General features: G+C 35.3%; 1 protein-coding gene across 1 annotated transcript; it reads left to right on the top strand.

Annotated features, from left to right (window-relative positions):
• Positions 1 to 15374: 15374 nt before the first annotated feature.
• Positions 15375 to 47978, top strand: LOC145669999 (uncharacterized). The gene is made up of 4 exons (XM_081738339.1): positions 15375 to 15572; positions 28309 to 28464; positions 34272 to 34436; positions 47796 to 47978. The coding sequence occupies exons 1-4, from the start codon at positions 15375 to 15377 to the stop codon at positions 47976 to 47978; spliced, it is 702 nt and encodes a 233-aa protein (XP_081594465.1).
• Positions 47979 to 72089: the final 24111 nt, after the last annotated feature.

The raw sequence follows: 72089 nt of genomic DNA, 5'->3' as shown, positions 1-72089 counted from the left end.
TTTATGTCGACCGGGTGTCAAATTCTCTCACAGGTCATGTGCTGAAATCGTCACCGTTTGAAAGGTTTCCTTAACAAATACATAGGTAGAATATTTCATTTATTTCTAGTTCTACTTTTTGAAATGGCAAAATCATAATTTTAAAGAAAATTATAATACGATAAACCTAAAGATTTATAGAACTAATGAAGTAAATAATGTGTAAGTTATCGATTTCTAATCGGATTAAAACTAGAATATTCGTTTGCATCGAACTTTAAAGTAAATCATCTCTCTATATAATTCATACTAGAAAGCATGTTTAATTCCAATTACGTAATCAATGTTTTTAACAAAATATTTTATTCTAATATTTTTACTATTCAATGTCGTATACACTTCATTTCCCAAAGAAAAACCTCACAAATGTATAGTGGGCTAGTGAATATTATCAAATAAATTATCATTTAGTTTACGTAAATACTGCATCCTCTGATTTGATACTTCGTACTTTAACTACTAGTACCACTACTACTACTATTACTACTACTACTAATAATAATAATAATAATTATTATTATAAAATCATAGCCATATCTTACAAGAATTTCAGATTTACTCAATAAGTGAATTCAACGTGGTCTCTACTCGAAGTTCTATTTATTCGAATCCGATAGAATTACAAAGAGAAACTTCGAGAACAGGTAAATGAAAAATGTTACTTTGTGGCATTGGAACTAACCTTTAAGAGTTCTTTACAATTTACAGACAAGTTCCTTAGACCCTTTGTTTATTTTCTTTAAGTTAGGTGATTCACTGAACGTATCTGAGTAATTTGTGTGTATTTTCTGCTCGTGTATAATCTAAGTAGTAGTAGTAGTAGTAGTAGTTAAAGTGCGAAGTATCAAATCAGACGATGCAGTATTTACGTAAACTAAATGATAATTTATTTGATAATATTCACTAGCCCACTATACATTTGCGAGGTTTTGCTTTGGGAAATGAAGTGCATACGACATAGAATAGTAAACATATTATAATAAAAACATATTGTTAGAAATATTGATTACGTAATTGGAATTAAACATGCTTTCCAGTATGAATTATATAGAGAAATGATTTACTTAAAGTGCGATGCAAACGAATATTCTAGTTTTAATCCCATTAGAAATCGATAACTTACAAAGAATATTTACTTCATTAGTTCTATAAATATTTATGCTTATCGTATTATAATTCTCTTTAAAATTATGATTTTGCCATTTCAAAACGTAGAACTAGAAATAAATGTAATATTCTACCTAGGTATTTGTTAAGGAAACCTTTCAAACAGTGACGATTTCAGGACATGACCTGTGGGAGAATCTGAGACCCTGTCGACATAAATTTTTCCCTTCGTGGTCATATCTTCGATCATGCTCAAAGTGGATTAATAATGTTTTATCAGTTTTCTCTCATTCATATATTCCGAAGGTGCTATGTTCGTTTCTGGATATGGGTTTTTCTACTTTTCTTCCTAATCGTCAGACGTTTCTCATATTGTTCATGTTCGTGAGAAAAGATATTATACGTTCCCACGTGAATTGCAATTTGGGGACAACAAGTCGTGTGATATTTGTGCGAAAGTAGTACGCTATTTTTATCAAATTAAAACGAATATAAATTAAATGTATCACAGAGTGTTGTAATGGCGTATTGGAAAACTCCTTGCTTTCCACGCAGCAGTCCCACGTTCGAGTTTCTTTTTATTATTTTATCATTTTGCAAATGACTGGTGAAATTTCACTTGGTTTTACTGTGATGCACATTTCTGCTACGTGAAACTCAATGGAGACATGAATTAGGAAGCATGGTCGCTGAAAGTGATCTTTAAGAAACTTGACGTAACCAAAGTTGCGAATACACAGACCTTGAATCACATAATAATTATTGTAAAATGAAATCTTGCAGGTTTTCGTCCCATGATTATGCCGAGTAGGTTAAGGAAGACAGTAATGATGAAAATAATGAAATGGTGAAATCAAAAAGGTGGACGGAAACGGGAGAACCAACACTTGGCGCGGGATGGGATCGAACTAGCAACCTCAGCTATTATTTACGCACATTGCATAACTACAGTAAATACTTCAATACTAGTATAGAATATACGTAAATCTAATGTATTTTGACACGTATCTGGAATTAACTGATATCGTTTTGCAAATCAAGTGTGGAGGCAACTTCAACCCCTTGCCCCTGCTGTGAGAAGCCATGGTCCCACTGTTTTTCCCTGCATTTATACTAATTCCGTAGGCAGGCCAAAGCTATTTAAGGGTTTTTGCTTCACAGATCCTTATGAGGTATTTGTTATAAACGTGCACCTTCGGAATTTGTGGAACTATTTGTCTCAGAACTATTATCAGGACAGAAAGTGCAACAAAACACTACATCAATTCTTATAAATATTTTTACAAAGTTTGAGGTCCACACACCCCGAACCCTTCGCCTGGTTATCCCTTGCTCCAAGAGAATTTTAGTGTCTTACCCCTGCAGTGTTTTTTCCATTGGTAATATATACGTATGCCAAATTTGTATGAAATTCCTCCAGTGTCTATGGTGTATCGTACGAGCTAACAAACTTGTTTTTCTTAGTTACGTTTCCGCACTATATTTAAACGTATCACAGTAAGAATCAAATATTATAGTACTACCCGACTGCCGTCGCTGTGCCAAATTTCATCATAATCTGACGTAGAACAATGAGTGAAATTAACGTTGCAAATAAAAGAAAAACATATAATAAGTCTCATATTTGAAAATAAATTCGGCTCAAACACCCTGAGACTATATATAAGTCGTAACAGCACTTGTGGAATACTCAGAATAAATGTTGCTAAAAACAATGTCCTTTGCGTGGACCCGAACCCGTGACTTTCTATGTAGAATTCCAGTACGCTAACCACTCATCTAAGAAACCTAACGGAAATTGTTCCTTTGTTTATAATTATAACCGAAGGGCACTATTGTGTACAGGTCTCATTCTCTCTCTTATGTTTCACAACTAGCTATGCTTTATGTCTGATTACTTGGTAGTAGTTTTTAAGACACGGTTCTTCCAAATAAAACTTAACTAACACAGTAGTAACCAATGTTTTGTTTACTGATTTTCTGGACGGGAAAGATCTTAGACTCTTGGATAGATCTTGGCAACTTAAGAATTTAAGCTCCCCTCCTGGGTCAGCGGTGACCATCCCTCCAGGTACTTGGGCGAAATTTCTCTCAAATTTAACATTCTCCTTTCTCCACCAGAAAAAGAGTGCCTAAATTGTTTACGAGATTCCTCACCTTCTCTAATGAATTTCACACTGATTTCATGTCTCATAGATAGAAGGATTTAATTTCGGGGGATTGGTGGATAAACGTTCAATTGGGGGGAGTCCGGGGCTCACCCCCAATTAAATTTTGAATGAAACCACTATCTTAGGATAAAGACATACCTCGCGATCGAGGTTGAGGTTTAAGTAGTGGTCGCTACCTCAATGTCTAGGTCCAGATCAGTGCTGTCCAAATAGAGGCTCCCGGGCCGCTTGCGGTCCCTGAAACCATTTTCTGCAGCCCACAAAGCTCTCAAGATTTACGATTGTTATTACTGATACTATTTTCATTAATATTTCTTCATTCTTTTAATGTTTCCACTCTCCTTTCGAAATGAGGCATCTATTTAGAGATTCTATATAACAAAAAGGCGCGAGAATCCGCGGAAACACCTTCCCCTAAATCTTCGAATTTGGTCGGAAAAAAGGTCAGCGTTTAATTGTATTTATTTGTGTGAAAGTGAATTTTCCGCCATGAAAATTGTGAAGAATCGCTTCAGAAGTTGCCTTGGAAATTCTTCTTTTTCACATCTTCTGCGGCTCACAACAACACAAGAATGGATGTAGATATCCCAGCCCTTGTTAACATTGCTAGTCCCTTTCATTTAGCACGTTGAATATGTATATAAGTTATCAAATACATTTGTAAATATTTTTTCTGGCGTAATAATAATAATTATTATTATTAGCTGCGGCCCTCCACTTTACTAGTAAAGACGGTTATTTCCCTCAGACTCATTATGATTGGACACCAGTGGTCTGAATGGATGTAGGGCGCGCATAACGAGGAGGTCGCACCCTCGCTGTAAGTCCTCAGTTTGAGGAGAATCACTACTGTAACACGTCTGAAATTATTGTATAAAAATCGCTGCAAAACAACATTTTGAAATTGAAAGGACCAAGCAGTTTATAGATAGGGATGGACGCGAGACGAGACATCAGAAGTACTAAAGGCTCCTCTCTTGTTTCGCAAAAATATTGGTGTCTCATCTCTTGTCCATCTCCATCAATAAATCAAAGACTTTTACATTTTTTCAATTTTCTGTGAAGAAATGCTCTTATTCAGCACTCAGGTGGGAAATCATTTCCCAGTAAAATAAAATAAAAAAAAGAAACAGGTACCGTATATCTTCAGATTTCGGTTTGGAGGCGGTATTAAATGCAGCAAATGAAGTTTCGTCACTGCAATTCCATTATGCGACATTTTCTCCTTATGAATATGTGCCTGTCTTTACGGGTATTTCTTTGCCTTATATCAATAACGAATTTAGAAAAAAAAAACCTTTTTTAATAATTTCGGAATTGGGGGAGAGGAGTGGAGTTTTTAAACATAGATATAATTAACAGTAATTTTTTCACGGAAATTCCACGCTTTACGAACTTCAGCCCAAAACCCCCTACTTGTAACCGCCACTACTTTATATGATAATAACCTACAGTATAATTCTCAAGTAAATATGAATAACTTATCTGACATTCACATTTCAGTTGCCATTTTCTTTCATTCTCTATTTAAAACGTGTCTATTATGATATTGTTTGTGTTTCTTATCAAATATTGCTGGATTCCTCATTAGTTCTATTAATATGTCTTTCATAATCAATTTAACAGTGCAGCAAGACCTCTCGAGTATAGACATCCACAATCCTCTGCAGACGAAATTTTAAACAAATACAGATTTTATTCCGTGCAGCGCTTCAGGGAGAACCAAAGAGAATATGAGCCACAGCGATGCTTCCCCGAGTTGAGTTTACTCGAAAATCAATTTTATTCGACTCGAGTAGTGTTTTAGCTTGACTCGTGCTCATAACTATGCGTTAGTAAAAATGGTTGCTTATTATTATTCTGCTAAACTAATTATATAATAATAACAATGTTGTTATGTAAAATTAAAAATACAGAATATAGAGAAACATTACACTACAACTAATAACTAACTAACTAACTAACTCAATGGCCTATGGAACCTGGAGGTTCAATGCCGCGTTCACGAAAGCTCTCCACTGTCTTCTATCCTTAGCCAATTGGATCCAGTTTCTTCTTTGTATTCCAATCTCTGCGATATCCACCTTAATATTGTCCTCCCATCTGCCCCTAGGTCTTCTTAATGGTCGTTTTCCGATTGGTCTTCCAGTCAAGACTTTGAAAGCGTTTCTACTTTCTTCCATTCTAGCTACATGACCCGCCCACCTAAGCCTTCTAGACTTGACGACCCTAACAATGTTGGGTAGACCATATAACTTATCTAGTTCCTCATTATGAAGTTTTTGCCATTCCCCATTGCCGTTCCTCGTGGGTCCGAATATTCGTCTCAGGATCTTGTTCTCAAATACTTTCAGTCTATGTTCTTCCTCAGAGTAAGTGACCATGTTTCGCAGTCATATAGAACAACAGGCATAATTATCGTTTTGTATATTTTATACTTCAAATTCCTCGACAGAATTCGCGACGATGAGAGATTTTGAACCGAATAGTAATACGAATTCCCTGCTTTTAGTCGACATTTAATTTCTTCGTGAATATGATTTTCCTGTGTTAATATTGATCCTAGATATTTGAAACTATCCACTTTTTCAAAAGTATTATTTAATATTTTAACGCATCCATAATTTGCTGTATTCCGGTCCCGACGCATTTCCATGTATTTAGTTTTCTCTGCATTTACTTCTAAACCCATGTCCCTGCATGCGTTTAATAAAATCTTTGGATTTCTTTCTATTGTTCTCCTATCATCCCCCATTAAATTTACATCATCAGCATATGCCATAACCTGGTGAATACCGTTCAACGCTAGGCCCTAGTTGCTATCTTTGATTTTCCTTATAGCGTATTCCAGAACGAAGTAAAATAGTAAAGCGACAACGCATCTCCTTGTTTCAGGCCATTTTTGACGTGAAAGCTAGTGGACAAAAATTTTCCTACGCGGACTTTGCTTTGGGATTCATTTAAGCATATCTTAATTAATCTAATTAGCTTTATCGGTATTCCAAGTTCTTTAAGAACGTTGTATAATGTTTCTTTCCTAACCGAGTCGTACCCCTTTCTAAAATCAAGAAATATACAAAAATAAACACTACAACTAATAAAATGAGAATATTTTACGCCGTGGCAGTTCAGACTGTTTACTTTTAAATTCTGTCCACCACCATCCTCAGCTCTTAAGAAAAAAGTATTTTTCAAATGTTCGAACGGTAAAATATTTTCGTTCTCCAACTTTATAAAAACAACACCAATCAAAGAAAAATAGTCTACCAGTATCATTGCTCTCCTAGTTCACTCACTGAATGTATTGATTTCGAGCTGTCAAAATCTACGACAAAATCTTCAGGTGCTTGCAATCAGTACACGCGATTTCCCTAAGGCTGTCCTCATGTTCCAAATACAGCAAGTGGCACTACACACTTATAGCCAATGCCCTCAATTTCCTTCGTGCAGTTGAAACCGATTTTCCTGGGAGCTGTTACACAACGACAATTAGTCTAGTTGTCTACATGTCGAACTGCTGAGCCAAAGGACGAGGGATCGAATGTCGGAGGACATGAAAATTTTATTACTTGCAGAATTTTTTTATGCCGTGGCTGTTCAGACTGTTTACTTTTAAATTTTGTCCACCATCATCCTCAGCTCTTAAGAAAAAAGTATTCTTTCAAATGTTCGAACGGTAAAATATTTTCGTTCTCCAACTTTATAATAACAACATCAATCAAAGAAAAATAGACTACCAGTATCATTGCTCTCCTAGTTCACTCACTGAATGTATTGATTTCGAGCTGTCAAAATCTACGACAAAATCTCCCAGGTGCTTGCAATCAGTACACGTGATTTCCCTAAGGCTGTCCTCATGTTCCAAATACAGCAAGTGGCACTACAAACTTATAACCAATGCCCTCAATTTCCTTCGTGCAGTTGAAACCGATTTTCCTGGGAGCTGTTACACAACGACAATTAGTCTAGTTGTCTACGTGCCGAACTGCTGAGCCAAAGGACGAGGGATCGAATGTCGGAGAAGGACATGAAAATTTCATTACTTGCAGAATTATACATTTCACCCATAATAAAATGAGCATTCAAACAGTTTAGGTTTCCGTGGAAAAGTAAGAATTTACTTCGAGTTAAATTTGTGAGCAGTGAAGCAAACCGAATTGGACTGATGGTTGTGCGAATACCTGACGATTTGAATAAATCATACGACACGCCTTTAGTATGGAGTTAAAGAGCTTTCTGATACGTATAAAGAAATCTCACTGACGTAAAATCCATTACGAAATAGTACCTACCAGAAGCTTCAACACTACGTCTGCGTCACTTCGGTGAACGCTGTATCGAAACTTCCTATATAAATTTCACTCACGTGACGTCTAGTAAGTTGACCGTGCTTGGTTTGTTAGCTAACTATGTTGAAGGGGTATAGACGAAAAATATGCAAAATTCATTTTACAATTTTGTCAGGAAACGAAGAAAATCTGACGTCTTTATGTTTCAGAATTGTTGAATTTTTTGGGGGGTTGGTAGATTTCACTCAAGTGCTGTAAGTAGTGACTACTGCTGTTAGCCATTGCTTTCGTTAATATTTCATTTACACATCCTATCCTCTTTCAAGTTCAGTTCCACATGCCCTTCCATTTAGTCTAATATATTCTCTTCGATTACATACACATTCCTCAATCCCTTATAATATGTCCAAATTAACAAAACGGTTCACTTGCTTTCTTTCTAATAATGATGATTTAGGTTTTGAAGAAAGTTAATTTTAAATAAACATATAACTAATTTTTAATTACTACGAAGATTTAATTTTTTTTCATTGTGTGTTAGTATACATTCTTCAGTGTTTACATTCTAATAATAATAAATATTTATGATAAACTTAGATATAATTGCAGTATACGAAGATTAAGTTTGTAATAAAGCAGTTCAAGCCAATATGTTACTTCAATCTCTATCGTAGATTACAATTATTGTTAAAAGAAATTGAATATTCGTATCCAAAATTGCTTTTATCTAGGTAGGATGGATAGGGATGCGCACAAGACTAGATTTGTGGTCCTCTCGTCTCGACAATATGCTGTAAAAGTGATGTCTCGACTCGAGAAATATATATTTTTCTATTGGAAGAGCTGTGTCTCGACTTGAATTTTGTCAGAGAAATTCTGTCTCGACTCGACTCTGTGCATCCCTAAGGATGGACAGATTGAAGAGCCCAGTATTCCAAAGCTGGCGGGGTAACCAACTACACCATTACGCAACATCTATTCCAGATACAATTATTATTATACACTGCACTTTCACAAACTTCTTATAATAACTATATCGATTTCCTACTTAAATTCAATTATAGATAATTGTTTCTTATGTAGCAGCTAATATTCATACTATACAGTATAAAACAAGTACACATTCAATGTAAATAAATAAAAATGTAAGATATTACAGATAACTGGCATTGCGATATAATTCGATTTTAAGCAGTACATATTTTCTAAATAATTGTTGAAATTGCTTTATAAGAATCCAGATTATCAGGTACCCTAAGTTTTTATAATGCAAAAGAAATACAAACATGTATATATATAGCTGTATTTTAGGGGACTTCGGGGCTTGATCCCCCCACCGAAATTTTATGTTTATTCAAATAAAATATTGTAAAGTGAATGAAATATCTTGTAGAATGTTCACATTTCCAGGAATGAAGTTAGCAAAGCCCCCAAAATATATATATGAATAATTTTCATTTTGTGCGTGTGGTTTTAGGTATTCAACTGGGTTCATGTTCTCATTTTTAGCGTTTTCGTATATGAATTATAGACATGGCGGGCTAGTAAATGGGATAGGGATTTGAAAAGTGACAGTTTGTCAGATACTGTATTTCTAATCACTTCACAGTAGAAATTTATATTTATAAAAAGTTCTCATATATTTAAAAAAAGGAAGAGAAACTTTAACTTTCCGCACGGAGGCTCGAACCTTCACCCTTCGTTTCAGAAATGTTAGTAGCAGTACTAAACGTGACACAACTTAGAGGAGATTGTGTTATAATATTGATAATAGAATGGCTCCAGCACATGTTTCTACTTGGATGTTTAAATATCCATTTTCTGTCGTTTTCAGCAATTTCTGCTTAAGATAATGGTTGATTTTGCATATTGAAACTGTGCATGAGGTGTGGAATCAATATTAATCTCAAAAATAAGTAGTTTGATTTTGTTTCTACATTTTCACATCGGTCGGATGACAGTACGGTTTGTAGCTAGGGTCTATATAAAGAACGGCGGGAACATGCAATTCATTGTGATTAGATCTGCGGGAATTGTGGTGGATCTAAGCTCACTATTTCGGACTTGGTTTCTGAACGAGTTTTCAGGTTTTTGTGAACAGGTGTGTACAGTTATTTTCAGTAACCTTGAACGACAGGGACACGAACACAGATACATCGAGGACACTTAATATTTCAAAGACTCTCCCACAGGAAATCGAAACTGAGACCCCGCCTACTGAACTATCTGATGGGTGGGTTGTCTGGTTCGTTCCCAAGGCAAGGAAGATTGAGACCAGTCTTGAGAAGTAACATAACGCAAGTAACGTTTCCTAGTATCGCGTTACATTTTTCCAAAGGAACTGTAAGGGTAACGCGTTACAAATTTTTAAGTAACGTACCTAGTTTGCGGTACTTTTTTCGCGTTACATTACGGATGAGTAACTACAATATATGTATATATTTTTTGGAAACAAATGTTTTTTCCTTTAAGTGAATTTCTCAGAATGAAACAATCGAGCATGAACTACGTATGTCAATGACCGACAGTCACAGACACACAGAGAAACAGATAAGTTCGTAGTGCCACTTGCTGTTTTTTGAAGATCAGGAAGATGAGATGGAAAGTGTTCCTTTGTTAAAAAAATATAACCGAAAGGCACTATTATGTATCGAGAGTGACACCTTGACCTCGATCGCGAGGTCTCTTCGGTATGTTTCTACACTTGGACCTAATTTTAACAACTTGTGCAAATGTCCGGAGTTTCCAGACATCCTGGCTACGCCACTGCTTGGTAGCATGCATTTTTCCTAAAAACCATCAGTCCATGTTCAGTTCTACCTTCAGCCATAATTTTTTTCCTTCAAGCCAAAGAGAATACATTCGTTCTTCTTCGCATTTGGCGTTCTTATAAATAAAATTATGTTATAATTAAACGTGCGATTATGTCATTTTGAATGTAAATTTCTATCCCCTCCTCCGCAAAATAAATCTCATGGGCGCAACTTGCGTGAATGGTTCCCCTGGTCCAAATAGAGAAAACGAATTTGGATATTTTCTGCAAGACTATTGGCGAGATATAGAATTTCATATCCAGCATTTCTGTTTACTTGGTACTGGAATTAATAGAATTGGAAGTAATTGTTTTGTGTAAGTATAATTGTGCAGAATAGACATGGATAAATGTTTTGTGCTGCTATTTTGTGCTGCAGAATATTTTCATATAAATGTATGAAAATTGTTAGGGAAGTTTATGGAGGGGTGGAAAATATTCTTCCCAGGCTGGAACAACAGTAATTAAGTTAGTGTCAGGGAATGAAAAACTAGACACGGTGAATTTGCTTAGCTTTCCCCCTTACAAATAAACGTTTCGTAAGTAACAAACGTTCTGTGTCTGACTTATGACTGCCGACCTTTCTGTGTGGCTCCGTGGATGAGTGAGTAGAGTCGTTGCTTCGTAATAGTGAGTTTTGTGGTTCAAGTCCTACTCAGGGCAGTTCAATTTTTTCATTGTTTGTTTCCCATATCTGATGATGTTTCTCCCCCTCAGTAATTATCTGATACTCTTAACTGAGTTCTCCACTTGAATTCAACAATTGGTAGTGGGATGCTCTCAGGTTCGGGTGAGCTTTTACATGTCTACTTACAAAATCAAAATTTTCGACAAAATATGGATGCTATTCCATTATTTTGTCTCAAATTCTAAATTTGCGCATGTGACTGTATCTGTCTTTCATCATATTTGCATCTCTCGTTTTCCAAGGTCATCAGCTATGACATAAGATGGCTTGGGAGCAAAGATTGAAATCATAAAAGTGCTATACCAATGGGCTCACTCTCACTAAGAATTTGATTAAATGTATGTGTTTTCACACTGATAGAGGGGGGTATCCGCTCTTCCTGCCCTCCTGAAGTGACTGAATATTTATACAGACTCTGCAAAGTAATTTCAGTTCAAACGACGTGAAAGAGTGTTCATTTCAACAGCAAAAGGATTGGACTTTAATTTTTTGTTTCAATTTATCGTCTCAAATAGGACAAGTATCAAGTAATATGTTTGCCATAAGAACTACACGTCTAAGATTTATTTTATTTTGGAGAAATGATGCTGTAGACAGTGGTGCAATTTCACCCAAGTGTACGGGAATTTTTCAGCCCCTGTCGGTTATGCCACCCGCCTTCCTTTACAGCTAATTTGGTTGCATACTTCCCGGCAAATTCTTCGGACTCAGTTGCTGGAGCACCTTAGCCGGAAATCTCTATATGGCTCTACCATCCAGAAGTGTCCCTTACTGTACAACAGGTACAAACTAACGCTTTTTAATAGCTCTTCTCAATTTCCAAATTATTGAATAACAATTTGATTCTATAATATAGAGCATCCTTCAAAATCAAATAAATGACGCTTTAATAATACCACTCAAAGGAAGAAACCTCGGACTATCTTACAAATGTTCAAAAGCATTTTTAATTTCATTCAATCCAGAGTCAGTCAACTTAGATATTATACTTCTATGAATTCTTTATTTCAACATGAAGAAAGTTCTTTATTGGATAACATGACGGAATTTCACCTCTCCAATGCATTCCCGTGGACAATAATTGCTAATGCTACTTTAATCATTATATTACTCATTACTCTCGGAATATTCTTATATTTCGTCTATAAACGCCTTATTCTTAGCAACACCTCATAAACATTTCACGTTATATAGGATTTCCGATAAATCACACCTACCATAATTTCAGCCTTTTTCTTCTTCCAGTATGGAGCATCCTTATATTCCAGTGATAACCGAAATTTTTTGAAAAAAAAAATACACCTATTATATTGCTGTTTTCGCTCGGAACGAAAAACATCCAAACGACCCTGCTTAGATAAGTCTCAACCAATTCGAATGGACACGTTTAACAGTATTAGTACTCCAAATGGACAAACTGTTTCTCAGACTTCAATACCTTTCATCATTAGTGAACTAATATGCATATATTAACCATCCAACGCCAAAGCTTAAGAACAGCTATTACTCGAGGGAAATGAAGTGAAACTCTTGATTTAACGTGCACCGACCCTGCATGTGTTAAAGGAATAACTATTTAATGCTCGCTTCCACTGCCTTATCAGCGCTCGAAAAGTGAACTTTTTAAGTGTGTATAGTGTTATCAGTGCTTTCACTCATTTTTTGGTCTCTTAGTGTCGCTATTCTCACAAGAAGAAAAATAACTCTTGGGCTATTCTTTTAAACAAGCCAGGGGGTATAATATCCCACGTGGAGTTGTGTACAAACGACACATTACGCTTGTGTTTATAAACACCACCACATGGTTTTAAGTCATGACACTGCACACCACATGGGTCCGCTATAACTAGCAGACGACGGACTTCTGGCCCCTCCTACGCAGCACCACCGCCGTCTGGGAATCTATCAATTCGGCAACAACAAGTAGACTAGCATCAGTTATCTGGTGTCCCTCTTACTGTTTGCTTTGGATCATTAGGAGTAACCTAACCCCAGACCTCTAGTCTGCAACAGGACTCTTGGCTTTTCCTTTCTCCTGGCTTAGTCTGCTACAGGGCTCTGTGGAGAATCCTACCTCAGTTGCTAAGCCTGCTACAGGGCTCTGTGCCCACTAAACTCCTCACTGCTTGCCACGGAGCTTTGGGAACCCCTACTCCACTCTGCCTAGCCTGCTACAGGGCTTTGTGGAGATCCTGCCTGCGACTTCTAGGTCAAAGACTACCTGTTTCTAACCTCACAAGTACAGAGAAGAATATATTTGTAGTATTTCTGTAAAATACTGTTATCTAGTGAAATTTTATAATACAAGTCGGTAGTGGGAGTCGATTCTGGACACTCATTTTATTACCTTGCTCAACCTACATCCTACACGGAACGGAGTTTTACAAAATATTATAGGCAATGTAAATAATATATTGTCATATTTATTATAAGCCGATCTGATAATTGACACTGAAAGTATGGAAAATTCTCGCACCAGGAACCGGATATAAGCTCCTCGTCTTAACGTACATACTTTTACAAATACATCAATTGTAATCATTTCTTCAGTAGCACTGTTTTTTTCTTTCGCTATGCCACGTCTATCAGGTTTCAGTTTCATATCAAACTATCTCCTGAAGAGGTAAGTGTTCCCCATGTGAAATATATGGAGTGTTTACCGTACAGGGGAATCAAATACAATTACCAAAATTGTAAAAAAAACGATAAAATAATGTTTGAATGTAGGCTGAGGAACATCAAAGAAGTTAACACTAATTTTCACATTATTAAATTTATTTACAATGTTTGTGTATTAATCTTTTATGATCTGAGCGGAATTTTAGAAAGATTATAAAGATAAAATATGTCTAGAAAGGATGACTTGATTGTTTTATGCACTGATCGCGTGATTTATCAAATTATAAATTATTCATTGTCTTTTGTCGTATTGTTTCTGTGTCTTTTGCTTTCCGTGAAATGTTTCCTTGTCTGATAAATATCTTGATATATCTACATACTATTGTTCAGAAAATTGGACAAGAAATGGAAACAGGATGAAAATTGTGATATAAGTTACTGAATGGAAACTGAGGAAAACTTTAGTCAAATGTTTAGGTTTGTACTATTTAGTCGGAAGAGAAGTAAGGTGGGTATTGTGAAAAATAACTACTCTTTCAAAACGTGAATTTAGAATGTAATTGAAACAACTAAATATGTACAAGATAAGTTTCTCAATCCTAGTTTGAGAGGACAATAAAAAGAGAATGGTCCTCTCAAAATATGGTTCTCTTTGACTGAATATGGGTAAAAGAAATATCAATTGAAGTGAATTGCATATCACACTATGGTAGAAACTCTGAAACAGGTAGAGATTTTACAAACAATGGATATTGCAGTTTATTTCGAGAAACGTACACAAATTTTAGTGGCTGATGAAGATGTATTATTGTAAAATATTTTTGATGAGGTTTATTAGAAAGTACTAATACAAAATATATTTTCGGCTTAATAATAATATGAAACACAGGTAATTTTCATTAACTTTAGTTTAAAAATATGAATGCGTAAATATACGTAGTGGTATACGTTCAAATCATTAAAAAATGATAAATTGGTTTTAAAGGGGAAAAAGAGTAGAGTATCCCAGAGAGGGCTTTGACTTATAGAAGTGTCTAACACTTAAGAATAAGCTTTTGAGAAATATTGATGTAGAAAAGCAACAATGATGCGAATGATCCGAAAAATAGATGAAAAGATTGCGATTTTGGCAAAGAAATTTTGTAATGAGCCAAAAAATACATTAAAAGATTCCGATCCTGGCCAACAATTAATTTTTGGATCAGCGCCACACATGTTTGAACGGCCCCTGAATCGAGTTTTGACACTTTATAAGGAATAAGCACATCATACTGAGTTAAGTGATAGTTTAAGTTTGGCTACACTGTATGCAGTTTTTCAGATATAAGACCTAGAAAATTTTTGATTTTAGTATATTGCATCATTTGATCCAAAACTTACCGTCATAGACGCTACATACTTACAAAGGGCACTAGGAAAGTTTTGCAATATAAAAGAGTAGATCATCACAGGAGTTTGCAACTTAACGCGTGTTTAAGCATGTCCAAATTTCCAGTGTAGAAGCTCTAGTTATTGTATTGGTGACAGTTGATTTTCAGCTGTGTTAATGAAAAGAAGTGGAGATGTTCTCGTGATCAAAAACTGAACACCGGACAATTATGCCCTACAATTTTGCACGTGGTTTAATTGTTGATCAGTGTTTAGTGGAAATGACTCCTGTGCTTGGAGAGGATTGTCCTAATCGTACAACGATATTTAGGTCGCACTGTGAGTTTCAAAAAGGAAATTTCAGCCTTGAAGGAGATTCAAGGTCAGGCCGTCCATCTTCATCTCTGACAGAACAAAACATTGGTGCAGTAAGGAAAATGCTTGAGGCAGATAGACAAGTTACACGCCATGAAATAGAGGTATGATTGGGTATTAATGCACCAGCAGTTCGTGCTATTCTCCGCGATCATCTTCGAGGTAGGAAGCTTTGTATTCTTTCGGTACAACATGACTTGATCGACGAGCAGAAGGCATTTCGTGATTCATGGTGACGTGAAATGTTGAAAAGATTTAAAAATGGGAAATCTTCCTTTGTGAACAGTATTGTGACAGATGACGAAACTTGGCTGTATTACTATGACGTCCCGACCAAGGATCAAAACAAAATGTGGGTGTTTAAAGATGAGGAAACTTCTTTGGCTATTCGAAAGTCCACACCAGTGAAAGAGATAATGGTGGTGGTATTTTTTAGTGTGTGAAGAATTGTCTAGCGAGTTTTCTTAAAAACACAGAAGACAGTCCTAGGGAAGTGGTATACCGAGAATGTCTACCTAAAGTTCTTACAGGTCACAAACAGTTGCGCCCAAACTCAAGGATGAGCACATTGTTTCTTCACCACGCTAACGCTCCAGCTAGCCGTTCAGCTCAGAGTATCTGGCTAGCACTACTAAAACCCACCGTAGAGTGCAGATCTCCCTCAATGCGACTTTGCGCCGTTTCCCCATGTGAAGATCAGAGTGATAGGAAGGTGTTGTACAAGCGTTGACGCCCTACTAATGGCTTGGGATGATGAGTGTGCCCAGATCTCTGACAAAAATGGCAGAGTTTCTTCGACAACTGATTTCGAATAATGGAAAAATGTGTAATGTATGGTGAAAAGTACTTTGAAAAAGTATAAGAAATAAGCTCTATAGCAAACTTTCCTAGTGCCCTTTGCATTTTTACAAAGCACAGAACAAACGTTGTTTCCTTCACTGTGTAATATGGAAACTAGTACGACGTAAGTTTGTAAAATCTCTCGATGTTTACAACAAACAGAAACGCAAACAAATATTTCATGATTATAGAAAGATGAGCATTTAAAAGGAAATTGCATGTTTTGTGTAGTTGCTTTTATACACACTCACACTAAATCATGCAACAGTAAATCTGCAATGCAATATCTGATTTGGTGCTACCACAACTTTCAGTATACTGTTAATGAATACCAGTATAAGAATGATCCAACGGTCACTGTTGTATTTTGTGTTTTTTGTTGAAATGTCTAACACGTTTCCTGCTAAGGAAACTGTAAGTAATTTAAGAAATCATTTAGATTAGCAATTGTAATTATATTGTTTCAATTAACAGTGTATGTTGTGTTCTAAACTCCGAAGTATTAAACATTTATTCATTTATAGCAAACTGTTGGAGATTTTTAAAACTAGACATCTGCTAAGAGAGTTCTTGAGAAAGATTACCTCAGTAATGTTAATATATTACCGTTAAAAGCTAAGAGAAAACAAATTAATATATGTACAACGTTCTGTGTATAACTTGTAACGATAAAGTATGTACTGATTCTGTTAGCTTGCAGAGTAAATCGTTAGGTATTATAAGTGTGATTAAGCTTCTTTGTATCTGAAGTACTAATAGTGTAATCATGAAAATATAGGCATATACACAAACATATATGATATACGATACATACATTTCTGAAGGTAACTACAACTCAATAACGTTGTAATTATTATTATTATTACAAAATTTTTGGTTGAAGAGGAGGCAACTCTAAAAGTTATTTTTTGCCACATTATCCAATGACGCTTATACTAGTGATTACATCGCTTGAAATTGAGCACATACAAGGAAACACAGTAAGTGTTGTGTTTTTTCTAGAAAAAACACTTCCGTTTCATTACGAGTAAATTCCAAAATATCTATGGAAACATTCTACAGCAGAAGTCCAGGAACGACGCATTCTGTAAAAGAACATAGGACAGAGTCATACTTAAAACACCCATAGAACTGAGAATGTTGAGTTCAACCTTACAGAAAATCGTGCTCACATGGGTAAAGGTCCGAAAATAAGAGTTAAAAATTATACGCGACCTGCTAGATTAATTCTGCGATATAACACTGAAATTTTGTGAATAATTGCTTACCGGGTACAAAGTAATAGTGGGCTGTCTCGAATTCTGTTCCCAGATGAAGGCACATTTAATGTTTCGGCAGAAGTAAACAGATACAGCTGCTGGTATTGGTTAAAATCCAAAGGAGTTCTAGGTACATTCGCGCGATATTCTAAACGTCAATGTACGCTGTGCACTTTCAATGAAACTCTTCGTTGTTTGTTTTTTTCAGTAGGTCACACTACGTGGCGACGGTATCAGTATCAGCGCATGGGAAGTTAACTATAATCATTGAGAATAATATGCAACAAAATGGGGTACAACACATTGTGCCCTTGAACTTCGTCAGTTTGTTGAAAAACAGTTTCAGTAAATGATCGTTTGGTCAAAGATATCCCTCGCGCCTTGGCCTGCGCTACCACCAGACTGTCTAACTTGTGAGTACTGGATTCAGAGATATAAAGACTGTATTAGTTAATCTGGACGACTTTAAGCTATTGACAAGTGAGTTTATGTAATTTTCGGAGGAGCCCCCTCAGCAGGAAATTCGCGGCTACGATAAAAAAGCTGCTACAATATTTAGACGTTAATTGTGCTTAAGATTTTGTGAAGAATCTTAAGATCCAGAAAATACCTCTGAATCTTAGTGTAAGTAAAACAAAATTTATGTGAATAATAGTAATGTGTTTCCAAATTGCAAAGTTTTCTCTAATAGACTCACTGACGCTCTTGTAGGTGAAAATTTATAAAATGTAAATACAGACACAAAAAAATTTACTGCGGACCAATGAGATAATACTAGTGGGCAAAACCATTCCCAGTCAACGCGTTACAAAATTATGGTAAAGAACCACCCTGCGTCCCTCAGTACATGGTTGTACTTTCGTATATCTCTATTATTTATGGTGCTTTCTCCCGTGTATGTGGTTATTGTATGCGCTTACAGAACAGCCAACATAAGTTTCGTTTCGGATGGGAACTCAGAATGCCATTTGAATCCTACGTAAAGTTGTAGACTCACATTTTGTAAAGCCTTACTACTATTCAACACATTAAACAATCTCTATCCTACAATATCAATTTGATGCACGATATGGAAACACTATAATACTTTGAAATGTTACTATTTATAGTTGTTCTCCAGTCTAGAAGTTATATGTGGCCACTACCTCCTTCCAGGGTTGTAAACGCTCACCTTTGAAACAGGTTTAGCTCACTTCAACTCAGAGTATGAAAAGTGAGTTAATTCTTGCTTAAACTAAAGTTTTTTTTACAACGACTGCGCTTAACTCAGGCTTAATTTATTTGAACTAATGCTTAAATCAAGCTTAACATAAAGAAATTACGCTCTGATGATTTAATAACTAAAAATATTTACAATGATGCAGATTGAGAATGGTCAGGATTATAATCGGATATATTACAGTAAAATATAGTGATTTTCAAAGAAATAATAATATCCCAGGAACTCATTTATATAACCAGAAAATTTGTAATTACAATAGTAATGTAGATCTTGACTTTCATATGTACCTCCATAGGAGAAGCACTCCACACATCTTATGTATCTTTACACCTTATAAGCACTTACCTGAAATATTATAAAGCTGTATGACTTTGACGTCTTTACATTATACAACTTGGTCTCCTTTGCACCTCCCTGTGTGTTTTGAAGCAAATACCCTTGCCCAACATGTTCAGCAAAATGACCGTTTGCTAATAGAATAAGTGTATTTAAAGCATCAAGAGATTCATTAGTTTAAAACTAAACACTATTTTTCAGCCATATTTTGTAATTGTGAATTTTCAAACATTGCACGAAAAACATGTTCATGTTACTGCCAACCATTTGTTTCTAACTAAATAACTTGAATAATCGAGTTGGATCATCGAACACTTTGTTTTAGTTTATTATTTATATTTTAATGTTGAGTTACTTACATCTTAGAATAAACTTACAACATTCAATTAAAGTAGTTACTTTCGAAAATTAAATAAAATTGATTACCAATAAGGAATAAATAACAAATTAATAGAGCATTCTCAAACATGAAAGTGATTATTATAATTGAATTAATAAGTACAGTAGGTTGGGCCATATTTCTACACACTTATTATTAACTTTTCGGATGGAAGTGGCAGCTAATATAAGAATAGAAAAACACCAATCACTTGCAATCACAAAACAGATTTTTTAATAGAAACATTTTGTTTGCCTCTTGCCATGAGACTAATATCTACTAAGGAGCAGAACGCGCAACCAAGTGTGTTTTAAGGAAACCCAGCTTGCAAAGAACAACAGGAGATCAAATGCTCAGTGTAGAGAATAAGTTTGATTTCTGCAAATTAAATATTAAATGCATTACTATTTTAGTGTGTCCACTAGAAGAAATTTTCACTCATATCCACCTTAAAACATGCGAAAATACAACCAGTCAATTAACAAAAAGTCATAACGTAATGACATGATTGCACAATGAGTGTTACTTTACACAAATTGATGGTTAGAATTTCGGAAACCTTATCCAATGTCTTGAGTTAAAAGAATTTTAATAAGTTACAAGCATTGACTTGTAAAACAACAACTAAGCAAATGTATGAAGAAGTAGGATAGAACTCTAATATTAAAAAATAGGGGCTACCACACTAAACTTTCTCGCTCCAATTTCTTAAAATAAATCAATTTATGGTTCAGCCATTACTAAGACATTTATTTATGAAATGCAAACAAAATTATAAGACATTTTCATAGAGCTTCTTTCGAAGAAAATTCACCTCCTCTCGATTTTTTCAGATATTATTTGCGCCATTAACTCGGATTATTAATGAAATATTTGTTTGTAAACTATGAACAAAATTACGTGAGCTGTATTTTGCGAAAACAGACTAAGATTTCCCTAGAGTAAAGTACCCCTTTTGAATATTTTCATGACAAGAGATTTATGAGTCTGTATATGGATATTAATAAAATATTTATGTATGATATGTGAACAAAGTCGTCTGATTCATTTTGGGAAAATCATATGGAAGAAACTTACTCTCAAGGGTAAATTATTCTTTATGGAGTTTTCAAGAAAAAGAATGAATTATGCCATATTGTCAGGTTATTGGTGAAACATTTACAAGTAATATGTGCATCGTCGATAGGAAAGGACAACATTCTGTTAGTCAACACTGTATATTGTTAATATACACAAGGAGGGGCATTTAGATGCAGAATGCATATATGAGGATTTTAAGGCAAATTGCATTCAAATTACACAAAATAATATATGTTCATAAATACAATACGGGGGGCCCAAATGAGCCTTTGGAGCCCGGCGGCCTCCGGACCCTCAGGATCGGCGATCTTTCATATACAGTACATAAATAGGTATATATAACAATTTCATTAAGTGAAATAAAATCTCTTAATTATTATTGGATTAAGTATCCTCTCAATAGTTACTTTTTCTCCCTTCTCAAAAATTACACATTAGAATGTATTAATACCTTCATGCATGTTATCTTGCTCACAAAGTGTGATCTATCGACTGTATATATTTTATTATTGGACAATATTTTAATTTAAGAAAAATTAAAATTTCTGATTTTATAATAATTTTAGGTTATATCTGATTAACCATATTGTGCTATAGTCTTCCTAATATCACAATGAAGACCTTGATGAGAATAAGATTCAGTTCCAGTTGGTAGTTCAATATGCAGAATGGTTCCCGTACAGTTTAAAGTTTTGTTTTTATTGATTGATTGATTGAGATACAATGGGGACGTCAATGTCGAGCCTATTTGTTCCCGTCACGATCTACACGACTGCCGTAAATAAAAAATTAAAACCAACATATCAAAATATAAGAAACAAAAATAGAAATAGAAATAAAAATCGGATGGAAGGGATAAAATATCGAATATGAGAATAACAAATGTATAACAATAACAATAAGTAGTACCAATAGTAACAATGGAGAAAATATGTAAGTATAACAATAAACTGTAAAAAATTAAAAAGTCAGAATGGAGGATAAAAGTGCAGCAACAATAAATATAAGAGCAAACTACTAAACAAAACTCAGAGGACGTGAGCAATTTTACAAGCCTTCATAAAAGCAAGTACACGCCCAGGAATGTCAATATCATTGCGAAATGCACGGTCTAGTAGAGCCGATAGTCCTTGGCTCTCTCTGAGGGATTCGACAAGAATGTGCTAAATACTCAGTGGAACAATACATTTCTCACAATATGGACGATTGAAACCAAGCAGCAAATAACTATGCGTTAGAGAGTGTCCGATACGCAAACCCGTCAGGAAACACTTGCTCTCGATGACTAGGGCACGATTATATGTGCCAATCTCCAAGGTCTGTAGTAACAGAGTAAAGTTTATTTTCATTTACTTGGCCCCAATCTCCTAACCAAAACGAGCACATTTTGGTGTGGAAATAGCTACAGACATCGGGGTAAGGATTACTATGCTCCAATGCAACCCCGGCCAGGGCGGCATGGTTGGCAAGTTGTCAGGACGTTTTATTTCCCAGAAGTCTGACACTCAGCGGACAACGATGACACAAGCCTGTTGCTGTAGTTGATGACATCTCACAAGAGTGTCTTAAACGAGAGCCAGGTTTTCTCCATTTTTAGGAAAGTACGAGTGAGTTTTCTACTTATTTATATTATTTTGTTTAGTTCAAAAAATATCATTTTATATATGTCTTGTTTTTGTACATTTTGTTTTTGTTAAACTCTAATAATATTGAAGACTTTATAAACTATGAAAAGAAAATGCATCAGTCATTTATGAGAAAATTGTCTTGGAAAAATTACACCCCAGAAATAAACTACACCATTGTATATCTTAATGTCGCCAGTCATTTTGAAAAAATCGCCTGGAAAAATTAGCCCCAAGATTAAAGTTATGGATTCTTTTCAAGAAAGATGAGTTGTAATGATGTTTAATATTTATATTAAATATTTATTAATTAAATATAAACAATATCGTCTTAGTTGGTTTTAAAAATTCATGCTAAAATAACTCATCCCCTAAAGTAACTATTATTTCTTTATTTTTCCGAGAAAGATGGCTTATAGCACAGTACAATGTTGTTAGTGAAATATTGGTGTATGAAATATAAACAAAATCGTTAAAGCCGTTTTGAGAAAGTAGCAATTTTTTTATTCAGATCTTTCAGTAAACTACCCTTATTTTTGGAGTAGGGAGAAAATTCGAATGACTCTTCAGGAAAATATTATAAAACGCTTATATTTCAAATTTGGTACGGGCCTCTAGAAAAATATACATACATGAGATGAACAAACGGGCATTCTAGTAAGCAATTTTTCGATATGTAAGGGCCATGAAACATGAAAATCCGTTAAAATTTCCATTGCCATAAACTTTTCCATGAACGCCATAAAATTTCACCTTTTACAGGCCCTCAAAAGGAAGTGCGAAAACCCGGCCAACACATAATTAAGTTCTTTTAAAAAATCTAATTTCATCCAGAAGACGCAAAAAGTTTCAACTTTACAATCGAAACAAAAGGAAAAATGTCAAACGTCTTACGTTATGTTATACATGGAACAATTAAAAACATAATTGATATTTTAAAATACTTAGATGATTTTTACATATAAAAATATGATAAATTCCGCCAACTAAAATGTTACTTGAAACGGATACACTTTTAGTCATCTCGAACTATTTCTAGCGCTATCCTTCCTAACCTGCACTATTTATTTATGGCAAATTAGTAATTAAAGTATTTTCTTAAATATGGGATAACAACAAACATACAAATGGACGATTACATTATTTTGTGAAAATAGCAATATTCTGTATTGAGCATCTTTTACGCTCACATTCACTTATATTTCAAGTTCAACTCAACTCACGCTCGCATTTTTCAAAACGAGTTAGCTCATGGCAAAACTCACGAGAAACGAGCTCGCTGATGTGAACTAGCTCAAATGTGCCGCTAATTTACAACTCTGTTAATTTCCTACTTCTTTTTACATAGAATAAACCAGTTACCCTTTTTTTAGGAATTATACAGCTCACAGGGGTTGCATTTCTGATTATACGTGCATCTTTCCTCTGTGTATGAGTAGATTTACGACGAGCATTCTGAGTGTCCTCAGGTTATACGTCCATTGTTTCGTGCTAACAAGAGTTTCATCATAGACATTTTATATACCCGTCTCGTTTTTAATACATATTTGTGACTTCTCACCACAGTTCGTGAATCCACAGATAATTAACAATCGGTTGTCGTTACGTGGAAAACTCCACAGAAATATTCAGAAATTCTAGGAAAATTTAGAATGTTGCTAGAACTCAATTCCATTTTATTATGAGGTACAACCTATATTCGAAAAGTGAGAATCCTCTTGGCCGTTCTCATCTCAAATTCTCGACATCTCAAATTTCTATCAAGTTTAAGGTTTCGTATGAAATTAAGATCATGAAAAATATCGAGAAGAGTGACAAATTCAATTAGTATTGAAAATCTTAATTATGCATTGGCAATAGAAGTAAAGGGTGACATATATCGTGAAACCCTATTCAAAATGACAAAAAAGATTAAGAACAGAAAACAGAAATTGTGGTAAAGAGTAATGCTAATGAAAATGGGGAAAATGGCGTAAAGGTGTTCATGTAGTAAGTTGATGGAAGACATTAAAAATACGTACTCCAGTTTACTGGGTTGCCAACTAAAGAACCAATTCAGTTTCCACATTAACTGAACGTAGATACAGAGAGGAAAGGATATTTTATTAACAAATTTTCCGAAGAAAGCAGTCTCTTATCTTTTGAGGAAAAGTGGTAAGGTAGTAAGAAACGATAATAGTTCAAGTCGTCATTTCCAAATTTCTAGAAATGTCTGGGTGGCATCTTATGTGAGTACTTCAGATTTAATTACCAATGGGAATCTAAAGACAAAATTAAAATGAAGTTAGGAAAAGACCCAGGTATCACAAGACAATTAGGGACATTGCTCCTTTATTTTGCCGTCTCCAAACTCCACCACTAAAGACAGTTCAAGTAAAGAGAATTATGAGCAAAGTGCATCCTAAGTACCGTGTTTAATTTCACAAAAAGGAGTTTAACACCTTAAAAGGGCCAGAGACGTACGCTTTACGTATAGTCATTTTGCTAGGAGAATTGAACTTTTAAAACACAACTGCGAAATTAAACCTCTTATTGCTGTAAATAAAAATAGAATTTTCTGTTAATTATTAAGATTCTGTAATTTCTGTGTTTCTGTATTTCTGGCTCATTTGATTATCACATGAGCTCGGGCCAGGCTCGGCCCTAAATGCTAAAACATATAGACCCTATCGGACTTGGGTAGGGCCTTACATCTTAAATTCGTAGCCTTGCCGGGCCAGGGTAAAAAATCCGACCGTGCAGTAACAGATTTTTTATTGTGGTCACAAATTTATAACCTAGATTGAACACTATTCAGCCCTCTAGTCAATCTATTATTTTTTTGTTGGTCGCATAGGATTGTGTTCAAAATAGGACATCCATCTTTCTCTTTTAAAGTAACCCTTCTATTCTAAGAAGGCCGAAACAAATACATTTTACCAATATTGAAATATTAGAGCAGATTTTTTTAAAAAAACTTTCTCACTTTTTCAAATAAAATATTACAATAACGTTACAGTACAATACAAAATTAAAACATACTAATAAAATTAATAGATGCAAATAAATATGTATCTTCTATAACGCAAATAAAACTATAGAGTAAAGAAAGAGTTTCTAGGGCATCACTACTAGTATGTAAACTGACGACACTGATTTAAATTAAAAATCAGTATGTCTCTTCCCGTCATTATTTTATATCAAATACTATATTCTCTAGTTAATTAAAGCTTTGTTGAGACTAATTGTGAACACTACAGACCAGGAAGAAGATATCTAATATAACATGTCATTTTAACTTATATGAGAATACAACCCCTGTTCAAATACTTGATTACTTTCAATTCCTTTCATAGCTGCTAGAATCTCTGAGTATTAGAGCCTTTTCTCGTAGACATTCAAGACAGGTAGTAAGTCTGATAATTTCTAAAGGCTAGTTCCATCTTTTATGATTAGTCTGGTCTAAGTCCTTACCCGTGCATTAAGTTCAGAAGAGCCAAATTACTACACAAGGAAGTCTAGCTAATTTCTCTGCAAAGTACAGGTGAGGTTTGTTTCAAAGTTACCTCTTATTCCATGTGCTTTAATCCACACTCAAGACTAAAGAGGTAGTATACGTAAATAACTAATCAATAAGATAGTAGGGCCTATACATACGAGGGCGAGTCAAAAATATCTACACTTTTGTCATAACTTTTCTTACATTGCGCACTTTGTCTTCTGTCCTCGCATATTTTAGTGTTACACTGTTGAGGTAATGCTGTGAAATTGTTATCTAATTTCCTCCATTTTCCTTCCTTCTGTTGTAGATATATCGTGGCTGCTCCATTAGAAGTTTGCACCAAAGAGGAACAACGAGCAGTGATCCGATTCTTCTGTTCGAAGGGTGTCAAAGGGTCAGACATTCATCGAAGACTATCATCGCAATATGGGTGAAGTGCACTATCACGTAAAACTGTATTTTTGTGGCTCGAGAAGTTTAAAAGTGGTCGAACAAGTGTAACGCATGAATATTGAGGAGAACGACCATCAAACTCCACTACAGATGACAACATTCAGCAAGCTCGAGAGATGGTTCTAGCGAATAGGCGAATCACTATCCATGAGGTAGCATCTGCTTTGAACATCAGTCATGGCTCTGCCCATCAAATCATCCACGACGAGCTTGGTTTTCATAAAGCCGGTGCATGGTGCAAGAGTGGCTTAACGGCCAACCGGAAACATTTTATTTGGAAGGAATACTTAAGCTCGTAGACCGTTGGGCCAAGTGTAGAAAAATGATTATGTCGATTACGTAGAAAAATGGTGTGCATAGTATAACCCTAGCTTCACTTAGGCTTAAATAAACTGTAGAATGAAAAGTGTAGATAATTTTTGACTTGCCCTTGTAAATTAGTAAATGTCGTGTACTAAACAATAAGGCCGTGTGCTTCTTAATTACGGAGCCGCATACGATTTTTCTCTATCGCACAGGCCCTAAAGAACATGTCGCATCGCTCTATCGCATGAGCCGATTTTTCTCTGTCGCACATTAATATGGGGAAGCAAACCCAGTACTGTTGATTTCAGAAAAAAATATTCTTACTACTAATCTTTATACAGATAACTATTCAAATGAGAGTTCACTGAGACTCTGGAACAAAACGTACAAAACGCAGTATGCTTAAATGAGTATTGATTACATTAGTACATTCTCTACCAAAACTAGATATAAGTTGTTATAGTAAAATTAATAATTGCATCAAACATTTTTACTTACATAGAGTAAAAAAATTCTAGCTCATCGAATAAGCCATACACTGCCACCCTGCTAAGACAGCACAGCTTCAATATAAAATTATCTGAACAGTGATCCTAGCATTTATTAATGTCAGCTAAACCCAAAATCTGGATCACTTATTACTAGGGAAAAGTGCGGTTTAACTTTCGTAACCGTTCTTTTAGATGTACGTTTATACTTCCAAGTAATGAATCATAAGAAGATTAGATCATCCACATTTATATATATTCGCAGCTGTGACGTATGCCATCTCCAGTTAAGAAAAGAAAAAAGGGAAAGTTTCATAGCAGCAAGTTGTTTTCTCCTTTCTCCCTCTACCTCTGAAGCTCTGTCAACTAGAAAGAATAGTTCACCAGCAGTGTTGTAAACTGATGAAGAATATATTAAAAAGTAAAGGAGATTTTCTCTAAAGATACGAAATGTTTCTAAATAAACACATTGATTTTTCATACGTATACTAATATGGCATAATAACAGTTATAATGATAATAAATACTAAATCAATAAAGTAACAGATTTTACTCTCTATATATTCACACAATTGACATATAAAATCAAAATATCTTCAGATTAATTAATATCAATTTTAATATTATACGCAAATATAAAAACAGGCAATTGCGTCAATATGGCCTGTTACTGTTGCCAGTTCAGCAGGCTGTTGGTTTTGGCTCTCATAATGTCAATAATGTAGTGTTGTTGGAAAACGGATTTCATGTTTTCTAGATTCTTTCACATAATAACCTGCTTGTTTCACGCTACTTTTGCGTCTTTTGCATTCGCTTCGAAGAAACTGGCGAATTGCAAACATTGCGTTTTCTTATAATATAGGCCGGCCCCTTTATCGTGTTGAGTGAAGGGCGCCAGTGGAAGACATCCATAATTTATATTTGGGAACAACCTATTTCAAAGAACTTTCCTCACTTTCCCATTTTTTCCTTTTAGTTATATTGAAGTTGGCCTAAGGGACTGTACTTTTGATACAACCCGTATTTACAATATTTTTGTTGCAAAGGAGTGGCACTTATAGCCAGAAGTCGTTTTCTTTAGTGGGTTCTAAATCGGGTTCAGATATACCGCTTACTAAGTTTTAAATTCCGATTGTTTTCATAAAACTTCTTTGAGCTCTGAAACTTCAGAGTAGCCATTCATTCTTGGTAAATGTGATTTGATATATCATATTTTCGTTTCAAATGTCAGTGTGCAATACAAACTATGTGACTTGCTGTGTACATCTTACACAGATTATACCCTCAATATTTGTTCTCTGTAGAAATAGTTATCACAAGCAATTTTATGTATCTTCTATTACTCAAAAGTTCTACTTATTCTTGTAACAGGAATATAAAATTGAAATAAGAGATCTGAGACCCTGTGATGAGAAAGGTGAGGACTCAATGGTTTTCCGAGATTGTGATACTTGGTTCGTGAATAAGACTCATATAGAATTGGACTGCAAGATGCTGGTTTTAAGAGAAATTGATGGAGAACTACAGGTAAAGAAAAGAATAATATGAAATTTATATAATAATTCTGGACGATATGATAAAACAAATCTGTGACACAAGTATTTTAAGTGTTTACTGGAAATTGTTTTTTGTTCTTTATATAACTTTTCCATATTATGAGGTAGGGAGTTTAGTTCCACAGATGTGGACCATTAAAATAAATCTGGTTTGGGCTTACTAAATTTCCTTGCAAAAAATACTGCTATACAACAAGTGAAATATATCTGGTCTTAACCAAACAGATGTGGTAGATCTTGGCGTGCGTAAGTAGCATTAAATATTATGGCGTGCAGACCCTTGCTTCCCGAGTTAGCAAAATTTGTACTTACCGCTTATTCAAATTCTCACAAAAGTAATTGTTATATACAACAATATCATATATACAGTAAAGTTGTTAAAGGTAAATTTGAGGCGAAATGACGTATTTATTTTATAGTGAGCATGTAATAAATACCTCCTAAATAATCAATTAAAAACGAATTTCATTATGAATAGTGATAATTATTAGTAATTTTCATGATTGCCCACAAAACAAAGTTTTTGTTTCTTGTAATTTAGCAGTGAAATATCAGTTTCAATCCTGATGTTTTAATAAAACTCCTGACTTAGATGTAAATACAAACTTTACATCTACTGCTAATAAGACGTGTATTGTTATTCGCAAGAAAGCTCCTTAATGAGGAATAAAGAATGGCTAGGAATATTCTTATGCTGCAGCTTTCATATTCCAACTCTCAAAGATTTCGGTTGGTTCTTCCTCATAGACTGCCTCAAATATCTAAATAACACACTTCTTTGATTGTGTGACCAAGTAGATGATCCTTATAATCAACAACGCTACAGAATGAAAGAAAATAATATGCAACACTTAAAAACGATTGAGCTGCTTTGATGAGCTTTTCTGAGTCTCGGCGAAGAATTTTCCATTCAATGGGATTGCAGTGCCTTTGTTTCAACCTCGTAACAAGACCCGAGCCATTCTATTTTTCATGATATTTTTCAAGAAGTTATGGTGTTCAGCTGACTTATTAAAAAAACATTTACACATTTCCAAAGGTGTTTCTTTGTACATTTGTTAGCAATCGTGGAATGAATTTTGCAGCAATTTGGTGTATATTAGTTTTTTTTTAAGATTTAGCGATTTTTCCTTCCTTACCACGATCTTCTCATACAACTTCTTCAATTTGTTAATGTAAACATCACCACACATAATGTTGAGCGGCTTCCCGGCTTTGACTCGTTGTTGACTGATGTTCTCCCTGATCTGAAGCAACGAAACTAATATCATTGGGATTGGCTCATATAGTCTTCCTTGTACACTTCCTGCAACTTTGTCAAGTCGAACTCGAAACAAAATTTGATGCATACAAAATATTATGTTTTACAATACCAGGAAAATGTCACAAATATAGGACATAACTTTACTTCAACTTTCTCGATCTAGCAATGACATTACGCTGAGTAATACAATTACCGTTAAATTGCTCGAGAAAAATCCGTCCACCATATCTCAACCATTTTAAACCCGGGGACCACTAAAAGTCAGACATATTTCTACGGATCACTAATTTTAAATACCCAATTTTTCTGTGTATGTGTATATTCTTAATACTGGTAACATAATGCACCTTTATAGCGTAATAAGTGTAGGAAACTAAATTCATACAGTAACACATTGAATCGGAAGTAAACTATTAAAAGTCAAATTACATTTTGAAGAGATGTTAACTATTTATTTACTAAGTTAATAACAAAATTGTGCTATTACAATTTTAATGAGATGGTTGAAGTTGTCTCTTGCAGAGATCCTAGATACCTGACTCAATATTAGCCAAATTTAGTTGGAGATTGGTATAAACCTTTACTCTGTTTCTGTGTTTAGTTTTTAGTTGAACGACCGATGAAAATATCTTTTCACAGAGATAGGTCTGCGAGTTGTTGAAAACTGCATAACGATTTACAATTCTTCAGATAACTCTGTAACTTCACTTCTCACTGAAAGAGAGAAATCCAGAATTGACACAAACGAAATGCACAGAATTGCGTTTATAAAGCTCTCTGACACTTGAATTTATATTTAACTGTATTTTCCTTCGAAACTGAGGGATGATTCTTTCGGCTCGAAGCCTTGAATGGAACACGAATCCACAGAAATATTTTAGTCAAGTTATTTGGAAAATATGTCTTAATTTTTTTTTGATGTAGCTACAAACTCTTTAAAAATGATTACAATGTTGGAGAAGATGTAAATTGCCTACTTTTTATGTAACTAGTTCATAGCGTCAGTTACTTCTCTATGTCGTTATTTTATCATAAGCATCAAAAACAGTTTTTCGCCAAAGAAAGAATTTAGTTCAATTAATGGAGAAAAATCATCTGAAAGACAGAATATTTCACTAACTATTCTTCGTTAGCAATGAAAAGTGAAAAATCAGAATTACGCTCACCTACAAATAATGACACTTCATGCCTTAAACCAAATAACCTTCTAACTACTTTGTGTATGTGGATAGTTAGCAAATTTCAAAATTAATCAAATCATGTGTGCATATTCACTACCCACTTCATACGGCATAACATAGAAAATAACACTACCCAAGAAATTTGAACTATTTTTCTATAGAAGTCACGGAGATGGGCGTTATTAAGTAATCCCGACCCGCTAAGTCTAAGAATCAAATCAAATTCTTCCCATCATGTCACTCTTTTTATTTACAGGGTGCCCAAATATGAAGTTATAAAACATATTTAATATTTCTCTCGATATTTTGTGTTCAGAAAAAGTTATTTTAAAGCAAAAAGTGTTGAGTACAAAATTGAACAGGAAATTAAGTTGATATAGGATTATTTCACGATACTGCGAGTTTTCTAGTGGTTGATTAAAAAAATTAAAATTACAATAAAAATAAAATTTTAAATACGCATGTATTTTAACTTTTCACAATATTGATATTCTTTAAATTAGAAGAACAGTATATTATTGTAGCAATTATAGCTTACGAAATAAGAGATTGTTATTTTTAAGTTATACGCAACTACTAGTCACAGAAGCAATGAGTTTAACAATGGTCCATTTAACTGCAAGCTGGAAATTGCGCGGAATGGGTTTTGAGCGCGTTTTCTTTAAATAAATGAAATGAGTCTTACAAATGGTGTAGATATGAATAGCATCATACTTACAAATATATATATCTCAATATATCTTAAATAGCTTACTCTAGGACATTAGGTGTCTGAGAGTTCATTTTGCTAGGATACCAGGTCTCTGCAACATACCACACTACTCTCTAGGATACCTGTTCTCTGACTTCTGTGCTCCTCTCTAGAACCTCTGGTCCCTGAGAGGTACCTATAGACACTCCTTGGCTGGAAAGGATCGAGAAAGTACATATTGACCAAAAATTGGATTGAAATCGCCATTTATGATGCGGAAATAGTGTGAACAAGTAGTGCTTCCTATTTTAAATTTAACTAAAGCTAAGAGAACTTTCCAATAAGGTATCTACCTAGGCAGGAAGAGAGGAAAGGAGCATAATGATACCTAACACGCGAAGACCAGTGTGGGGAACCCCGCTGCGCAATTTGAGATCTGTCGTAGAAAGCAGTGGCCGTGTGCAGTGTTCGTGTTACGCCGCATAGCGAACGTTTGTGTGACGACGCAAACAATGGATTTGCAGAAGTTAGAGACGAACCTTGGATCCACAATTAGGATCCTTAGAGCAGCAGGAGTCTATCCAATGGAAACACCACGATTCCCCACCCTAAAAGAAGTTACGCATACAGCCTTCTGTGAGGCAGGTCATGCATGATTCAACATGCTGTTTTCCAGTGGTTTGCAAGCCATGACATACAGGGTTTGTATGATAAGTAATGAGACCAGGTCTGGAAACATTGTTTTATTGATCTGATCTGTACAGGGACTTAAAAGCTTTCGAAGTACTCTCCTCTTGCGTCGATGCACTTCTGCAATCGATGTTTCCACGCTGCAAACGCCCCCTGGAAGTCAGCAGCCGGTATGTCCTTTAGAAATGTGGTCACGGCTGCTTGGATGGCTGTGACGTCTGCAAAACGGGTTCCTTTCAAGCGTGGCTTCAGCTTCGGGAAGAGGAAGAAGTCGGCCGGGCTCACATCTGGGCTGTAGGGTGGTTGTGGAAGGACTTCCACCCCAATCCGGGTCAAAAAGGAGGTCACTAAGAAGGCGGTGTGGGCAGGGGCATTGTCGTGATGCAACTTCCACCGGCTAGCGATCGCCGGTCTTTTCCGCTTGACGCTCCTGTGCAGTCTCTCAAGGACTTGTTTGTAGAAGGCGGCGTTGACGGCTTGTCCTTGGGGTACAAACTCCTTGTGGACCACCCCCACATTGTATACTATTTTGTCTCTGGAATTTCCTCGTTGCCCACCAAGTGGCGACGGTACGATGATAGTTTTGGACAGCGGAATGAAATTAACGTTGCTTTAGTTGCTCATAACTAAGGCTGTTAAATTAATTTTGACTAATTGCAAAACCAAATCAAGAACTACATCCTGCAAATACGTTGCTATGATTTATTCTTTCTTTTCGGCTGATCACGTTTAGAGTATAACCAAGTGATTGAGTAACACGAAAAACAATCGGAAGCAGCTATAATGTGACCCTAATACCTTGTTAAATTGAAAATATTAAAGAGTAGTCGGGAGTCTGCTTTTGTCGAATTGTTTTCGTTATCTAAGTACGTATTTTTTCCTGATCGAGTTGCAGGCATAACTAGCTGCCAGCCAAATGAATCAATTTGTACTATTCGAAAGAAATAATAGAATAATTCAACATTCTTTCTGAACAACAGGATTTCTATAGTACTGTTTCTATAGTACTAGATCCTTGTACAATAAGACACGGCATAGATATTGGTTGTGACGCACAAGTGCAAGAAATTCTAGTCCCTTTTGTTGTTAAAAATAGCATTCCATAGGAGAGTCCTAATGAAATGTCTAACGGAACTATCCTGATGTTTTTACCATGTAAAATTCTGTCTTTCATTGTAGAGCTAAAATTTGTACGCAGAAATTTTGGACTTTCTCAATAACCTTTTATTATATTCTTTTCTTAGTAACAAATATCACAGCTCAAATATAAGTTCCTTTAAATATGTGATGGTTTGGTGGTGAGTTCTTACAAATTCAGTGACAATGTGTCCTCTTGTGACAGGATCTAAGGCTCTTGGCGGCCAAGGAGTGTGTATAGATACCTCTTAGGGACGAGGGATCTTAGGAAGGAGTACAAAACTCAGAGAACAGGCGTCCTAGAGAGTGATGAGGTGTTTTGCCGAGACTAGGCATCTAGCAAAAGAAACTTTCAGAGAAATAACTTTCTAGAGAGTGGCAACGAAAAAGGAAAGCTCAGAGATCAGATGTTCTAGAGGGTAGAGGTGATGATCAATCGGTGGAGATTGATGCCTTCTGTGGTGTTATGACTATTTTTATCCAGAAATATTGCTAACTTAATTAATCTTCGTCACTCTCAACATTCGTTGACGCTGGTTGTCTTAAGTTGACTTACAGCCAGCACTACTAGAGAGTACATATATAACATTGCAAAAGACAGGAAATTTAGACTATTATTTGGTTTGCGTTATTCATGTTAAAAAACATTTTAGAATAAACAGAATGAAACTTAATTGGTTAAAGACAAAGCATACTTACAGAGAATATAACCATTAAGTTGGTTGCTTTTCCAATAACTATCTTAAATTACTGGATCTAAAAGCATTTGTTTTTATCTTGAAGTCTTGCTTATTATTTAATGGCTTATCTTGCAGCATAAAATAAAAGTTACGAAGTGTGTTGTTAATGACAGAAATGCATGTGAGAGGTGGCCAGATATGGATGGAACAAGTGAATGTGAAGATTTGTTTAAAAAGGATGGACCAAAAAATTTGACAGAAAGTACAGAAAATTTAGAGAAATCCTGTCCCATCAAACCCGTAAGTATGTTCATATAATGTTTACCCATAATTGAAGATCAGAATTTAAATAGCCTCTAAAGTGCCATTTTGTCAGTTTTCCTTTAAATGTATCAAGGTAAATAGTCATAAATAAGGATAAAAATGCCAATCGTGTAATCTCGTTACTATACCCGTCAAGAGTTAGTAGTTAGCACTGGGTGTAAGTGCAGAGCTCTATTCCCCTCAACTAGCAGATATAGCGCCGTGAAATATAGATATACTGATAGGCCACCTGTACTTCAGTAATATATGGTTAGAAAGTACAAAGTGATAAAAATGGATACAAACGTATATTAAACTTATATACGGATTTATGTATTAACGAAGGAGTGAAAAATATGTTACAAAAATATATCTTCTCATGTATTTAGTAAATAATAATGTATTATGATTTCATCGTAAGTTTTGCACTTAAAAAATCTAGAAACAACACACACACACACACACGCATATACCGGCGCCTTTTTAATGAGAACAGAATATTTCTTCTTCTGTCTTAAAAAGGAGTTCACGAGAAACTTCGAACGTACCAAACAGTGAATATGAGTTATTGTTGTTTTCCTTTGGTTCTTTCTAGAGAAAGAGCTGCAAATCTTTGTTTCTTCTTGAAATCAGTTAATTGTATTCGGGGACCAGAAATCGTTTTTTCCTGAAAAGACTAACCTCCCAGAGCGAAATCATCCCAATAAATGTATCTGTCGCTGAAGATTGACTAAATTAAGACAGTACAAAAATTCTGTTGGGACTCCACAGCTGTACATTCTCCGCTGAGGTACCTTTGCTCAGATCCTACTTGAATTGTCCAATTAATTTATTTTTATTCATTAATAGGAAGAGAATTAAGTTAAAACATTCCCTATATTTTTTCGCAAAGTTTATCCATTAAGTTAGTAGTGGTTTGTAGGACATTCGGTAGCATGATTAGTACTTTGAAGAGCGTCATGTGAGCAATGTACTGTATGTGTGTTATTGAAATTCAGTATTTGTAGAAGTCTTGATATCTTTTGAAAACAAATAATAACAGCTTACTTTCGCCTTTTTAGAAAAAGACAAAAAGCAAGAAACAAATCACTAAAAAATATTGATTATCGTTACGTTTATCGTTCTTAATTTTATAATATTAAGATGTAAGAATCAAACATTTTTAAAGCATCTTTTATATATGTACGTAAGACTTTTTAGTTACAACATTGCCGTGATATGCTACTGGACATTATTATTATTATTAATTATATTCTGAAATGTATGCAACATCTTAACCATTATGAACCTGAGGCTCAGCGTACCAGTACCTTTAATTGTAGAAATAAATCTCTGGATATATATATATATATATATATATATATATATATATATATATATACAGAGAATCTCCACGACGTCAATCATTTGTTTCGGTGCAGAAGTCATGTGATCGTGCGTCATGCGGGGAGCCATTATGACTGAGGATGGTACACAGACAGAACTTAGTGAGTTTGATAGGGAAATCATCATTGGCTGTCATATTGCGGGTTTGTCGAATCGTGCCATTAGTCCCCAATTACGCCATCCAAAATCAAGGGTAATGTAGTCCTGAAACGTAAACATCATGGTGTCACCAGTGGTCAGGACGATCCACGAAATTGACAGACAGGGCAGGAGAGTGCTGAAACTAGTGATATCCACCAATCGCCGCAAAACTGCATCTGCCATCCGGCACGAGTTCCACACTGCATCGAGAACATTAGTTTCACTGAACACTATCAGGACAGAACTACGCGCACTTGATTTCCATGGTGGAGCGGCTACTTACAAGACACATATCACTCTAACGAACAAAGCCAGGAACTTGGCATGGTGTGAGGATCATCGAAATTGGACCCTAGACCACTGGAAACGTGTGTTATGGAGTGATGAATCACACTATAAGTGTTTCATGTCAGATGGTCGGGTGGGGGTGGGGCGATAAAAGGGGGAACGCTTCTTACCAGACAGCATTGTACCAACAGTGAAATTTGGTGGTGGTGGTGGAGTATTGTGGGGTGCATTTTGTTAATTCGGGCTAGGCCCGCTTGTTGTTGTGTCCGGTAACTTGACGAGTGCAAATTATCTGGACATTTTGGACAATTCAGTGCTTCCCACATTGTGTAAATTCTTTGGAATGCAGCCATGTTACTATAAGGATGATAATGTCCCTTGTCAGAAAACTGCCAATGTTATGACGTATGACGAGAACAATGTGTAACGATTCCATTGTCCTGCTCAATCCCCTGATTTGACCGGTGGATCATCTGTGGGAGGAATTGGAGCTGCGTTTAGGATCCAGACCAACTCGTCCAAATTCACCTGCCGCACTTGGAACCGCCTTGATGGAGGAATGGGCTGCCATCGCACCTCATACTTATCAGCAACTGGTGGAGGGTCTTCGTCAGAGGATACATGCTGTGATCCACGCCAAAGGAGGCCCTAACGGATATTAGGTACGTCATGATTTGCTTCATTCCGAAAGTTGTGGAGGAACCAGCTATGAAATTATTTATTAAACTGGGATTAGATACCATATTACTTATAATGTAAATTGAAATACCTGGGTAATAATAGATACGTAGTGACTTTCTGATAGATAGATAGTATATATACCTGTATATATAAACAATTGCTTCTAAAATTGGTTTGGACTACATTTTACAAATAATTAAACTTGTAGTATATTCAAAATGAGTGTTCCTAAAAGAAAACATATAAATATGATCTCCGGCTATCGAATCTAGTACCACTAAGATATAACTCTCCTTATGCTATCCGTCAACCTTTCAGATCATAACTTACAATATCCTTTTTTATTGATAGTTAAACCTTCGTATCTAAGAACACTGTTACATGCAACTTGTGTAATCGTTTGCTCCTTTCTATCAAGATATACAACATTTACAACTGGTTTGTTTTCATTTTACACAAGAATCGAATATTAACTTCTCAAGACATACTTGACATGTTGTCAGCACAGGTAAACAGAAGGAATAACCAATTTCCCTTGCGTATGGTTATGGTCAAATTACTACATTATAAATCGATGGTATACAAATTTAAAACCACTTATTATAATCCCAAATTATGATTGTTTTTGTCAAACAGATCATAATTTTTATTACTATTAAGCTAATGTAAGTCCAAGAAAAAGTTTTGTTATAAATGTAACAAAATCTCATTGAAGATTATAAAAGTCGGATGAACAAACTACAAGAAATCTTGTGTATTATATTATTAAAAAATGGCACACCATGCTGTTTCAGGTATTTAAAAATTTTATTTTCCATTGATTGCAACGCATGTAGTGTTAGAGTATTTATAAGAACTTAGAAGGATTGACAGCTTCGGCCAGGAACTACCATTTTTGTGCACAATATTTGAAAATAAAAAACAAACAAACTGAGTAGAATAAATAACAAAGAATAACTCCTTTTGTATTGTGCCTCTCAAAAGTAACGGCTCGGGCGTTATCCCTTTCAATTACAGGGACAGTTGATATTCATATTCTTCACTAATCTTGGGCTGAAGTATCATTGACTATTATCTATCAGCTTAGTTACCCCCAAATATACTATGAATTCGACTGTAATATTGCTCATTTTGGATATTTTAATTTTCAACCCATTTGAACCCCACCTCAAAAGAACCGGGGTAGAATTTATGCTTAGATGGCCACTATTTTTCTCAGATACCCCTCAAAATATCGATCCAGCAATAATATAGGTCGATTTCTTTATATGCCACTCCTTCCTTCCTAGGTGTGTTTTCCGCATAGAATTTTTCATTCAGATTTACGTCATTTGTATATGTCAAATTGTTTTAGAAATGAGATTACATACTGATTTCCAACTTCCTAACATCCTACCATCGTCAGATATTTAATTCTTATAGAATAAATTTTAAGCCCTTTGAAACTCTCCATCCACTTAGAATATGAACCAAAATTTGATAAAATTGCTTTGAAGTATTCGAAAGTCAATACTGTTGATTTTTGTACCGGATAAACAAATAAATATACAAACAGGTTCAATTTTAACTCTTTCTCTCTTTTTTAAATTTTCTGATTGTCCAAAAAGAGTTCTCTGCCTTAATTTGACAACTGTGGGTGTGATGCTCGGAGATTCGACTGAGAACCTTCGATTCTTGGCTTCACAAAATCACATTATTTAATATATGAATACTGTCTGATCATTTGTTTATCTAACTCTTACCTGGCATATGTGAATGTATTGATTTCCGTCCCTAGATTTGAACGTCTTCTCTGTTTGGCTCTCTTTCACACACACTATTTTGTCTGCCATGAACTTTGAATAAACGGATACGTTTAGTAGCTCTGGGTAGTAAGTTACGTTTCTTCTTAAGTTTATACTCCCGGTAATACTGTTGCTTTTAGAACAAATTTGCTTTGTTTAGTAACAGCTCATCAAAAGTGGCAAAATCACTTTACATTTAGTTAACATGTTAATCTGATGAATACATAGTCACGCTCCATTCAGAAATCTCTCAAAAGAAATTTCTTTCTGAACGGAGGGAGTATATTACGTCAATGAGTTAGCTAGGACTGTTTTAGATAAGGCAAGGAAGCGACAGGAATTGCCATAGAATAATCACTCAAGGAAGTAAGTTGGGTTGCCTATGGAAGTGCAAAATTACGTGTTATAGCAATTATAACGTGGCAAATCTTGTATCACTTTCAGTTCCACGGTCTATACCAGCATTCGCTCTGCGAGTGAAATACTCACGCAAGATATTTAATCTTTTCTTTTCTGGTAATTGCTGCATATTACATGTCCCTTGAATTCTTCCTAGAAATAACGCACTGCTTAAGTAGTCATTTTATCACTAAATTTCAGAAAGTTACTTGTGTCCTTGGGTCTTAACACCCTTTTGTCCTTCCAAAGTTATCAGATTCCCCTATGTTACCACTCTCATAAACAGATTGAATTGAGGTTTCCCAGGTAACAGTGGTGGACTTGGCAACACTGATTTCGAAAAAGTAGGTAAAGTCACAATTAATAGGACACTTATACCGGACGATTGGTACATCGAGATAAACATGCGGACGATAACAATATTCCCCAACACAGGAATTGACTTGTGCTATTGTTCGGCCAGAGGTAACCACCGCGGTAATAGTGGTGCTTACTATAGTTGGATAGCATGAGAATTGTAACATTTAAATTGTGGCTTAAACAGAAGAACATGTTATAAAATTGTTATAACATACATGGCTAACATAATTTATACTATCATGTGATAGTATGATCATTGTCCTCACTCATAATTTTATCCTAGTCTTGATCCAAGTGAAGTCTTGATCCGACTACGGTATGTCCCACAGTTTTGGAGCTATGAGCCTTTAAAGTTCATTTTTTCATGTTTTCGGCAGCCTATAAAGGAAGGAAGGAAGCATTTGTGCGCCCAGGTTGATTTATACTTTTTGTCTTATCTTGGTGTCAGGAATCAACTCCCAAACGTTATTGTCGGTGTTGTTTTGAAACACCCTGTCTCTCTCTCCCTATCGCTCTCTCTCTATATATAATATATATATATATATATATATATATATATATATATATATATATACACTTACGTTAATTTAAGCTTGAATTGTATATAGCGTCAGCTTACAGCTTAAACTGTCATCACTGTGTCACTGCCATTGGTGCTACTGCTTCTCCTGACATTAAAACAAGGAAATCAGTTATTTAACATTATCTCCGAAATAGATATAATATCATTAGTTTCCGTCTTAATGTTGTCCGTTCGTTTTCAGTACAGTCTTATAAAGAAAGAAATATTTCTATACATCATAATGACGTCATTTAGAACTTTTTGATAGCAGTTTTCAAATGGTGAAGAATGATCTCTCAGTAGTTTCACCCTGTTCCTGAAGTTTTCTTCAAATGAACTGCATGTTGTATCCAAGCTATTAATAGATTTTCTACTAGACACACTTTTCGTCTCATCTAGCTTTGTTTTGTTTCGATATATCCAGTTTTGAAAAACTCAAGGACCCATCGTTTATGCTCATATCTCAGCTTAGCGCTATCTCTGTGAGTGCTTCTGACTAAGCTAAATCTGATTGCATGCTGATCTTATTTCTATGTTGATTTCATTCCCAAAACCTGTCAGTTTGTCAAAATCACCAATCACCCAGTTACTTCTGCTGCCATTTTTGACCAACATCCTGAGGCTTTAAGGCCAAAATAATATTACTTCTAGATAGCGCTTGATGAGTACTTCGTATTATCTATTGACCAACGTTTACCTTTTTGAGAGCCTTGGTAGTGGAACTGTCAATAAAACCCTTTGTAACTTGGTACTTTCTTGCATTGAGATAAAAAATGTAAATAATGTTTTGGGGCAACACTTTTACATGCCGTTAAGAAATTTTCAAAATCTACATATTTCTGTACGAATACATATATCGTATGTAGACCAATTTTATAACATTAAATCTATTATTTTTCTTTTCTAAGTGAAACAAATATATTTTAAAAACAAGCCATCTCACTCATTATTATGAAAATAAAACATTTTCTTATGTTGCACTCATGCTTAATTTCACATCGTTTTCTTCGTTCCTGTTCGTATATCATTAGACACCCAATTTTATGTTCTATTGGTATTAAATAAGTTTCACATTGTTCTCTTTCTTATCATCATCAGTTGGAACAAGTGCATTAGAACAATTGCTGTAGATGGTAGGAATGGATGGTAAGAGATTTTGTTTTAAATTGAATCTATTTCTACTCTTACATTCGGCGAAAAAAATGGAATGATTTCCAGCAGTAAATTTGAATGTAACTGCTGATGCAATATAAACTGAGCATCCGCACTTTGTTTTGTTAGCCTTCGACACCTTTTGTGATTATGCTTCAACATTTAATGTGTAATGCTGGGTCATCCGTGTTACGTGAAAAGGATTTCCTGTGTTAGCTTTACAAATCATGTCCATTCAATTCTAGGAGAATAAATGTGCTGATATTTTCGTTTGCACTTCTCAATAAGAACAACATCTCTATCACATGGCAGAACCGTGTGTCTTGATTTTAAAAAAAGTAATGAGTTATTTTTTGAATATTAGAAAGTAATTAATTATTTTTTTAAGCATCATCCTGATAAGATAGAGCCAAAGAGCGAACATGGTTCAGTCCTTATTCTGACGTGATCAATTATCACCGAAAACAAAAATCTCTTCCATTTCAGGCTTCGAGGTTATAAATTTTGTGTGTGTACCGGATATTTAATCACAATCTCTGCTACCCGTTTCTTTGCTTCACACCTGCAAATAATCTTTGAAATTGTTACAATCGTCAATATTAAAATTATGCACCCAAAGTTTTCACCGAGAATACTAGCAGTGATCTTTGGAACTGTCAAGATTTGTTGCAAATCAATTGTAATCACGAACTTCTTAATATCTGTGCTCAAAATTCACGTTTTAGAATGTCTTCATGCCTTCAGTTCGTCTTTGCTGTAGGTTTAGATCATTTTCGATAGTCTCCACTTTATCTTCCTACCCACCTGATCTTAAAGCATCAATTTTAACCTTTGATGTATTACATACTTTACAAGTGTACGACTTTGGCAATTTAAAACCTACATTTAATTCATAGCAAAAAAATTCTTAAATACGCATCTTGACTGAATGAATTACGAATGTCTTATTTCATCCACCTTTGTAAACAAAATTCTTCGAGAAATTGATAAACCAGTCAAAAGATTCCTGATTGTCAGGTCTATTTACCGGTAGTTGGTGTAGTACATTAGTCGGCTTGAGTCAATGCTGTTTGATCTATTCGTATGTTTGCCACGGCTATTCGTTCTGGACGTTCTAACTCTACTTGCAACTTCAAAACCAATGTTATTTACCTTTTCTTTTGAATTTTGCTTTCCTTCATCTTCCCTTTGAATTTTGTAATCTATGAACACTCATAAACCCACTTTTGCCAATTTTGATGTCTTCTCCACTTACGTTTACAATATTTTATGCGTTGAATTTTTATAAAAAATCATGTTTTCTAGTTTCTTAGCAAACGATTTCTTCATAGTGTTTACTTCAATGCAACCAAATAAATAAACATTTTATATGCCATATAACCTGGATTATGAAACCTATGAAAAATTATTTTACCGGTTTACTTAGTACTTTTAATTTGCACGATTTCTTTCACGAACATAGGCTACGAAGAATACGTTTAGCAAAATTTTAATTCTCATATTCTTTATGGTATTCAAGCCCTTCTTTTTTCTTTCTCTTCCTTTTGCTTTTGAGATGTGATGAAACGTTTAGTTTCCTACACCACTTACGTGTCATCTTTTGAGGAGTTCTTTTGGGTCATCTTACACTACGTTGAAAAGCAGCAAAAGGTTCATCCTGGAGCGAAACACAGAATTAAACACATTACAGATAATGCTGTAATTGCGGAATATGTAATACTTGTTCGTGCGGAACTATTTTTTTTATTTCGAAAGTCTGATCTAATTCATTTGTTCCATCTTATTTCCCTCGCCAATATTAAAGAATACACAGTCATATTCTGATAGGTAGTGATCTCAACGGCTCGGGTCGGGTCGGGTTGAAGACCGACCCGCACCGAACCGTGACCCGAATTGACCGACCCGACCCGACCCGAGTGACCCGAAAAAGTGATCCGATCCGATTGACCTGACCCGACAACCCGACCCGAGCTGACACGACTGACACGACCCGCAACCCGACCCGAGTTGACCCGACCCATTTGAGAGCACTATGGTCACGACACTTCGAGCACGCCAAAATGCACTCCCATTGGGAATTAAACCCGGTCCACGTGTACCGAAGTCTTACACGTTAACCACTAGCTAGATCAAGCGGGAGATTTGTATATGCATCTTAATGAATAGTTGGCACTTTTGAGGTTTGGTTATTTATAACTGATACCAGTGTCCGACGTGGGAGAAATTTGTTTTTTTTCTTGCTTTAGTTCTATTTTTCTTTCTCGTTAATTAAAACGTATTTTACAGTATATATAGTTGCAAGTAAGAAGATACATAATATGAATTTTGTAATTTAAAATTTAAAAATTACGTATGATAGTTAATTATAAAGTACTAATTTTATTTCACCACTTTCAGCCCAACAAATGAAATTCAAACAATTCGCACCCTGGGTCTTGGCCATCAATACTGCGTCTTATTCTTTTTCTTGCACAGTCAAGTCTTGGTCCCGCATTTCGTAGTCTTGGTGGTTTTTCATGCTATACAAGAGCCAAGAATGCTCGCCTCATCGGTACAAATAAAGACCAAGTGTGATTTTTATTATGGTCTTTCATACTATACGGAAAGCAAGAAAATATGCTCATCGCTAATTCGTGATCACCAAAACAAGGCCAAGAGCAAGATTACTATGCATTTCGTCTTGCATATCCAATCTTTATCTTATTCTTGTATCGATGTTCTTGGGCTTGGTGAAATAAAATGAAATATTCAGTGGGAGGGAACAGGAGAAGCTCGAGAAAACCCACTAGACGGCGTTTCTCCACCACAAAGCCAACTTAGCATAAGCTGGGAACGAACTATGGACACCATGCACCAGAGATGAATTCTCTACCACTGAGCTACCGCGGCCCTGCTTGGGCTTGGTCGTCCATATCCAATCTTTCTTTTGGTCTTGCTTAAACAACTTCTAGTTTTGTTCTAAATCCAGACTCCATATTGGCGTAGATATTAATATTACAGTCGATTGGTAAAATCAATCTTCCACATTTAAAAATTAAAGTGCACACAAATACAAAAATAAAGCATTTACCATAAAAACACTAGCTGCGAGTGTTCAAAATAAATTTATGGCTTCTATAAAATCAATTGAAAATTGCTATTTTTAATTAGGCAGCTAGTGAAAAATAGCAGCTTTCGACTCCAGCCGAGTTTAAGCTCAACCGAAACTCAGTTGACCAAAGCGAACTGACCCGACTAACCCGACCCGATAACCCGACCCGAGCTGACCCCATTGACCCGACCCGACCAGACCCGTAACCCGACTCGAGCTGACCCGACTGACCCGACCCGACAACCCGACCCGAGTTGACCCGACCAGATCGGTTTGAGAGCACTACTACCAGTAGCTCACTCACTGTAGTGGTTTTAATGATTCAACGACGAATCAGAATCGAGTCACTTTGCAGAACTCCTATGCATCTGAAAGTGATAGTCACTTTATAGTCATAGTCACATATAGAAAAAGTGATAGTCACTTTATAACATGATGAATACTTACATTTCGGGAAAGGAAAATAATTCAGACTTCAGGTTAGTTCAAGTTAGGGTTATTTGCTTTACGACCATTGCGGAAAAATGGGATTTAAGCTCTTGTACTTATTTCATTAAGAAACACAGTGGTATGATATAAAACAGATACACGTTCCGACCTTAGACAATTCTGATTCCAAATGAAATGCAGCGGCGGGGTGTACGCAAGCCATCAAGAGCATTTTATTTAGGTTGTAAATCATAGCATGTAGCAGGCGAACGCTATGTTACGTTACTCGCCCCAATTTGATACTAGTGTTTTTGAGTCCGTGAAAAGACCCAAAATTTTGGGAAAATAAAATAGAAAACGAGTTTATTCCAAACAGAAAAATACCTTTTTTTTGCAATTTTGTTTTTATTCACATTTTTTTATTTCATTGTGGAAGGCATGTTTCTTTATTTGTAAATCGATATTTCTATCTATATAATAGCAGCATCATATTAATTGGTTGAATATAGTTTTGCATGTAACCCAGAGCATTTTAAAAGGGAAAACAGTACGGCATAGCCAGTTATGAAGAAGTTGAGTTGATTTTGAGTTTACGTCTCGTTCAGCACCGAAGCTATATGGCATCTAGATCTACTGATTAACGTGCAATCCGAACCACACGTGTTTCCACCGAGGATCGAACCCGGGTCTCGCACACCAAAAGCGCGTACGCTAAGCGCTTAGCCATGATGGAGCTCACTGTTTAGAACGAGGCCTTTATTCAAACCTGTATGGCCCTTGTATTTGTATGCTTTTGTATATTATTTTATATACAACATTTTAATTCTGCGGAAAGTATAAGATAATTGATTCCTTCAAGTAAGCAGTTTTGCGGAGTTTATTTGTGACATAAAAAATTCTCTAGATGCTTAATCAATGACTGTTTTGCAGTTCCTGCAGTTCAAGTAGCAAAAAAGTTTACAGTAGAATAGGAATTTTTGAACAGTGAATTGGCTTTTTTCCACCAATTTTTTCAACTGTTCAATTTATCCGGAAATTTTAAAATATTATTGACACACTAGTCTCTCTTTTTAATTCAAGACGATTGCTACAGTAAAGAAAAATGCTCTCATTTTCAATACACAGGAATACAATTATTCCATCTTGCAAAGTAGAAAAGAAAAAAGTGTTTGAGCATGCCGTCGATCTGTGCAGCAGATATATCAATAAGCCACATGTTAAATTAAACTCGAAAAATATGGATACAATACTGCCACATTGTGCCGTGTTTTCTTACAATATATTTTCGATTTATTTACCTGTTCGAAGACGAAGCATTTTCTGCTGTAGGATAATAATCTGAGTCTTGATTTGTTATGTCTTCAAACACACTTAAATCTTCACTATTTTCCCTTTCCAAATCGTCATATTTCAAATATTTTTTTTCTGGACAGAATTTTATCTCTGCTCGAGAGAATCATATTGCTCTGTGTCACGTCATGGTCTTCATCAGAAATGAAGTAAACACCTTTTTGGCAACAACGTGATTACCATGATAGTGATGTCATCACGTGGAAATCCGAAGGATTATTACTTAAAAAGTGTTGATATATTTATAATGCACCTTTAAAGTTAACAAACAAGCAAAAAGTAAAGACTTTTTCATTAAATTGTGGCTTATTTACTTGTAACCCCTAGTCCTCAAATGTCTACAACAAATATTAACAAAATAATGAAGTTCAAAATACAAATGGAACACAAGGTATATAAAATATCAGGTAGCCACAGTTCGCATTTAGTGTTCTGACTGGCTCCCTGTCCGTGATGCCTTTTGGAAGAACTTTGGCCCATAAGTACTATCTCACTTGTGGTCCTGAACGATACTTCGTGATATCCAAGGACGTTATAAAATAGAGGATCTGCTTATATGTATCTTCATCGTATTATGTAACTGTATGGCCGGCATATATATTTCCTCAAAACGTTGTGATCTTCATATGTAGATATATAGTGTGTCTGTCGTTCATTTCTATTTATATTATAGAATTTATATTATTGAATAAATACATGCTGAACGTATGCGTGTACAAATAGGAGTGAGAAGAAATTACCCGAAATAACCTTTCAAAGGTAAGAAAATCACCAATCATAGGCTACGTACGGCTGTGGCGTATGGCTTCACGATTTCGTGGTATGAGCATATCCTCTGTTTTATAACATCCTTAGCGATTTCTCACGTGACGTCACCGACCGCAAAAGTATTTTGGGAAAACTGAAAGCAGAAAGGTTAAATCGAGAGTCCCCTGAGTGGGACGTGTTAGGGAAAAAGGCTTGAAATATTATGAAGAGTTGTCATTGTAAAGTCGGTGAAAGTCTTGAACATTGGCTAAAATCAATTCTGTAACAAAGAACAAAATGATCCATTACAAGTATACGTCTCACTTTTGGAACTATTTTCCCGCTTAAGACTGGTAATAATGTAAAGTAGGTTATATCTTTTAATAATCAAAAAGAAAAAGCTTCTTTTAGATCAAAAAATCCAATATATTTCAATGAAAAAGTTTCTTCAGTATGATGTGATCATTTCGTAAAAAATACGAAAACTCGATTTAGGAGTCGTTCAGAAATTTTGTGATCCCTGATTCAAGATCCAATATATTTCATTCAATCAAATATTTTCACTTACACTTTATATCTGGAGAACTACATATAGTATAGACAAGCTAAAACTATCACTTAACTCAGTGTTATGTACTTATTCCACAGAAAATATGGAAATTTGATTTAGGGGCCGTTCAAAAATTTGGTGACCCCTAAAGCAAAACCTAATTACTGACCAAGATCGCAATGTATTCATGCAATTTTTGATCATTCCTAAAATTCTTGGGCAAGGTCTCTTTCTTTTAATCCTTTTTTTTATAGTTTCTGAAATTCTTATTAACTTTGAAAGTTGATTTCCATTGTTAATTAGATATTATTTGGAATGTGTAGGTATCACGAGTATTTCTTGCTGTATTTGTACCTAGCTAGATATTCTTCAAAACGCTTGATTATCTATGTTTTAGTTAACTTAAGTATTTATACTATTTTTATGCTTTCCCTAGGGTAACTACCATACAAAACAAGCATTGTTTAAAGTGGTGAGTAGTCATCGCGATAAAGCACAAATGTCTACTTGGAAAGGAGATTATATGATGGAGCTTTATTACTTTATGCAGAAGGAACCCCTTGGATGTCAATATCTCGAATTTACATTCGATGAGGTATCGAGAAGGAAAAAAGGATAAGAGAAGCATATATATGTAATGTTAAAGAACTATTAAATAAGTCCATATATTTAATACTCTAACAATATTTGAATTATTTTCAACATAGTCCTTTGTGATTTTGAAAATACTTGTTGATAAATAAAATTAATCATAAGACATGTTGTGAGAATATATTTTTTGAATCCAGTATTATTTCAATCCATGGGGGAAATATTTGTAAACTAACTTGGCGTATGTTTCAAAATAAAAATCAGAAATTCATCTTTCTTTCACTAAGTACTTAATGTAAAATTTTATTTTTGTAGTTAGTAGTACCATACACGTAGCATTAGTCTTAATAGCCTATTCTTTGTACTCTTTACTTAAATCGTATTATTATAGTTATTGCACATGCCGATCATCTTTCAGATTCTTATGTAAAACTAAACGTCGGTTCTACCACGATTGTAACAAGTAATTATATGATAATATCAGGAAAAAGAAATGTAATCACTAGCATAAAGCATTGACTTTCATATAAAGGAGCCATTTATTTTGTGTTACTTTATGGGGGTGAAGCGCACAGGATGGATAGCCTATAGCATAGCACCGAAAAGGCGTACGATCATACTAGTGCAGAACCAAAACGGCATTTAAGCTGACATCTTCCTAGGATCGAAAGCAATACCTGCATCCAACAGAAAAAATGAACACCATTATTTTGTAGTTACGTCACGCAAATCGGAATTATGGCATGAGACTGAAATGCACTATGATCGAACAGAGTAGAACCAAAATATGACAAGAATGAAACAACATAAATCGAAATGACGTAGAATGGATACTATAGGATAGACACTGTGTGGAACATTTCCATTTCACAAAGATACTACTCTTAAAATTTGATTAAAGCTGTGATCTACAATGCTGTCTGCATATCAATCACATTTTGTCTTGTTAAGTTTCTTACGCGGGCACATGAAAGCACTGAAGTGAAAGTAAGCGTATTGTTTATAGGATATGAAGTAATTAGTAACAATGACAGAGCTCTGTCTTCACTTCGTGAGGTGGTCGGAGTACTGTTCATACAAGCTACTGTGTATTACTTTAGGAGAATAACTAGCGAAACGATTATCGGATAATAATAAATTAATAAACGTAACGTAAGTAATCTCTATCTATTCACCTAAAGAGATTATAAAATTCGGGGTAGTCGTCGACTGCACCAAGTGCTGTTTAGTTTTAAGAAGTGTATGTTTTCATTGAAACAAGTCTTCTCGTTTTGCATGTTGTCACGATAATATATTGTCTCGTGGACAAGAATAATAGTATTATATTTTCTCTCCCATGAATAGTCTACCAACATCACCGCTAATAGGGAAAGAACAACTTGCAGACCAACAGGCAAATATAACTAATTGTAAATATTTTGGCATTGTAAATATTTTGTTCTGTGTAATCTTGCATGTTTTGTTACGAATGGAAGTTTCTTCTCGATTCCACAAGTCGAGATGGCGACGTTTGACTGGGCCACAGACTTAGTTTTTCCTGGTTTTCAGGATACTGGTAGATGAAGAATTGCACTGCAGAACTTGAACATCGTTGTACGATGTTGATATTATAAAATCTGGGTTTATTTGTTATTTTGTTTGCATTAAAGATGGAAAAGAAATAAAACAATTGTTTTAAGGAAATCACTTTTATGAGGTAGATCATTACAGGAATTGTTTGCTTTTTGGCTTCCCGAAAGACAGAGTGATGATGATGATGATTAAAACGACCTCAGAAAAAATAATTATGTGATAATGAGTTTCTGTGTTACTTGCGTTTGCTATGAGAACCATTATATAATGAAATTTCTAAAATAACAGTTTGCTTTTAGCAAATTTATAATTATTCAAATGGAAGTATCTATTCATAATTTCACCATCTATGGCATGACAAACTAAGGTTCCACGAGAGTGGACATTATCAATATTAGAATAATGTCGTTAGTGAAATCGGAATTGCATTTTATTTTACAACTTTATTGTGTTTATATGAGTGAGGTGGAACAAAATGAAACGGCGGAGAAGAGAAGCTTCCCTGCGAAAAAATATTAAAGAACTGTCGTATAGTGTTGAACAGAACAGTGTAATGAGTGTGACTATTTTAAAGTTTTTCAATTTAGTGTTGCGCGACATGGACGATGCAAGTTGTACTAGCTAATGCTAATGCGACGTCTCTATTCACTGGTGTCATTTCATATGTTTAAATATTGTTGATGCACAATTCGATTACATTTGTAGACCAGATGACGAATGGATATATGAGTCTTGCAAGAAGGAAATTGAGGATTTCGAAAGTAGTGGATATGAAAAAGAAATTTCTCTAGTAGAAGATGAAAAATGTAATGCAACCGAGGAAAAAGAGAAAATGAAGCTACGAAAGAGATCTGTGAAGAAAATAGAGGAAAAAATTAAAAACTTAGTAATAATACCGAAGATAAATCGAGACCTAATCAACAAATACAAGTGTTAAGCTAAGGAAGAAGAAGAAGGTAGGGAAATAAACCAGAAAAAAAGGTGGCATTAATGGTTCTGAAATAAGGAAAGGAATTCTAGAGAAGAAGCTTGGTGACAAAACTATTATGATCTAGAATAATCATCTATAATATGATCTAGAATAGCCATAAATTTATACACTTAAACGTAACGGTTTCCAAGTTATAGTTTTACTTTCCTGCAGGACTTTATGCACTCCCTGAATAAGCGTATTATTGATATTAGCGGTAAAGAGATCGCTTTAACTGGTCAAACTGGAAGTCAAATCAGCAGTAGTAGAGAAAACAGCAGTAATAGAGAATATAGAGAAACAAAATTTTCTACAATGGTCGATACAGGATGTTAAGATAGAATATCAGATGGAATCAAGATTTCAAAATATAACTGACGGTAATCAAGTTATATATCCTGAACCATATATAACTTGAGAAGTATAGTGAATAACAGACAGTCCTCGAATGATTATGATAAAAGAAGGCTACTAAAGTTATTGGTGACATATACAGGGTGACCGGTTATTCGATGCACCCCTTGCAAGGGGATATTCCACAGATACTTTGAAACATTGTCAGCCATATGAACCGGGGGTTCGAAAATCAATAGTTTCTGAGGAATTTGCAAATGTATGGTACCTTTGAAACCTTGCGGCTAACGAGACGTGGCAATAAACTTTCACCCTGATCCCCTACCACATATTGTAGAGCGATGAAATTTTGCATGTATAATTTTGCTTACCTACGAAGTTCGTGTGGGTTAGTAACTTTGCACCGTTGCTGTGTTAAATGTTCGAACGTGAAGTAAGATATAGTGGTCCAAAATCCATTACTGTACCTCAGAAATCAGAGTGGCCACATCGCAGAAGTACTCGCCTCTAGGAAAGAGCTACAGAGTTGGGAAGAGGTGGAATGAAGAAGGTGTGTAGCCAAGAGAAAACGTAAACTATGAAGGGTACCCAGCGTTGTGCATCTGTCTGGCCAACATTCGTGCGATGAACGGGTGCGATGTTTCCCTGGAGGCGGACACCTTATGTCGGCATGCCACGCTCTATTTCTACTTTTCATTAGATTTTGTAAGAGCTACAGTGTTAAATGCGTTATTTTGTTGCGACTTTACAATATTTGTATTTTTACCTTAAAAGAGGGCTTATAACTTAAGGTTTTTAGTGTAGCAATTGGTACGGCCGTGGTTGTAATTTTGTTTTGAGTTCTTAAAGCGATGTATTCGATTGTTATTTCTTACTTTATTTATTTATTCATGTAGTTATGCAATGAATGACTCAAGGAAGGGGTCGTACATCCAACTCCGGGTTCATATCAGTCTCCTACGTGGATCTAGAATTTGTGAAAGAACCCACCCTGGCTTTCTAGAAGGTACTATCTCTGCTTTACTGTAGTGCGATTGAAGAATACCGCTGAAAATCTAGTCAAATTAATGACTGCATGCCGATGTATCACAAACAAACGAAGTCCGTGTTTAACCAAAGTAATGATCATTTTATTTGCGATCAGAATGGAGTATTACTACTGTTTTCCAGCAAAATGGTACCGCAACTACCAGGATATACTATGTCTCACTGCTGTGTGCGTTGCGGGATTTTATGAAATTACAGAGCATGGCATACTGACAACTCTGTTCGTTTCCTGGAAAACAACGCTCCCGTTTAATGTTCGAATGTTAGCCAGACAGATGTACGACACTGGGTATGATATCCGTCATAGTTTTTTCTTGACCGCAAACTTTCTTCATTACACCTCTTTCCCGAAAAATGTAGTCATTTCTTAGGGTAAAGTACTTCTGCGATATTGTCACGCTGCTTTCGTAGGTGTCGCAATGGATTTGGGACCACTACACCTTATTTCACGTTCGGATGAATAACGCAGCTACGGTGCTGAGTTACAAGCTGTTCATTACCACCTGATCTGCATTCATATGTATAATTACACATGCAAAATTTCATTGCTCTTCTATATGTAGGAGTGCGTCAGGGTGAAAGTTTCTCCCGCACCTCTCGTTAGTCGGCAAATTTCAAAGAAATCACACATGTGCAAACTACTCAGATATTATTGCTTTGCTAGTCCCGGTTCATATGGACGAAAATGTTCCAAAGTACTTGTAGAGTATCCCGTTGCAAGGAATACATCGAACTACCAGTCATCCTGTGGACGTATTCTTACCGAATATCCGAGGAAGATAGAAACCGAACGATATGGAATTCTTCTCCCCGACAACGAGCCGGCTGTGGGAAAGTTATAAATTGTCCGGTGCAAAATTGTTCTCCACGTTTGATTGTACTGTCGGATATTATGGTCTAGCTCTTCATCCAGATTTCTGCGAATATACTAGTTTTGTGTACCCTGCTAGACAATTCTGTATGATGATTCTACCGATGTCTTCGATCCTCTCCATTAATATTACAGAATGAGATCAAAAAATTTTTCGGTATGAACACTGATAACTCCTTACATTGAAAATATTTGATGGTGCCAAATTCTCATTAAATTTCAAGAAGTGCAAATTTGTAGGGAAAGGGATTAAATTTTTAGGACATGTGCTTATCTGAAATGAAATTAATGTTGATTCGAAATCTAAAGAGAATAGAAGATGTTTTCTTGTTCAAATTAGAAAGGAACACTTGAATCGTTTCTTGGAATTGTAGGCTGGCGTCATCGCCACACATCTAACTACTCTCATATAACGGCATTTTTATATCGACTACTACAACTGATGTCCCATTTAAGTACACTGAGGAGGTGTTTGAAAGTATTGACTAACTAAAATAACTAGCTAATCAACACCAGAGCTGCAAATGCCAAATTTCGATTTACCATTCCACGCTTTTAATTATGGATGTTCGGAGATCCTATTAGGATATCTAGGACAATACCAAAATGATTCAAAAGATATAACTCTTATTTCTTATCCTAGTAGACGACTCAATTTCCACAAAATATCTATGTCAATATTTCAGGTTGAAGTTCTAGCAATATTATTTTTAGGTAAAATATTTTCAAATTATATTTTGCTGATGCCGATAGTCGTTCACAGTGATCATCATGTCTTAATTCATTCGTTTTCATTGGAAAATTTATATTATCGAACAACTCGAAATATTCTGAAACAACAATGCTAAGATTTGAGACGATATATTGATTCGCTAACAGCGGGTCTCCTGCGAATGAAAAATCAGTAATTGACAAGTATCTTATAAAAGAGAGTATCTGCCCTTACAACAAAATCTTGAAGCCATACGTCACAGTTTCGCCACCCCTCCTCTGTCCACTCCACTTAAAAGGATCACAATGTTTTGAGCCAACAATTATGGCGGAAACGAAAGTAACCTTTCAGATGATGGTGGAAACGAGAGTAGCCAATCAGACATGCCGATGCTCGGTTGTTTTTTGACTTAATAGGATGACGATACATTTGGGCAGATCCTCTATTTATAACATGCTTGGTAATTGAGGATAAAAACTGTGACCTTGTGAAAATGGTCACGAGGAAACATATTTTATAAATAGAAGTACCGCAAATAATTATTGATTATTTTGTTGTTTTGATTGTTGCATTGAACTAGTTGTTAACTTATTTGGTTTAAAAGTGACCAATTTTTGTTACATTAAATATAATTCCAGAACAAGTTGATGATCAAACGGGTGCATCAACATATTATCGAGATGTATAACGCTTCGTACCGGATAATGCTTTATAAATTATTCGTTTAATAATTGAACTATAGGGAATATATCTAGATGTAGACAAGTTATAAAATTTTACTTCTCAAAATTTTATTTGTGACAAGAGGGAGACTGCAATGCCCCAGTATTTGAATCCATATCGTGCATTTCGTATATTATAAATAGTGTTCTTGTAGTTGAATTTAGTTTATTTTCATAAAAAATGCCAGCTTAAAATTTTAATTTGTTTACTGTTTTATATTTAGAAAATGTCAGCAATGCGTTTTGCGGCTCCTATCATCCGGAGAAACAAATGGATATTAAAAGAAGGAAAAATATTAAAACAAATGACTATCCGTGTTTTAAAAACATTTAAAAGTTTTAAATATCGGACAAAATAACGAGAAGGTAAAGGCAATTTTCAATTTTCAATTCAATTTTGAATAACTGTTAGATATTATGATATATACGTATCTGAAAAATAATAAAATAAAACCGTTCGTGAAGTGAAGCATTAACAGGTAAAGTGATAATATTGCTATATGAAACAAATTATTGGTTATTTTGAAGGTGGGAACTAGCAGAACCATGGCGAGAAGCTAAGTCATCTTTGATCTCGAAGCTAACTTTTCCGAAAGCTTCTGTTTCACCTAATAATAATATGCATTTCTAATAAAATTTCAGTAATTAAAGATTAGGAAAACAATTCAAAATTTCTGGTTTTACTGAATATTAATTTTAATCTGAATTTAAATGGTGTACTCTGATAACGGATTCCAATAGTAGTAAAACCACCAGCATAAGTATCTTCCCCTCTGAGTGATCTAAGTCCATTATTAGGGGTCCAGGGCATTTGCAGTTGTGTGTGTGCCTGGACAGATGGAACCCAAAATACAGCAAACATTTCTTTGAATCTGACAGCAATTGGTAGCAGTGAGCCAAGTGTTTATGCAGGTAAAATTTTAGAGCAGGTGACTAACGAAACAGTTTTCCATTCTACGATGAATCTCTATGGTTCGGATCGTGTTGTGAAATGAACATAACTTATATATTAATCATATTATAACATACTAATCATATAATAATCCAAACATTGATGTGTATGTAATGTATTATTTCATTGCATGCTGCATGTCAAGTGAAATAAAGATACTGATCACGCATGAATCAGAGAAAGCTTGAAAGTAGACGAAAATATCAAATCTACAATAACTGCTGGAAATAAGTTTGTAAATCATTATCTTAAATGACAGGTATTCTCCTCATTCCAACATATTTTCCTTTCTGGAGAGGAATAGATCTTGCTTGTCACATCCAGTACGCATTGAAATTGAAACACTTGAAAAATTTTGAACCAGACAGGATTTGAACCCGGGTCTGCCAAAAGTTCAATGCGCTACTCACAAGTTTCTAGTAACTCATTGTGACATACACATAAGGAACGTCTCCTTATACGATCACAAGTATCTTCTGTGAAGTCTTCCATGAAACGATTTTAACTAATTAATAGTTTAAGTGGAAGCTGAAATGTCGCGGTAGGTAAGTCGCTAGCGCATTGAATTTCTATTCTGCGGACCCAGGTTAAGATCCCGGCCAGGTTCAAACTTTTTCAAATGTTACAATTTAATACACACTCACACTCAGTGCAACATGGAGATTTCCCCTCTAGCAAGAAACAAATGATGGAATGAGAAGAATTGGAGAAATTCTATGAAAGGAGGCAATCATTTACAAACTTATTTCCAGCAGTTGTTCTAGATTTGATATTTTCATCTACTTTCAGGCATTTTCTGATTCATGGAGGTCAGTGTTTTTATTTAATTGAACTTATGATATACAATGAAATAATACATTACATATTCAACAATATTGAGATTAATACATGATGTACATGGGACAACACGATTCTAAACGTAGAGATTTATCTCAGAACGGAGAACTGTTTCTTGCGTCATCTACTCACAATTTTACTTCCATAAAGGCTTGACTCAGTGCTACCAACTGCTGTCAGTCCGAGAAAAGCTACGAGTAACTTAGGTTGCATTTGTCCAGGGGTTTTGCAATCTGCAAATGATCTGGACCCCCAGTAATGAAATTAGAGCCATTAGATAGGCACATATTTATGCTGGTTGCTGTACATTCATATAGTGGAGCGATGTGTTACTAAATGTATTAATACATTGACTATATATATATATATATATATATATATATATATATATATATATATATATATATATATATCTGTGAGTTGGGTCTAAAAGTTCCAGTATCAAAAAATACAATTTTGAGAAGTACACATTTAAAATTTCTTACAATGATTTGTTTGAAGTTAATTCAAACATAGTGGCAAATAGAAAATTCGTACTTTCACCAAAGAAAGATAAGTTTTATGCCCTATCGAATACTTGCTTTTTTATGAATATATCTCAGCTTATCTACGAGATATCTTATGACATTTGCTCTTTTGATCTTGAAATTCTACTAGTTTTTTCTTTAACAGATATAATAACATTGGCCCTTTATTGAAAGTTTAAACTTTGAGCTTTCTTACAAATTATGGTTTATGCATAACACATTCCGCTATAATATGCAATTGCAATGAAAATTAAGTAGCTAGTCTTCTCCATGAAGTGAAACATTAACCATATAAGTGAAATTTTAACAGGTGTTTCCTTATTGAATTACAAATCCCAAAACAACGTTAGACATCTTCTTAACGATAAATAGCCTATATCAATATACGATTGAACTCAGAAAATGTCTAGAAATGGCTAAAAGCAAAAAGTACGTGACTAGAAGATCTACTAGTGTCTTTTTGAAAATTTGTGTCTAGCCAGGTTCTCAGAATGGCCAAATCCACAAAGTGGCTGAATGGGCAACCCTATGCAGTGTTAACAAAATATACACTTTTAAGCATAATCTATCATTATGAACCAGATTGTTGTCCGGTTTACACTCACAGACTTAAAAACACAACATTATTACCTTATTTACCTTTAGATGTCACACAAAAGACGTCACCTTTGAAGTCAAACAAGAGTTTCGAAAACACTAGGTAGAAAAAGTCCATTTTTTTTCGTCGCGTCAAAATATTAACAATATTGGATCAAAAAAGGTCAATGTTCAGTTTGGACCTAAGACACACCATCTTTAATAGATTGAAAAAAGGCCAGTGTATACTCTGGCCTCTTTTAAACACAGAAGTACTTCATCCTCAGCAAGGTCATACCATTATTTGGAAGATTATAGTAAAATCATTCAAGGTAGACGCTTGCCCTTCTTACACAAGAAAATACACATTTAGAGACATTCAAATTGCTAAAAATCTCATTTTCGCCGAAAAGTGACATTGGGCCTTTTAGATCCAAGCCACAGATGTATTCTCATCTGTTATAGTATAAATATTATTTATCTGGACAGTATATTTATTTGTACGTTATTTATATAGTGTTATGCAGCATCATCTTCAAGCACATGTAAAAGACGTCATTAACTCAGGCAGATAAACCATGGTACGTAATTAACGATTTCAATTACTGTAAAAAAAAGTAATGTACGTAACATCAAAATGAAAACAGAAGGTATGTAATGAAAAGATAGTAAACATAGTGTAAAAGAATAAATGAAAAGGATAAATTCTAACTACGGGGCACCAGAGTTAACACTTAGGTTAGATTAGGTTACATTACGTCGTATTTACCTTCATGATTTGTTTTAATACCCCCCAATTAGAATTAATCCAACAAAAATATATAATAATAAGTTGTTTAAGCCTATATAAAAAGTAATTAACGTTAATTAAATGATGTTTGGTTATGGAGAAGGAGAACGAACATGATACATATCGTGATTGTTCTGTTCATGTTAAGATTTTTCTGCGGCGTTGCTACATTAAAATAACTATTATGTAAAACTAATCAAAAAGCTAGCTCTATAACGTACCTGATAAAAATAAACTAAACAAAACTGTTTACAGCAACTGCTCAAATAATTAAATACAGATATGTTTTTGCAAGATATATATGTCTACTAGCAAGCCTAATAGCTACTTACCTGTTGAAACTTACTTATATGAACTCCTACTAAGCACTTACCTACTGGAAATGAACCTTACTTACCTGAAATTCGTCTGGAACCACAATTATTTTCTGTTTATATTTACCGCTATAAAACTTACCCAATATTACTTCTGTTTAGAATTATTAATACTTACCTCACCCTTCAAATATAAATTCTCCAACTATAATGATAATTGCATATGGCAACATTCATGAATAGAAATGTAGAATGTGGCAATTTGATATTTCATATGAATATTTAAGTATTACAGTGCAAAGTTTTTGTAAAATAATTCATAAGTTTCATGTTTTGATTGGGTTTGAATATATTGTTTGGATAAAAACACTGTTCACATGTCAATTGTATTGATTATTTTATTAAGGACTTTATTAATAATTTCATTATGCTATGTTTTTCTAAAATTCTACATGGCGTTGTAAATATTTTGTTCCGTGTGATCTTGCATGTTTTGCCACGAGCCAACCTAATGTATGTTTCTTCTCGATTCCGCAAGACGAGATGGTGACGTTTGACTGAGCTGTAGGTTCAATTGTTCGTGGTTTTCAGGATACTGAGAGATGGACAACTGTACCGAAGAACTTGAACATCGTTTACGACGTTGATATGATATAATCTGGACATAGTTGTATATTATTGCATTAAAAATGAAAACTAATCAAGTTTATGGTATATAGTAAACAGTTGTTTAAAGAAATTTTTATAAGGTGGAGTAATACAACACTACGTAGAAATCAAATAAGTTTGGATTTTGAAGTGTTTGTATGATAATTAAGTGTCAGGGGCTACTTGTTCATAAGTTTGAATATTATGACACTTTTATTGTTATGATTATTGTGAAAAGTACAATATTAAAAATGTTCCTTGGATGCTCTTATAATACTATCACGATTCTTGGTCATCTTAAATTTTAATATTTTTCTGTACATTGGAAACTAAAAAATAAAAATCCCTTTAGTTTGAACTACGTTCCATCGATTGTTACGGACATCCGTATGGTCCACATACAAGATGGTATTAGGTGGTCACTAGGAAACATTACTTCTCTCCCAATAGATAGGAATCTACAAACTATACATGAGAACAACTCATTAGAAGGAGATGTAAATATTTCCATTGTTGGTCCTAGGATAACCCGAGTTAAAATCCGTAAAGGCAACTTAAAATGAATAATGATTGGCAAACTTCTCACATAATACGCAATTAAAATGGTCTCGTCATAGGTGATTTAATGCATCACATGGAGAAGAATGTAATTCTAAAATGTTGAGTAAACAGCTTCACCAGTAAGTGGCAACAAGGTCTATGATGATAAACAGAACGCAGTACGTATGTTTCTTGCCTATTTAGGAAGTGACAAGGGAAGTGCCTTTGTAGTATGGAGAGTACGTAAGGAAAACACCTCATTCGTGACATTCTGTAAATATTATGTAACAGACTGGAAATTAATTATTATTATTATTACGAGCTAAAGTACCAGTTCTTCGCATGGTAGGAATACGCTTATGGAAAATGTTTGATTCCTTTCTCCGGCATATTTTCGATTTAGAGATGGAAATGTTAAAATACATACTTGATAAAAATATTGTTAAACTCGTGTTGAAACGTTGAATCCATTGTTCTTGTTAAGGAGTTATATCCAGATTGATAAGTGCAAATAACAAGCACACTTTAGTTTAGGATGGAAACGGTATCAAACATACCTTATATACAGGGTGTTTCAAAATAACTATCAAATCTCATGAGTGGTGAGACTGACAACTACTGAGACAAGAAAATAATGCTCTTGAACTTTCGGCAATCGGACACAGTTTCGGAACTAAAAGGTGCCGAAAGCTTAAAAAATGAAATTCCGCACGCAACCATTTTGAAAACTATCAACGTACTAGCGCAGAAGAAAATTAACGTAAGAAGTCACACCTTCTCTGTTGTAATATGCATGTGGTAGAACACTACAAGGGAAGACCAAGGATTCCACAATGAAACGTAGAGATTTAGGATAATCTAGCAATGAAAGAAAGTCTAAATGGATATGAATGGATACTTCCCACCTGGTAATAATAATTCATGGGTTAAGTCGAAGTAATAAACAACTACAAAAGAGCGGACACTATCATGCCTGTTCTATATGGTTGCTTAATCACCAGGTGGGAATGATGACAAACAGTGACAATCTGAGTATTAAGTGTAGTAAATTTGTAGGCGAATTGTGTAGGAAGTCATCTGCAGTCAATAGACACAACACAAGAAATAGGATGATTCACAAGTGGAAACACGGAATGGAAAGTATCTAGAGATGTACTCAAGTGAACGTAAGTTCAAGCGACGGAAAAATAAGGCGAGCATCAATAAAATGAAATGCATTGACAATTCCCGAATACTACTACTGCAAACAGATGCAAGAGTCTGTGGAAGGTTGCATATCAATATAGATGCAATAACGGAGGCCCACTTGCAATTGTGGAACGGTACTCGCGAAGACAGTACAGAATCTCCTTATGGAAAAGCACGTAATGTCGAGACCGAAATATGCGGAAGAACAATGATGATGATTGTGAACATATCCTACTTCTGCTGGGACATCGTACCACACGCGAAACATGGAAATATAAATGTAAATTCCTCCATTACACACCGACCACTTTCTGGTAGAGCATAAAGTAACACAACTGTACCCATATTCCACGTGCTCTGCGACATTGTCCCATACACGAAATATAGGAAAATATCTGTGTGAATGTTTCTATATTATATGCCCAAAATTGTGACACAACTCGAAAATTTCAACGTTTATCTCACTTATTCAGAGACAATAGCACTCACTCGACATAAGGAAAAGCTTTCGGAAATTTGCCTGCAACGGATTGGGTATACCATTAATGTTATTGATGCTACTTCTTATATATTCGTTGCTTTGAAATCATGTAAACTAGAGTATATTTTTGGCCACTTTCCATTCCGTGTTTACATATTTGTGGATCACCAAGTTTTATATGTTGTCCTCTACCGACACTGCAGATATCTTCCTACACAATTCGGTTACAAATTTATTACACTTAACACTCCGAACGTAACTGTTGGTCATCATCCGTGTATGGCGATTATGCAACGGTCACAACTGTCAGGCAAATATCCATTATTTTGTCTTTGTTTATGATACCGACTTAACATTTACGAATTATCGTTATTAGGTGGAAATCATATCAATTGATATCCATTTAGACCAAGCTTTCATTGGCGGTTATCCGGGAATTCCTACATTCTTTTGAGAAATCCTTGTGCGTTTATTATATGGCTTTGTCATATGTATATTTCAATAGGGCAGGTTCTTTTCATTTTTACCTGCATTTTTTATCCGCAAACTGTACGTTGGATAGTTTTGCAATATGAGCGTAAAAAATTCATTTGCCCACGCTTTCGGTACCTTGAAAGTCCGAAACTAGGTCCAATTGCTGAAAGTTCAAGAAGACTTATTTTCTTTTCTCAGTGGTAAGAATCACCTCCCACGAGTTCTAACAGTTATTTTAGAATTACATTTGTATATTATTGCATTCGTCCAGAAGAGATGATTAAACTGTAGTTACTTTCTAACATGGAGGATTACCATGTCCTGATTATAGACAGATTTCAGTTTAGACATAAAAACATTATCCGTCATTGATGATATAAAGTGGCATATCAAGAAAGGAAAAATGAAATGAAATGAAATTTTGTGTTTTACGTCCCACGGTTATGCCGGTTAGGCTAAAGGAGACGGTGATAATGAGTAATGAATGAAATGGTGGAATGAAGAAAGTGGGAGGAAACGGGAGAACCCCGAGAAAACCTACGCACACGGTGTTTGTCCACCACAAAGTTCACTTGGCGATATATCAAGAAAGGAGTTAGGGGACAGTATTCACATTTAAATTTCCTCACATTCTGTTAGAATATTTTAAATTTTATACTTCAATTTTGTTAAAAGTAGGAACTGCAAAATCTATGTTTTTATCGTGTAATGTTCATTGCAGTATTTTCCTATTCACTGTAGAAAAGAGTATATTACCGTTGTCCTACAAACAGACAAAACACAAAATTCCTAATATTCAATGAAATGGTTTATTTTTGTAGCATAATTTGTAACAACCATAGTTGCGGATTCCTCTACTGGTACAACATAGGCGTGCACGCCTGACTACAGTAAGCTGATTATTGTCATTTTACTTTCTCTACAATAATTATTCTAAGGGTGGGAGAAAAGTCAAAATGTAAGTCAAAACTAAAATGCGCCATGAAACCCTAAAGTTTGGGAGATACTAACTTGGTAAATAAACTTCTTACTTGTAAATTGACACGTTTCTAAATCCTTTTGGGAATTTGGGGTTATTTTTAAAAAAATATTTTAATTAATCACTTTGCATTCATAAGATGACTAAAGATGATAAAACGTCTGAATCATTTAAAATGAACTTATGAACATAGCACTTGGGTCAACCTGAGTTTTAATGAATTTACTTTGATTGAACCGCGTATTCTAACTGACAAAGTTTTTTCAAAGAATATTTTTTGCATCATCTATAAAGCGTTTCCGAACATAGTCGCACTTGGATCGAATTACAATTTGCTGTGATAGAAATACGCTTCGTAATTAGAGGAAGGGGGCCGGATATACCTTTTCAAAGAAAAGAAACTCTTTTATTTGATACAAGAAGTTTCAAAGCTAAAATGAGTGGCATTCATATACTTTCCTTTGAACATTTTCTCCGTAAACCTATGCTTCTTATGTGACGAAGACTATTTAAGCTACTTTCAGTAATAAGGGCTTACTATTAAAATTTTTTATAACATACTATGGTTTAAACGATAAAGTAACCTGAAAAGGAACTGGCTTAACAAATGTAGAGGTTTGTCCATTTGTGAGCGGATTATGACCGTTTCAAAGTGTGCTTTTTGTCGATATGTGTAGGGGTTATGACCCTTTTCACGTGTGGTATTTTTTTGGCCATTTGTGACTGATTTGTGACTTTTTGGACGTGGGAAGATTTTGAAAAGAGAAATATAATATAGGTGTAGTCTTTAGTGGGAAAGGGGTGTCGCTAACCTTTATGAATGTAATACTGAAATCTTTTGTAATTTTGATAATTTAGCTAAATGTAAATTAAATAAATGAATTTTAGAACTCTAACTTCAGATGGTTGTTGTTGGGTTGACTAACTTGTATCGGACTTCCGAAGAAACATCAAAACAATTTAGTGACCGTGTCAATAGCGACAGCTCCCAATCTCGAACACGTTTTCCAGGTTTTCTAGTAGAAATAGGAAAAGACAGAGTGAGAAAGAAGAAGAAAAAGGTAGGAGAGAAGAAGAAAGTAAAAGGAGGAAAAGAAGAAAATAGGAAGTTTGAAGAGAGGGAATCACTGGATAACTATGCGTATATGGTAAAAGAACTTTGTTAATTACTGAAAGGCAGTTTGTATTTAAATGTTATCGCTTGAGGATCGAGGTTGAAGTGATCCGGAAGAGGCACATGTTCACTCATACAATACTGACCTGGAACCAGGCAACTACGAAGTTGCCTCGACCCAGCCCGGGTGACGAGAAAGTTTAGTTTAATTGTTTGTCTGTTATTTTTGGGATCGCGATTAACCAGTATCCTGTATGTGAACACCAAAATCAGAGATCGATGACAATCTTCGAATCAGCCGAAAAAAATTAAGTAATTCATATATTCTTCACAAATGAGAATTTCGAAATTTCCGAAAGATCGTAGTTTATTCAGGCGCATCCTGTTATCTCAGCTTTTCTCGCAGAGAAGATTTGGATTAGTTTCGCATTTTTCTTTCATAACCCACGTCGTACATTAACATATATATTATTACACATATGTTACGAACACCGTAAGTTGACATTGGTAAAAAACATAAATTGGTAAAAAACATGCTATGAATATATCAATGACAATCACATATAAGATGATGACGTATATTTATATACATATATACATAAGCAGAAAGATTAAAAAAGAATAATAATAAATATGTTTGCATATCTATGTATGTTTTTACTTATGTTTTAGCATCATTTGGTACGAATTAAAAAACAAAGATTTTACACATATATCTATATATTTTACAAGATCATAGAGGGGAAAGATGTAAAAGCTTCATTAATGTTTAAATGAGTCTTTTCTCATATATGAAAGATGAGCGTCAGTATCACATAAACTGTCAGGCACTTTTATAGCGTCCATTTATTTCGCTCCATTATATTTTCATATGCATACATGTAATTATGTTACTCATTGTAAACAATACGAATTCCGTTCATAGGTGCACTCATAACACTTTTCCCAATTTCGGGTTATAGTAACAATAGTTAGGTGGCTTAGTGAAAAAATTGTGCAAAATGTGATACCAACATGCCACTTTCAGGGATGATGTGTACTTATGTAAGGAAAAAATATGGATATAGACCCAAACTTCTGGGGGCGTGATTTGCCTGGTATGACGTCATCAACATGGCCGCCAGCTGAATTAATTTCCTTAAATAAAAAAATAATTATTATTTGGCTACCGTTCAACATAGAAACTTCGTTCGTGCTTTATTTGTGAGAACATATTCCATATCTTGAATTATGTAGAAAATATCTTATATATATGGCCGCCATTTTTAAAAATGGCGTCTCAAAGTGAAAAGAAAGCATTACTCGAAAACAATTCTTGCGTTTAACGGTGAATAACTATGAAACGAGTAGGAATTCACAAAAATACTTTGAAATAATCGAAATCCCGCGTTTCAAGAGCTTTCAAATAACGCATTTATTATTGTTGTATCAATGTCATTAACAATTACAAAATTAATAGTTTTATTTGTTTTTGTGTCTTTTTAGGTTCGCCCTTGAGTTAACTTCTGCTTGGGATTTGTTTGGAACACATTTCACAGAGAAACCATGTCGAAGGGAAAGAAGTGTCAATTAATCAGTCTTGACCAAGATTTGCAACGTGTAGTGAGTGGAAGACCTGAAAACATTATTAACTGGAACCTATGTATTTTGTGTCAAGAACATTCATCTGAAAAGCTCGTGTGTCCAGCGAAAACCAAAAGATCAGACGTTGGCGCCGGATATAGGACTTCGTGTAATGATTTACTATCATATCAAGAAAACAACGGGCTTCCATCTAACATCCGCCTTGAATTACTTGATGACGGAAGTGGACTCGAGGAAACCATTACCAGAAATGAGGGTAAATTTCATAAAACGTGCAGAAACAGAATCGATCGAAGCAAACTACAGAGGATAATAACAAAAAAGCGAAAACACGAAGATGAAATCGTTGATAGTGCCCCATCTACTCGTTCAACGTTCCACGCAGGTGACGTCAAGTATACCTGCTTCTTCTGTGATGCAGACGCCTCATCTGATACACTGGTCAACGTTCGTACTCTTGAATTAAGTAACCGAGTTCGTGATGCTGGTATTACTTTATTTGACACTAAGTTATTGGCAAAACATAGCAGCGGTGATATGGTCGCTACGGAAGCTAAATATCATAAAAAGTGTTTGGCTCAGTTATACAATCGTGTACGTAAAGTAGCAAGTAACAGGAAGAGCAATGAAGGAGAAAATTATGCATTAGTATATGGGATGGTGCTATCGGAAGTGATTTCCCATCTTCAAGATGCGTTGCAGACAGAAAGCCTCCCAGTGTTCAAAGTAGCTGACATTAAAAGACTTGTAATTCGTCGCCTGACCGAATTTGGCGTTGCTGATGCAGAGAAGACGGTACACAGCTCAAGGCTTCGGGAGAGAATTCTAACCTATATACCTGAGCTAACAGAAGTAAAGAAAGGAAAAGATATTCTTCTTATTAATCAGTCTAATGTGGGAGATGCTGTTCACAGTGCATGTATGTATAACTCTGAAGAGGATGGAATGTCCTTAGCTAGAGCAGCATCTATTCTAAGGACCCATATTTTTAAATCTACCCCAAAATTTAATGGACATTTCACCAGCAAGAGCCAAATGGAGTCCGTTCCTTTAGTGCTGACAACGTTTATGAGAATGGTTCTGGAAGGGCCAAACATTTCAAATGAGGAATGTGTGGATGCGAGTACAGCAGCATTATCTCTATCTCAAGTTCAACTGCGTAAAGCGGAGACGAAATAATAAGTGTCATTTGAAAACCCGTCATTCCCTGGAAAATGAAACTCCCTTACCACTGTGCATAGGCTTGGTTATTCACACGAAAACACGGAAGAAAGGCTTTATAGAACGACTAAACAAACTTGGATTATGTGTATCATACGATCGAATTCGCGAAGTATCAGCAACACTAACCAATAAACTTTGTCACTATTTTAAGGACCTGAATGCCGTATATCCTCCTGGTCTGGTTCCAAATAGGTTTATCTGTGCTGATATAGATAATATCGATCATAATCCATCTTCGAACACTTCCCAGGAAGCGTTTCATGGAACTGCCATATCATTAATTCAAAAAGTGTCCAACGATGACAGTGCTCCCCATTTGTTGGTAAGTGATAAGGAATGGACAAAGAAGATCACTAGCTCATTACCTGATTGGTACACTCGCATCCCTACAACATCAGTGAGGAAAACTACTGAAATCACTGCATTTGAAAATGAAATTTTAACGTTTAGTGCAGAGCACAATCATTTTTGTGAAAAATGGCTGCAAACGATAGGAGAAATTGATCTCGAAAGTTATGAAACCATTCAGCATATTGCGCGGAGTGCTTTCTATTCTACAGATTCTGACATTCCTCCTCCATCAAAGAGTGCGTGTGTATTACTTCCCGTATTATATGATTCGATAACATCACCAGCAGTCGTTCGTCATTGCTTTGATATCATTAAGCAAGCACTGTTGTCATTAAATTCAGGCCAGGTCCCTGTGATTACGTGTGATCAACCAGTGTATGCTATTGCAAAACAGGTGCAGTGGTCCATGAGTGATGTGTATGGAGAAGACAAGGTAGTTGTAATGATGGGTGCACTTCACATTGAAATGGCTGTGCTGAAAGTGCTAGGGGACTGGCTCACAGGGAGTGGATGGGCAGAACTTCTTTCAGAATCAGAGGTTCTCACTTCTGGTAAAGCTGAGCAGTGTCTTCGAGGTATTCATGTTAAAAGAACAAGATATGCACACGAGGTTACATACGCAACACTTTATCTACTTCTAAGACAAGCATATCAAAATAGTTTGTCTACAAAAAGTGATAAGCAACCGACTTTTGAGGAGTGGATTACAGTTCGCCTGAACGAATCCTACCAGTTCAAATACTGGTACACAGTGTTTCAGCTGCAGTCTTTACTGTTCCTTCTCCACAGCATTCGAGCAGCAAATTTTGAAATGTTCATCCTTTCACTAAAGTTGTTCTGACCATGGATGTTTTCTACTGATCACACACATTATGCGAGGTGGATGCCAGTTTTCATCAAAACTTTGGGAGAATTAAGGACAAAACATCCATCTATTTACGAGGAGTTTCGGCAAGGGGGATTTGTTGGCTCTACAAGTGGACGTCCCTACACATGTATATCGCATGATCACATGCATGAACAGTGTAATAAAGATCTGAAGGGTGATGGGGGCGCCGTTGGGTTGTTTGACAATCCCGGAGCTCTGTTGAAGTGGTTCTTTTCTGGACCCGTTATCATGAACCTGGTTCGTCAGTTTGAGAATGACAGTGGTATATGCAGCACCACAAATGACGACATCGAAGTCCACCATGAAGACACGTCAGCCGCTAACAAGCGATTCTTTCAAAACGTTAAAAACCTAATGGACGTATTCCAGCGAGATAATCGAAATCTATTCACTCAAGAAGATAATGTGCTTTTCTCTCTATCGAATGGAATTGTAGCCGATGATGACGCAGTACGTTGTGTTTGTATTGCTGAACCCCTCGGCAAAGAGCAATACCAAAATTACGTGAAGGATCGCCTTGTAGAACGTAAAAAGTTAATTTACGACAAAATTCCCAGGAACAACCTTCTTCCATTTGATCGACCTGTACGAAAAGTAACAAAAGGACAGCAGAAAGTGACAATCCTAAAAAACGACTGTGCTCTATTTAGCCGCCTATTCATAGCATGTCAGACACGAGAAAGCGACCTTTCTGACTTTTTCACACATGAAAACCTTGTGTTTCCTCCATCACTATCAGAAGATGGAACTCTCCGCAAAGCCAAAAAATCTGACATCATCACATGCTTAGAAAATTGTGGAGATTCTCAACACGTGGAGCCAATCGCTACATGCATAATTGTGGATGGACCAGCGCTCGTCCACATGCTGAAACCGTTCCCCAGCAAACATTCAAAGAATACAGAGACACAATATTTTATCCCTATATTGCAGCGATGTTATCCAAGTTTGAAAGAGTAGATGTTATCTTCGACGTTTACTTGCAGCGTAGCTTGAAACTGAGCGAGCGGAAAAAGCGTGGTAGTGGACCACGAGTAAAGGTAAGCGGATCAGCACGTATTTCTAGAAACTGGTCTATTTTTCTACAAAACGCCGAGAATAAATCAGATCTTTTCAGATATCTTGCTAGTGGTGTGAGTGAAATTGAAATACCACAAGAGAAGAGTATTATTTTCTCCAATGGCTGTGGAGTATCTTGTAATTCCAGTCTTGATCTCTCTTTTCTTTCTCCCTGTGAACACGAGGAAGCTGACACACGCATGCTACTGCATGCAAGTCATGCCAGTCAGCACGGCCATAGCTCGATTATGATCCGAACAGTCGATTCTGATGTTGTGGTACTTGCCGTTCATGCATTTAACGAACTAAAGCTACAGAGTCTCTGGATTGAGTATGGTGTTGGAAAAAATCACAGGTACCTTCCCATCCATCAGTACGTGGATAATCTTGGAATAAATATGTGTATTGGCCTTATTTTCTTACACGCATTCACTGGTTGCGATAACACCTCAGCCTTTGCAGGACGTGGGAAGAAAACCGCATGGGATGTCTGACGGAAAAATCCTGACATTAATAAAGCATTTATGGAGTTGTCTTCTTGTTCACCTAGTATTTCGCCATCTGCTTTCGAGAAAGTTCAACAATTTACAATTCTTTGGTATGACCGCAATAGCACCACCCAAACTGTAAATGAATGTAGGAAATTTCTAGTGACAAAGAAGAGCCGAACAATTGAGAGTGTGCCCCCTACAGAAGCAGCACTTTTTGAACACACCAAACGTGCAGTTTTACAAGCTGGTTACATATGGTCGCAGTGGTATAAACCAGTTCCCATAATTCCATATCCTCAACATTGGGGCTGGAAAGAAGTGAATGATGAGTATGAACCTTTTTGGACTCAGCTGCCAGATGCATCAAAACACTGCCAGGAGCTTGTGCAATGTGGTTGTAAAACACTATGCACTCATTCGTGTAAATGTGCAAATCTGACACTTAAGTGTACAGCACTTTGTGCTTGTGATGGTCAATGTTCTTACTAAAAAATAACACTGTTGAAGTGCTTCAGACTCAATAATTCTTATCATAGCTGCAAATTAAGTTTTTCTCTTATCTACGTACCCGTTATTTCTGAAAGCGGCATGTTGGTAACATATTTTGCAGGATTCTGAGACATCTACCTGCAATCTGGCATCTTTTGACAATATGTTATTTTTATAGTATTCCACTTAGCATTACCAAAAACTAAATATCTCCGTTAGTTTTAAAGATAAAGCAATGATATAGGTGTCGTTTGAAAGCTCTTGAAACGCGGGATTTTGATTATTTCAGAGTGTTTTTGTGAATTCCTACTCGTTTCATAGTTATTCACCGTTAAACGCAAGAATTGTTTTCGAGTAATGCTTTCTTTTTACTTTGAGACGCCATTTTTAAAAATGGCGGCCATATAAATAAGACATTTTCTACATAATTCAAGATCTGGAATATGTTCTCACAAATAAAGCACGAACGAAGTTTCTATGTTGAACGGTAGCCAAGTTATTACTTTTTTTATTTAAGGAAATTAATTCAGCTGGCGGCCATGTTGATGACGTCATACCAGGCAAACCACGCCCCCAGAAGTTTGGGTCTATATCCATATTTTTTCCTTACATAAGTACACATCACCCCTGAAAGTGGCATGTTGGTATCACATTTTGCACGATTCGGCATTATATTGACGTTGAGCCACCTAACTACAAAGTTTTGTCTCCATAATCACGAAGACTATTTTACTTCCTTGGTCATTTTGATCGTTAATTATGTTCTTGACCAGTTCTAAACCACTCAATTAATAGCTAAACATTACACACTGGTAGTTTAATTATATCAAATTTCGACTCGTGAGAAATTTTATTTTTATTATTCTTCTTTTTCTCTTCATAGAGAATTTCGATTATATAAAGGTGCAGGAATTGGGGTAGGAAACAGTGATTTGATTTGAGGTCACAGAGCTCTTTACTCATATTCATTTCCTCAAATTAATTCTGCACTTCTCTTTAATATCATATTTACGTTTTAGATATATTTATATCTCATCACATACTTATATTCAATAATTATTTACATATTTTACTTAACGACCCCGAAAAATAATTTACTAATAGTTTGCAACACTTTTGACGAATGAAAACTTCTGATATTTCATATAATCAACTACTTATCCACGCGTAATCATAAAATTCATATTTCCGTATCTTCAATTTTAAAAATAGACCTTTTAATACGTGATACAGGCACGTAAACACAGAATATATACATGTATATAATCTTCAAACTACTCTATAACGTAGATTCACTACCGGACACCCTATACTTTAAATATACCAAAAACTGTTCAAAGCAGCCATATCATAGAATCACAACTTTACGCCACTACAGAAAATAATCGCGCAGTGACCAAAGCCATACCATATTCCACTTTACAGCTTAGAATTGCATACATGTTCAAAGAACCGCAATATTATCAACCATAATATTAATTAAATACGTTCATACAAATGACAACATGAGGCTTATTCTACACCACAAAGAAAAGAAAAAAATAGAATCGTAATCTGGGAACGGAAAAATAGCATCATATATTCTAACTTCTGCTTAATAATGATCGTAAAGTTTATTTTTGTTAATATTTTAATTACCGGTCCATACAGAGCGTTGTAATTTTCAGGAAAGTTGAATTTGGAATCAATTTGCTTAACTATTCGTTTATGTAGGCCAGAAATAATATTTACGTATAATTTATTGAGGGAAAAGAGTCATTTTCAAGTTGACTAAATCATTACGGTTTGCAGCAACAAAATACAAGTTCTTAAACATACCGCACATGGCGTTAGTATTATCTCAATAACATATGTACGATCGAATATGGCCTTGTACGCCAAATCAGTTTACATTTGAATTTAAACATTTATTATGACGAGCTGGATATCAAAAATCATATAATAAACGATACACTGTTCTACTTAAATATGTCATTCTTTCACTCACTCACTACTTATTCTGTCACAATACTAACCCAAACATATACATGCTACATTACACATAAACAGAAATCAAACACAGAGATTAATATATGTTATTACACACGCTAATCAATACTACTATCCAGTTTAATTATACATAAACAATATCCAGATTTACCCATATTAAATCGGCTCTGTAGATTGGGAAAGGGAGTGACTGAACTGAATGAGGGCCCAACTGACACTTTAATAAATTAGCTCATGGTTTTTTAATTAACTGACGAGTGAGGAGACTATGCAACTATGAATGGAAAGCGGTCCCTTTTCCTGAAGGGAAAAGAAAACCCCTAAGAATTTTGTTCAACCCATTTCTTCTGGAAGAAACACTCGTCAGGATTAAATGGGAGCCTCTTTCTTTGTTT

Source organism: Thermobia domestica, chromosome 14 (assembly GCF_964235325.1).
Source record: "Thermobia domestica chromosome 14, izTheDome1.hap1.1, whole genome shotgun sequence".
Lineage (NCBI taxonomy): Eukaryota > Metazoa > Arthropoda > Insecta > Zygentoma > Lepismatidae > Thermobia > Thermobia domestica.
The sequence above is the reverse complement of the archived record's forward strand: the minus strand, read 5'-3'. Positions and strand labels throughout refer to the sequence as shown.

Excerpts from the sequence above, each read along its gene's own strand:
- LOC145669999 (XM_081738339.1), top strand. The coding sequence starts at position 15,375 with ATGACTCCTGTGCTTGGAGAGGATTGTCCTAATCGTACAACGATATTT. Across the intron at positions 15,573-28,308 it reads TTACACGCCATGAAATAGAG|GAATATAAAATTGAAATAAG; the intron begins GTATGATTGGGT and ends TTCTTGTAACAG. Across the intron at positions 28,465-34,271 it reads AAATTGATGGAGAACTACAG|CATAAAATAAAAGTTACGAA; the intron begins GTAAAGAAAAGA and ends CTTATCTTGCAG.